Source organism: Hibiscus syriacus, unplaced genomic scaffold (genome assembly GCF_006381635.1).
Source record: "Hibiscus syriacus cultivar Baekdansim isolate YM2019G1 unplaced genomic scaffold, ASM638163v2 tig00110794_pilon, whole genome shotgun sequence".
Lineage (NCBI taxonomy): Eukaryota > Viridiplantae > Streptophyta > Magnoliopsida > Malvales > Malvaceae > Hibiscus > Hibiscus syriacus.
Genome location: NW_024062865.1, coordinates 92,305 through 164,393, shown reverse-complemented (window position 1 = coordinate 164,393; position 72,089 = coordinate 92,305). Strand labels below are relative to the sequence as shown.

The 72,089-nt window shown below is 35.8% G+C and overlaps 4 protein-coding genes and 3 pseudogenes across 6 annotated transcripts; 2 read left to right on the top strand and 5 right to left on the bottom strand.

The window, feature by feature from the left end:
• The first annotated feature begins 3,316 nt into the window (after positions 1-3,316).
• Positions 3,317-5,607, top strand: LOC120141241. Of its 3 annotated transcripts, none has more exons than XM_039156172.1 (3): positions 3,317-3,449; positions 4,032-4,876; positions 5,048-5,607. In XM_039156172.1, exons 2-3 carry the CDS (start codon positions 4,059-4,061, stop codon positions 5,502-5,504), a joined length of 1,275 nt encoding a protein of 424 aa, XP_039012103.1. In that variant the 5' UTR covers positions 3,317-3,449; positions 4,032-4,058; the 3' UTR covers positions 5,505-5,607. The 3 variants fall into 3 exon arrangements, with proteins under 3 accessions (XP_039012103.1, XP_039012102.1, XP_039012101.1); XM_039156171.1 differs by having other exon boundaries at positions 3,317-3,505; positions 3,976-4,876; XM_039156170.1 differs by having other exon boundaries at positions 3,319-3,505; positions 5,048-5,606.
• Positions 5,608-27,939: 22,332 nt separating this feature from the next.
• Positions 27,940-29,486, bottom strand: LOC120141173 (annotated as a pseudogene).
• Positions 29,487-32,927: 3,441 nt separating this feature from the next.
• Positions 32,928-33,486, bottom strand: LOC120141270 (auxin response factor 9-like). Its single transcript, XM_039156197.1, has 2 exons — positions 33,128-33,486; positions 32,928-33,030 (listed from the first exon to the last, which is right to left on the bottom strand). The coding sequence occupies exons 1-2, from the start codon at positions 33,484-33,486 to the stop codon at positions 32,928-32,930; spliced, it is 462 nt and encodes a 153-aa protein (XP_039012128.1).
• On the bottom strand, positions 33,443-36,832 carry LOC120141198 (auxin response factor 18-like). The gene is made up of 13 exons (XM_039156130.1): positions 36,755-36,832; positions 35,968-36,083; positions 35,747-35,842; positions 35,592-35,648; positions 35,273-35,425; positions 35,091-35,175; positions 34,859-34,949; positions 34,586-34,750; positions 34,371-34,484; positions 34,216-34,288; positions 33,977-34,130; positions 33,754-33,873; positions 33,443-33,657 (listed from the first exon to the last, which is right to left on the bottom strand). Exons 2-13 carry the CDS (start codon positions 35,974-35,976, stop codon positions 33,533-33,535), a joined length of 1,242 nt encoding a protein of 413 aa, XP_039012061.1. The 5' UTR covers positions 35,977-36,083; positions 36,755-36,832; the 3' UTR covers positions 33,443-33,532.
• LOC120141197 lies at positions 36,814-39,240 on the bottom strand (annotated as a pseudogene).
• Positions 39,241-43,801: 4,561 nt separating this feature from the next.
• On the bottom strand, positions 43,802-44,360 carry LOC120141185 (ethylene-responsive transcription factor ERF023-like). Its single transcript, XM_039156121.1, has one exon. The coding sequence runs from the start codon at positions 44,358-44,360 to the stop codon at positions 43,824-43,826; it is 537 nt and encodes a 178-aa protein (XP_039012052.1). The 3' UTR covers positions 43,802-43,823.
• A 14,502-nt stretch (positions 44,361-58,862) lies between these two features.
• On the top strand, positions 58,863-61,291 carry LOC120141314 (annotated as a pseudogene).
• Positions 61,292-72,089: the final 10,798 nt, after the last annotated feature.

Here is a 72,089-nt window from a genome sequence, read left to right as displayed (position 1 = left end):
CAAATACTTATTGATTGACTGATTTTTAACTGAATTTTTAAACGGTCATTACTACATAGGTACCTAATGATAATATTCAAAACGTTAGACACTTAAATTTATCGGAAAAAAATTAGGTATCTAAATGAAAAAAGAGGTATAGTTTGGGCACCTTTTTACATTAACCCTTTTTTAAATTCAATAGCTCGTTTGTAGTTTTACTAACAATAAAATGGCATTTTATATAATTTAACCTAAAAATTAATCATAGCCACTTCTTTCCCAAGCGTTAACCCTCGGCTTTTCTTAAAGCGAAATTGGTAATTGCCAAACTAGGTAGCTACTAGAAACCAAAACATAAAACCAATGGGCACTTACCGTTGTTTACTTCAAAAACCATCCTTTAAACTTTAAATACCGACGTCAGCTTCTGTACCTCCTTTCTACCTTGTTCTAATGAGAACAATTAGTTGATGGGATATTTTCGTAAAACATTAAATTAGATATTAAAATAAAATCAATTTCAACTTATTTAAAATAAAAAATACCAAGAATCAACCCAACAGTTCATCTCCTAAGACAATGAATATATTTTTTTCCGATTTTAATTATATATATATGCTTGCAAAATAAAAAAATTTGTAAATCTACAATCACCGATAATCGGATGGACTAGTGAAGTAAGATATTATTTTCTTAAATAATGTTAGAAATTAGAATCATGATATTAATAAATCGAGTAAATCGGATTGGGAGAGCTACATTTGTCTCTGTAATACCCGATCTAAATTAATCGATTAATAAATTAAATAAAAATGATATCTTCAATCATTTAAATATATATATATATATATATGACAATTTCTTTAATATTAAAGCTTTTCTAATTTTACTTCAAATTAAGATTCTTAATTTTCTTTTATACATCTCTTTTTGTTGAATATTTCCTTTTTCGCTCTATTTGTAATAGAGAATTCAAATATCAAATACAAACTACAAATTCATAAATTATCTAAGAGTATATATGTTTCATGCAAGAGATTGGATCTACTTGCATAATATTTTGATTTAAATTAAAAACACACACTTCTCTTTCCACTTTTTACTCTATGCCTTCTCTCTTCTTTCCCTAGGTTTCTTTCTCTCTTTCGCTTGCTTTGTTTAAATTTGTTCGAAGTAGAGTGATAAAAATGAACTTTTTAATTTAGGATAGTATATATCTTATTCTTTTAAATAAAAATGAATATTACATTATTTTAGAAAGACGTATGGATCACTCGACGTCTTCAACGAAAGATACATTGTCACTCAAAATACTATAGAAACCATCCTACTTAAAAATAAATAAATTTGCTTGAGTAGAACGATTAAAAAATAATACTTTTTTATAAAAATATTTTTTTTGGGGTTTAAAAGTGAATACTGAAAAAAAAAATTCTCCTATAGGCTATACTTTACCTTCCCATTTATTTCCTTCTTAAGAAATCTATCTAAAAAAAATCCCAAAATTGCTTTCAAAAGCAGGTTGGGATGGACCCACCCATTTCTTTAAAATGCTATTTTTTGTTTCTATTTCTTTGTATCATGCAGAGTTCTTAGGCAAAATTTTCGAGATAATGTTCTCGAAAATTTTATTTAACGATATAACGTACTCCCAAGATTAATTGCTCAAATAGGGTGAATTGCACAGTGTTGGCCGTAGGTCGCCATGCCTTCCGGGCGACCTACGGCGTGGCAGCTTCCCAGCATAGGTCGCCATGCACTCCTGGCGACCTTGTAGGTCGCCATGCACTCCTGGCGACCTTGTAGGTCGCCATGCACTCCTCCTGCTCCTCGCGTGATTCCTCTTGCCCTCGGATGCCCTCGCATAGCTCGCTCGAATGCCCTCGGTCGGATGCCCTCGGTCGGATGCCCTCGGTCGGATGCCTTCGGATGCCCAACGTGTTGGAACGTGCATGACACATGCAATCTCTCTCATAGCTCGCCGGGAAGACATGGCGACCTAGTAGGTCGCCCGGATGGCATGACGACCTACGACCAACACTGTAGATTTCACCCTATTTGAGCAATTAATCTGAGGAGTACATTAACTCGTGAATTAATTTATTCGAGAACATTATCTCGAGAGTTTAGCCGAGTTCTTAGGAAGGATCAAATATATTGGAAATCACTTCTTTTGTAATCTTTATATTTTGTCTTTTTTTAATCACGCTTACCAAACTCATTTATTTGTGTTTCTATATATTGGATTCTTAAGGTGTTTTTACTTTTATTATTAATTTTTTTAAATTTATATTACAATCATTACTTTTTAATTTACTTTATTATTGTTATTGTTGTTAATAATATTGACGCGACATGTTAAAATTTTATTTTTTTTAAAAAAATTTAAGATTCTAAATTAACAGTCACAACCAACACTAAATTTTTAATGAACAGAGTTGTCGTTGATCAATCTCAATGATAAAAATGATTCATTTAAATATAAAATTAATATAATTTGATTTTAAATTGATCCGACGTTTGACAATGACATATGGTTAGTTTTAAAATTTATTTTCGAATAGGATTTACTTAGAAATTGAGGAGATTGAAAGGTTTCTGTAATCTTTTTGATTAGAAAAATTATCAAATGAAGACGAAAGGAAGCAACAGTCCAATAAAAAACTAAAAGTTTAAACTTTTCAATATGTCACTATTAACTGTCTTATCAACTTGAAACTAAAAGGATAATTTTCATTGTTAGGATTGACAGGCAATGATCGACAAATTAAAAAATTAGATTTTTTGAGGGAAAAGACTCCATGTTAGCATTTTCTAAGGACAACTAAAAAAAGTGACTGTAATAAAAGTAAAATAAAATTTTAGTAGTTGTAATATAATTTTTGAGAGTTCAGTGACTAAAATGAAAATACTCTAAATTTCCAGTGACTGCAAATATAGTTTATCCTTAATTTTATTTGCTATTATTCAATAATTACAAGATTGAAATATATTAAAAAAAGTTACCTTGAATCTGATATAGATTTGAACCCTTATCTTATACATTTTGATTGGGACCCACTGCCAACTCTCTTCCCTTGATCCCCGTAATCAACTCCCACGTGTAACTCTATCAACAGTCAACACTCTACGGGAATGACACCTCAATGTCTGCGTGGAAACGCTGTCGTTTAACTTCACACTCTCGTTTTAACCAAAAAAGAAAAAGTCTGCAGAAAAACCGGCAAGGTACTTAAAATTATGATAACTGAAACCCAAAAAGCCTGAGAAAATTAACAAAAAGTAGAACACCAATTTCAGACAAGATTGTCTTGTCTTGCTCTTTTGTTTTCCTCTTTATCCATCGAAATTAAACGGCTTCTTTCACCTTCTCGTTTTGGCCAAAAACCGTTTCTTTCACTTTACTTCTGAACTAGATCTATGCAGTTACCACTTACCCACATCGTTTCAATCTTCATTCTTTCTGGGTTTGTGATCTTTCTCTTATTTGATTGATCATAGCTTTATTTTTTTTTCTTATTGGGTATGTTTTATTTGTTGAATTATGATGTATTCTTCACCTTGTTGCGTGTAGAGTTAATATTCTTTTCTTTGTGTACTTTTGTGGTTCTCGTTCTTGGTTTTTCTTTTCATCTTCCTTGCACTGTTTTATTTTCATTCATTAACCTTGCTGTATGTTTTTATGTGTTTTGGGTGATCTCATGAATGACGGTGGGGGTTAAATCAACTTTTGAAGTTCAATCAAGTTGTATTGCTTGCTTTTCTAGATGTATGCTTTTCTACTTCAAACTTGCTAATTTGTTTGATGGTTAGGCTTTTGTGTTGTTCTCATGAATAAGGAATTGGATTATCTGTTTATTAATCATTCAAAGAACTTTAAGGGTTTTGTATGGGAATGCATTTGGATTGGTTATTGTTTATGTGTTTGTCAACTTAGAAAGTAATTTGCCTTAAAACATGTCCAGTTGGCTGGTGATTATGTGGCTGATTTTGTGATGAAGAAGGTTTAGGAATTTCTTATTTCTAATGAGTGTAGTTATCTTTAACAGCTAAATGTGTAGCAGAGAAGGCTAGTGATGGCAGCAGCTGAAGCAAGGGCTGTGTGGCAAAGGACAGCTAATCGCTGCTTCGTTCAAGAGGATACCAAAAGAGCTCCCAAGTTAGCTTTCTGCCAGTCATCCTCTTCCACTAAACAGGCCGATTCAAGCCCCACCGGTGCAGCAGATACGAATCAGCACCCTACAACAGGTTTCAATCCTCTCAACAGGAACCCTTCCTATTCCAATCTACCCCCCGATACGAGGTGGTGGCTTCAGCTGAAGGCTAGCTATGGTCCCCAAATGGGCTTAACACACGAGCAATTAAATGCATTGGAGGATGAGGTGGAAAGCTTGAAAGCTGAAATAAACTCACCCTCCAAAGTAAGTAGATCTCATCAGCAGGATTCACATGATGTTTCTCTTGATTCAATGCGAACAATGGAGAACTGGGAAGTTTTGGATATGGAATATGTTGAATGCCATGCTTCCATGAAAACAAATGACTTCTGCCATGAACCAGAATCTCCCTGGTCTGGCCGTGGGAAGGCCGAGCCATGGTGGCGCAAGACAGATAAAGCCGAGCTGGCCTCCTTGGTTGCACAAAAGTCACTAGATTATATCGAGAATTGTGATCTTCCCCCACCTCAGAATGTGAATGTAAGGAAGTACTCACATGCATGCTCTGGTTCTTTTGACAGTGGTGAAGTATGTTCTTTGGCTTGGAAGCCCCAAAAAGTCCCTATTTGCAGTTCGGTAGTTAATGCACCGATGTCTCCTGATTCTATAAGAAAACTTGGAGCACAAATGGCTTCAGTTGAAGGGAAGATGCAGTGTGCTTCCAATACATTGTCCAGGTATATATTTTTATCAAATCTATTGATCCATTTTGTGAATGGATAGGGTAAAAAAAGTGTCCGAATGGCTTCTTGGATGAGCAATATTGTTTTACATTTCTAATCAATCAATAATTAAAGATGAAACTATTATTATCTGTTTGTTGAACTTTATTTACTCCATTCTTATAGTACGAGTACAACCGAAAAGGATATCTTGGAGCAAGTTACAGAGTCCGATCCTACCAAGGCCCAGCTGCTAGAAGCACTTTGTCACTCGCAATCACGTGCAAGGGAAGCCGAGAAAGCAGCAAACCAAGCCTATGCGGAGAAGGAACATGTCATCAGGCTTGTCTTCAAACAAGCCTCGCAACTCTTTGCCTATAAACAATGGTTCCAAATCCTGCAGCTGGAAGCCCTTTATGTCCAGATCAAGAATAACGAGCAGCCTCTAGTCCTTCCGTGGACACCCTACAAAAGCCAGAAAATGCAGAAGGACTGGCAAAAGACCGGAAAAGAGAGACGAGGGAAGCGAGGCCGACCTAGACCGGACATAACCAAGTATGCTGTTGCTTTAGCATTGGGACTTGGTCTTGTTGGCGCTGGTTTGCTGTTGGGATGGACCGTGGGGTGGATGCTACCTTTCTAGACTATGATGGAGTTAATCCATTGCGACGGAAGAATGGTCGGATATTTGGATAATATCTGCTCTCCATGGATATGTGGAGTTATTTTGGACTTGATTTTACATGTATTTGGTCCTGTATGATGTATGTAAGTAGTTATTGTTTTTCACTCTTTTGTAGTTGTCTTTGTTTCTTTGGGTGCGTAAATGATGCGATGGCTGTTGTAGATATATTGGGTGAAAGTTTCACGAGACAAAATGTATCTCAATATATTTATCTTTGATAAATCCATACGAAAATTGTTTAGTGCCTATAAAATGAACACGTTCTGGATTTTGAAACCCATTCTTCGGTCTTAGTAGCTTTGGAATGGTGGTGATTTTATGTATCAAAGACACTTTTTTAGGTAAAAGATTACATTTAAATGTTAATCGCGTTAAGTATTACATCGTTTTTGATACATTTCGGTTCATCGAATATAAATTAAAAATAATTGATTTTCAACTAGGCTCAATGCATAAGTGTGTACACTACCCGATTCGCTTCTCGGTTTACATAGTACACTTTAAATTTCGTGTAGCTCGTGGCTCACCAAAATGTCCCAACGTGGATTAGTGAGCCGATTAACAATGGAGATGACATTACCTTCTACGGTCACTTGATCTCATTCGCTTTAAGTCGAAAGCAACAACCTCAGTTAATTCGATAATATATATGTTGGATATATGAACTGCAAAACTACACCGTTAGCATTGACTGGAAATATAAACAATAATTAAAATGAACAAATTCGTAAACCGTGTCATGGTAAAAACCACTGCCTTAGAAACGAATTCGCCCCGATGTGTGTAATCGCTGCAGTAGGCGGACCGTCCCCCGAGGTTAACACTGTCGCTCCGAATTCCGTACACCAGAAACCGGAATGGACTGCTTGTGGTATTGCTCTTCTGATTGAAAGCACTCAGAGAGAACTCACAGAGAGAACTGTAGAAAACACTTTTGTAAGTGAATTGTGAATGTTTGAGAGTGAGTTGAGAAGCTGAATATAGCCCTATATTTATAGGCTAGAAATAGGGTTAAAATCGTCCATAAAATTTCAGGATTAAATCTCTTCTTTTGTAACAGCTGAAACGTCTAGATGAACCTGACTCAAAAATAGTCCAGGTTCATTGCATCATTGTTCAGCTGTTATAACTCCCGAAATTATATCATGTAACCTATGGAATTAAATCAAATAACTCTTGTAACTCCTGATATTAACAGCTTGTCTCCTCTGTACAAAGCTGGAAATCAGTCCAGATACATCTTAACGTTTTTGATTTAATTTAGGAAAAGCTGTTTAATTTCTCATAAACCAACTGTTATCATTTGAAATTAAACAGTCCTCAGCAACCTATAAATATCAGTTGAAATCTTTCACATTTTTCCATTTGTTTCTTTCAAAGAGAAATTCCTCAAGAATCTTCTCTAAAAAGACAGTATCCGCGCGGACGTGTTAAAGACACGTATTACCACGACCACGAGCCGAGCCGTGCCGTGCCAAGTCGAGACGTGACAGACAGACGGCGGCGGCGGTGCGTGAGAGTCCCCCTTGTTCTCTATCACTCAACAAGGAAGTGGGAAAGCCAAGTCTTAAATACCATTCCCAATAGTGTTTCCAATACTATGTGAGATTGAGCATTACCAACATTCCCCCACTAATGCGAAAGAAATCTTCTGAAACTCGAAAACAAACTTTCCAGAAGAGCAATAGCGAGATTAGTTGCTTAAGCACTAGTGAACATATATAGAACTAGTACATAGTGATGATGAGAAATCCTTCTCTTAGATAAGTGAAACTAGTCTGGAACTTTCTAAGATCAGGGTAAACTCATAACACACAACTAACCCCTTCATCCACCTGAGTCCTCGATGTGTAAGATATATATATACAAAGTATATATTTAGCCATCTTACCTCAGGATTCTAGTAAGTGTGCTAGAAAAATGGCCCAATATTTTTCATAGAAGGCGGCTAACCCTTCTCACTTACATAGGTTATTTTATCAAGTTTATCTCAACATAAACCACCCTTTAAAAAGGGATATGAAATAATTAAGAGCTTTAATAATAACTCAACCTCACAAAGGGTATGGTGACTTTCTTCAAGTTCATTATTAATAAACCACCCAAACTCTGGGCTAAGAAGTCATTAAGAATAAATATTCAACCTCATTTATCGGTAAATTCAGTAAGTCCTTCTCACTAGAACCATCCAAATACTTGGATTTGAATTTATTAAGAGTTTAACAAACTCAACCTTTCTATAGGTAAGTTCATCATTTCCTACCCACTCACTCTGGGTTATGAACTTATTAAGAATAGATATTCAGCCAAAATCGGTAAATTCATCAAGTCTTTCTCACTAAGACCACCCAAAGCCTGGGTTATGAATTTATTAAGAGCACTTAAGCTCATCCTGGGCATGCACATTATTCGTCATAAGGATAGGCAGTAGGAATGTGCACTATGAGTCTTTCCATGGTTTCGTTTGACCACATGGAACTTAGATAACTAAGTTGGGTATCCACCATGAATTCCTCAACCAATGGGTTTTAGACCCATCCCCCTCGACGAATCTAGGACCAGCTTCCGACTTAACCCTTTGGTAAGTGGATCTGCTAGGTTTCTTTCCGACTTCACATACTCTAAAGAGAGCACTCCATTCTTTATTAAGTGTCTCACTGACTCATGTCTTATACGAATGTGTCTTTTCTTGCCACACATATCGCAGTTTGTGAATCACACATTAATGAAACTGGAGGAGTCGGTCTTCCCCACAACGGAATATCTGCTAACAAACTTCTGAGCCACTCGGCTTCTTGCCCAGCTAGGTCAAGAGCTATAATGTAACACCCCCAACCCATACCCGACCCGGATATGAGTCAGAGCTACTACATTGACTTTGAAACACAACTCTTAACAAATAATAGCAAAATATTTGGACTTATATTAAGAAAATACGATAATATACATATTGTAATATAAGTTTACTAAAATATTCAGAGCATACACAACTTAACCCTTTAATTACATGCCAACTGCCATTTACATAACAAAATGACCTACTGATTAAGTTGCTTCTGATCTGGTGGTTGCAGGAGTAATGTTGTCAAGCTGCTTCACATGTCTCGTCTATTTTCTCGGATCCTACGTGTGAAACACTCACACGCTAAGTCATCGACTTAGTGAGGCAATAATAATAACAAGGCAATGTAATAAAAATGTCATGATCATATGAAATGAGATGCAAACATGTACTTAATCAATGTAGTCTACATCATCAATATCCATACCTGTAAGCGTATGACTTTAACATTCATGAATCTGTATTAATAAGTTTATTGGCCCATGATAGCATATTGAGAACCTAAGGTATCTGAGTAATGTGAGGTTGTGCACTATGTTGTCACCACAGCTCGTATAAATGCACCGAAGTGCCGCGTAGAATTGCACCGTAGTGCCATATAATGATGTCCATAAGGACCACATATAATTCCTTAAGAATCATATACATATACTAGGGATCAAGTATGTGTCTTTCCAAGACTTCACACATGTTCCACAGAATATATATATATCCCGAAGGACCGCGTAGAATTGCACCGTAGTGCCATATAATGATGTCCATAAGGACCACATAGAATTCCTTAAGAATCATATACATATACTAAGGATCAAGTATGTGTCTTTCAAGACTTCACACATGTTCCAAAGAATATACATATGTCCCGAAGGACCGCGTAGACCCTCTACCTTTGGCATGCCAACTATACCTATAGTTCTCATCTACATAACATGGGCTTTTACATTTCACGTAGTCTATATCGCGTAGACATGTAAATTCTTACCTTTTCACATAGCTCATAACTTTTCCCACATATTCATGTCATATAATGCATTTTATATGAACTCATGTCATGTCTCATAATACAGGATATGCTCATGTACCAAGATATAAAATCTAGACTTATCACAAGTCTAGAATGGAGTATATTTCTATAATTATGCTATGCATATGCACTCACCTATATTTCTTTGCCTTTTCCTCGATCGATCCTACTTGTAGATTGTTCCCGAACTCGTGTAGGCTCGGTATCTACATAAACATAATTTCCAAGATGATTATCAGATGTCTATGTCTTGAAATTAAGCTTTAATAGCTTACTAATTTAAGGAATTAATAGCTTAGTCTTTCTTTCTTTTCTTTCTTTTTTTTTCTCATGGGGGAATCGGTCCCCCCCCTGGGGGTATCGATTCCCCTCTAGCATTCTGGAAATTCATATTCGTTGAGGGGGTATCGGTTCCCCTTGAATGGGTACCGATTCCCCTAGCCCAAAAATCCTATTTTGAGCTCGAAAATCATCTCCTTTCAGCTCAAATATACATATTTCACTCCCTTTAATACTCTTAGCTTTCATACACTCACTTAAACTAATTATTATCCATTTAATACCTCTAAACTAAAAAAAAAACTAACCATCCATATAGAATTGAAGAATCTTACTCAAATTTCAACTTGTTCTAATTTCAATTCTATTACCTCATACTTCTTAATTAACTTATTGACAAGTCAAAAATCTTATTCAAACTTCAAAAACTCATCCATCTCAAAATTTCATCTAAAAACTCATTTTCCAAATCTATCTCTAAAACACTTATCTTGTTGTCTTAATGTCATATAAGCTTTCCTTTAGCTTATATAACATCCAAACTTCCATTTCCAATCTAAAAATCAAAGAAACTACCAAGGTTCAGATTCTTACCTTTACTTGCAAGCTTCACGTTTGGAGAAGGAAGAGAAGAAGATAAGAAAGAAGGAAGAAGAAATGAGAGGATTCTGGAATACTAATGCCCCACGTGGGTTATAATATAACCCCATAACATTTTTTTAATTATAATTTTTCCTTACAAATGACCATTTGGTCCTTACATTCATTTCATATTTACTAACCATTATTTTTAAACTATATAATTATTCTACTTTAATCACCAAATGTTGAAACTTTGCAAATTAATCACTAACCCGGCATGGAGGATGTTACAAATCTCCCTCCCTTAAGAAAATTCGTCCTCGAATTTTCAATAAGAAAAGAGATGGGGATATTGATTCCTCATATCCTCCTCACGCTCCCACGTTGCTTCTTCTACTTTGTGGTTTCTCCACAACACTTTGACCAAAGGAATAGTCTTGTTCCTCAATTGCTTAACCTCATGAGCTAAAATTTGAATCGGTTCTTCCTCATAAGTCATATCCGGTTGTACCTCGATCTCTTCTGGATTTATGATATGGGAGGGATCCGATCGATATCTTCGAAGCATTGAAACGTGAAAGACATCATGTATCTTTTCCATCTCAGGTGGTAAAGCTAGCTGATATGCTACCTGTCCTACTCTCCTTACAATCTCATATGGTCCAATAAACCGAGGACTCAATTTTCCTTTTCGACCAAATCTCAACACCTTCTTCCATGGGGACACTTTTAAAAACACTTTATCTCCAACTTGAAATTCAATTTCTTTCCTTTTTAGATCTGCATATGATTTCTGTCTGTCTACTGCAGCTTTGAGATTACTCTGAATTATCAGGACCTTTTCTTCTACTTCCTGAATTAACTCAGGACTAAGCACTTCTTTATCTTTAAGCTCGTACCAGTTCAAAGGCGTACGATATTTCCTTCCATAAAGAGCTTCATAGGGAGCCATCTTTATACTAGACTGATAACTATTGTTGTAAGCGAACTCTGCCAGCGGCAAATACTTTTCCCATGATCCTTTAAATTCCATTACGCATGCTCTCAACATATCTTCCAATATCTGAATAGTTCTCTCTGATTGCCCATCAGTCTGAGGATGAAAAGCCGTACTAAAGTTTAAACGAATTCCCAACGCTTCATGTAAAGATTTCCAGAATCTAGAAGTGAATCGAGGGTCTCGATCAGAAACTATGGAAACAGGTACTCCATGCAATCTAATAACTTCTCTAATATACAGCTCTGCATACTTTTCCATAGAGAAATCCGTTCTAACCGGAAGAAAATGCGCTGACTTAGTTAATCGATCAACAATTACCCAGATTGATTCTCTTTTGTTCGGAGTCAAGGGTAACCCCGAAACAAAATCGATCGTAACATTTTCCCATTTCCATTGAGGAATGAAAAGTGGTTGCAATAATCCTGATGGAACTTGATGCTCGGCTTTGACTTGTTGGCATATCAAACACTTAGACACAAAGTCGGTGATGTTTCGCTTCATCCCTAACCACCAAAATTGATCCTTCAAATCCATATACATCTTGGTTCCACCCGGGTGCATCGTTAACGGACTACAATAAGCCTCTGATAAAATTTCTTTCTTCAAGTCATCATTGTCGGGTATTACAATTCTTCCTTTACAATATAGATTTCCATCTGACTTAATCTCAAAGTCTTTAATTTCTTTGTTCTTTACTTGTTCAATTCTTTTCAAACACATTTCATCTTTACTTTGCAATTCTCCTATTCGTTCCAACCATGCTGGTTTAAGGGTTAATTCTGCACAAAGACCACCGTCTCCCGTTAAAGATAATCTTGCATCCATAGCTCGTAAAGTTGCAAACGTCTTTCTACTCAGAGCATCTGCTACCACATTAGCCTTTCCGGGATGATAGTCAATTATCACATCATAATCCTTTAAGAACTCTACCCATCTACGTTGCCTCAAATTCAATTCTTTTTGAGTCATCAGATACTTCAGGCTCTTATGATCCGTATATAAGTAACAACGCTCCCCATAAAGATAATGACGCCAAATCCTGAGAGCGAATACTACAGCAGCCATTTCTAAATCATGAGTGGGGTAATTCCTTTCATGTGGTTTCAACTGTCTCGATGCGTACGCTACCACTTTTCCTTCTTGCATTAATACACACCCCAACCCGTTATGGGATGCGTCACTGTATACTACAAAATTCTTGCCAGATTCCGGTTGAACCAATATCGGAGTTTCCGTCAGAATTCTCTTTAAAGTTTCGAAACTTTCTTGACATTCAGAGGTCCAAACAAATGGTACGTTCTTTCTCATTAGCTTTGTTAGAGGCAGCACCATCATCGAAAAATTCTTAACGAATCTTCGATAGTAACCGGCAAGTCCAAGAAAACTTCGAACTTCAGACACATTCTTAGGAACTTCCCAATCCATTATAGCTTTAACCTTTTGAGGGTCTACTCTAATCCCAACTGCCGAGATCACATACCCTAAGAAAATTACTTCGTCTAGCCAAAATTCACATTTAGACAATTTCGCATAGAGATTTTTATCCCTGAGAATTTGCAAAACTAGCCTCAAATGTGTGCTGTGCTCTTCAATGGACTTCGAGTAAACCAGTATGTCATCAATAAAGACAACAACAAACTGGTCCATATATGGCTGAAAAATCCTGTTCATGAGATCCATGAAAGCAGTAGGTGCATTCGTTACTCCGAATGGCATTACGATGAATTCATAATGACCATATCTCGTTCTGAAAGCCGTCTTCGGAATATCTTTCTCCTGGATCTTCAATTGATGATAACCCGAACGTAGATCGATCTTCGAAAATACCGAAGCTCCTTTTAGTTGATCAAACAAGTCATCAATGCGCGGAAGGGGATACTTGTTCTTGATGGTCACCTTATTGAGTTGTCGATAATCAAAGCAAAGACGCATTGATCCATCCTTCTTTTTAACAAATAATACCGGAGCTCCCCAAGGCGATACACTTGGTCGGATAAATCCCTTCTCTAGCAACTCTTGTAATTGATTCTTTAACTCTTGCAATTCTTTCGGAGCCATTCGATAAGGTGCCATTGCAATCGGAGCTGTTCCCGGCATTATTTCAATTTGGAAATCTACCTCTCTATCCAGAGGTAATCCTGGCAACTCAGCTGGGAAAACTTCAGGGAATTCTCGAACTATTGAAATCTCCTCTAACCTTTTCTCTTGATCTCTTGAATCAATCACATTTGCAAAAAAACCCTGACATCCTTGTAGCAATAATTTCTTGACAGACATCACTGATATTACATTTGCTAAAGGATTAAACTTTTCACTGCTCACACTTATCTCTGTTCCTTCTGGACTTTTCAGAGTTACCTTTTTCAATCTGCAACTAACATCTCCATAATAACGGAACAACCAATCCATTCCCAGAATCACTTCAAACTCGTCAAAGGGTAATTCCATCAGATTAGCAGGGAATTCAATTCCCTGAACCTTTATGGGACACCCCTTACAGACTTTATTCACCCGGGCACTATGGCCTAACGGAGTTGTTACTATAATCTCATTACTCGTAGCTTCTAAGGGAATCCCCAACTCCTTTACTAAATTACTTGTAATATAAGAATAATTAGAACACGAATCAATCAGTACCAATATTAATTTATCATACAACTGAAAAGTACCTGCTATAATATCAGGGTCATCACGGTCTTCACTTATCTTTAGATTGTATACCCGAACAGTGGATCGAACTTCAGGTTGAGCAGAGAATTCAGACGGGTTCCTTCCTCTGCCTCTTCCTCGTCCTCTTTGTGAGGAAGAACCAACTCTTCCAGATGGTGCAGGCTCACCAACAATCAATGGACAATCCCGGATAAAATGTCCGGCATCTCCGCATCGAAAACAAGTCCCAGCAACCATCCGACAAGCCCCATAATGGTTTTTCCCACAGTGCTGACACTGTCTCCCTTGACTCGGAGTAGATCTCCCAGCACCAGATTCCACTGATTGCGTCTGTCTAGGTCTCGCCTGACTTGCTCCCCTAGCAGACGATGCAACTGATTCTGATCTAGTTTGTGATCGAAATCCCGAGTCTCTTCCCCTTTTTGTTGGTACTGAGCTAGAAGAAGTAGTCGTCCTCTTTGATGTCTGAACTCTTGAGTCCCCAAATCTTTCATTCTGAGCCCTTTTCAAGAGCCTTTGCACGATTGATCACCTCCTGGAACGAGGACAAGTTTAATACTATCAACATTTCTTTAAGTCTAGGGCGCAAACCCTCCACGAACCATTCGCAAGCATCTTTTTCAGTAGGCACAAGCTTAGCTGCAAACCTGCTCAGCTTATTAAACTCACATTCGTACTCATATACAGAGCGACTCATCTGCTTCAAATTCATAAACTCCTGCTTCATTTGTCGGATAAACTGATCTCCAATATACTTGTTTTTAAATTCTTCTAAAAATAAAGACCAAGTCAACTGGTCGGTTGACATCCTCATGGTGACGTTCGTCCACCATATCCTCGCCTGACCCCTCAATAAAGACACAGCTCCATCTAATTTCTCCACTTCGGAACAGTGGAGACCATCTAACATGATTTTCAAATCATTCAACCAAATATCCGCTGACACTGGACCTTCCTCAGCTTCTCCCTTAAATTCGGGAGCTCCTAAACCTCTCAACTCTTTTGCTACATTAATTCTTTGAGTTAGTGGAGCAGAAGGTTGAAGACGCGTCAGAATAGCGTCTAACGTTCTGAAGAACGTATCTTGATCTTGCACAGGCACTCCTTAAGATGCATGTTCTTCACTTTGCCTGGCCAGGGCAGGTGAATTACTGCTTTCAGCATGCCTATCTTCACCCGCTTCACTTCGGGAGCTATTATGTCCGGACATCTAATAAGAATAAACACATTGTTCTATTAGCAAAACAACATACTCATACTATACCAGATCAGAAGTTCTCACTATTTGTTGGCATGTATTCCATTTAAAGACTCTATAGACTCTGGTTTATGCCTAGAATCGGCTAAACCATAGCTCTGATACCATTAAATGTAACACCCCCAACCCATACCCGACCCGGATATGAGTCAGAGCTACTACATTGACTTTGAAACACAACTCTTAACAAATAATAGCAAAATATTTGGACTTATATTAAGAAAATACGATAATATACATATTGTAATATAAGTTTACTAAAATATTCAGAGCATACACAACTTAACCCTTTAATTACATACCAACTGCCATTTACATAACAAAATGACCTACTGATTAAGTTGCTTCTGATCTGGTGGTTGCAGGAGTAATGCTGTCAAGCTGCTTCACCTGTCTCGTCTATTTTCTCGGATCCTACGTGTGAAACACTCACACGCTAAGTCATCGACTTAGTGAGGCAATAATAATAACAAGGCAATGTAATGAAAATGTCATGATCATATGAAATGAAATGCAAACATGTACTTAATCAATGTAGTCTACATCATCAATATCCATACCTGTAAGCGTATGACTTTAACATTCATGAATCTGTATTAATAAGTTTATTGGCCCATGATAACATATTGAGAACCTAAGGTATCTGAGTAATGTGAGGTTGTGCACTATGCTGTCACCACAGCTCGTATAAATGTACCGAAGTGCCGCGTAGAATTGCACCGTAGTGCCATATAATGATGTCCATAAGGACCACATATAATTCCTTAAGAATCATATACATATACTAGGGATCAAGTATGTGTCTTTCCAAGACTTCACACATGTTCCACAGAATATATATATATCCCGAAGGACCGCGTAGAATTGCACCGTAGTGCCATATAATGATGTCCATAAGGACCACATAGAATTCCTTAAGAATCATATACATATACTAAGGATCAAGTATGTGTCTTTCAAGACTTCACACATGTTCCAAAGAATATACATATGTCTCGAAGGACCGCGTAGACCCTCTACCCTTGGCATGCCAACTATACCTATAGTTCTCATCTACATAACATGGGCTTTTACATTTCACGTAGTCTATATCGCGTAGACATGTAAATTCTTACCTTTTCACATAGCTCATAACTTTTCCCACATATTCATGTCATATAATGCATTTTATATGAACTCATGTCATGTCTCATAATACAGGATATGCTCATGTACCAAGATATAAAATCTAGACTTATCACAAGTCTAGAATGGAGTATATTTCTATAATTATGCTATGCATATGCACTCACCTATATTTCTTTGCCTTTTCCTCGATCGATCCTACTTGTAGATTGTTCCCGAACTCGTGTAGGCTCGGTATCTACATAAACATAATTTCCAAGATGATTATCAGATGTCTATGTCTTGAAATTAAGCTTTAATAGCTTACTAATTTAAGGAATTAATAGCTTAGTCTTTCTTTCTTTTCTTTCTTTTTTTTTTCTCATGGGGGAATCGGTCCCCCCCTGGGGGTATCGATTCCCCTCTAGCATTCTGGAAATTCATATTCGTTGAGGGGGTATCGGTTCCCCTTGAATGGGTACCGATTCCCCTAGCCCAAAAATCCTATTTTGAGCTCGAAAATCATCTCCTTTCAGCTCAAATATACATATATCACTCCCTTTAATACTCTTAGCTTTCATACACTTACTTAAACTAATTATTATCCATTCAATACCTCTAAACTAAAAAAAAACTAATCATCCATATAGAATTGAAGAATCTTACTCAAATTTCAACTTGTTCTAATTTCAATTCTATTACCTCATACTTCTTAATTAACTTATTGACAAGTCAAAAATCTTATTCAAACTTCAAAAACTCATCCATCTCAAAATTTCATCTAAAAACTCATTTTCCAAATCTATCTCTAAAACACTTATCTTGTTGTCTTAATGTCATATAAGCTTTCATTTAGCTTATATAACATCCAAACTTCCATTTCCAATCTAAAAATCAAAGAAACTACCAAGGTTCAGATTCTTACCTTTACTTGCAAGCTTCACGTTTGGAGAAGGAAGAGAAGAAGATAAGAAAGAAGGAAGAAGAAATGAGAGGATTCTGGAATACTAATACCCCACGTGGGTTATAATATAACCCCATAACATTTTTTTAATTATAATTTTTCCTTACAAATGACCATTTGGTCCTTACCTTCATTTCATATTTACTAACCATTATTTTTAAACTATATAATTATTCTACTTTAATCACCAAATGTTGAAACTTTGCAAATTAATCACTAACCCGGCATGGAGGATGTTACATATAAACTCTGACTCCATAGTAGAACGAGCAATACAAGTCTGCTTTGATGATTTCAACGAGATTGCTGCTCCACCCAAAGTAAAAACATACCCGCTCGTAGAGCTTACCTCATCATTATCAGAAACCCAGTTGGCATCACAATATCCTTCCAGTACCGCAGGAAAGCGAACAAACTCAAGTTTCCAATCCAAAGTACCCTTAAGATACTTCAGTAAGCGTTTAAGAGCAATCTAGTGCTCACCACTCGGATTATGAGTATATCTACTCAGTCTACTCACAGCATAAGCAATATCAGGCCGAGTATAGTTCATTAAGAACATTAAGCTTCCGATTAACTTAGCATATTCAGTTTGGGAAACGCTACTTCTTTTATTCTTAACTAGATGTATGCTAGGGTCATAAGGAGTTCGAATAGGGACGACATCAAAACTGTCAAATTTCTTTAGCACTTTATCTATATAATGTGCTTGACATAAAGAAAATCCCTTCTCAGTTTTGGTAACTTTGACTCTTAAGATTACATCTACTTCTCCCAAATCTGTCATCTCAAAATTAGTGGACAAGAAATTTTTAACTTTGTTAATGGACTCAATGTTAGAACTGAAAATCAACATGTCATCAGCATAAAGACTTATGATAACACATTCAGTGTCAAACATCTTCGAATACACACAAGCATCCGAACCATTCACAACAAAACCAAAACTAAGAATAGTTTTATGAAATTTCTCATACCACTGTTTAGGAGCCTGCTTAAGTCCATAGAGTGACTTTTTGAGTCTACAGACTTTGCCTTCCATACCAGGTGCTTCAAAACCTAGTGGCTGCTCCATGTAAATCTCCTCATCTAGATCTCCATTCAAGAAAGCAGTCTTAACATCCATTTGATGTACCTTCAACTTATGAATAGAGGCTAGTGCAAATAATGCACGAATCGTTGAGATTTTTGTAACTGGATGTATCAAAGTAGTCTAAACCAAACCTTTGAGTGAACCCTTTGACGACTAACCTTGCCTTGTACCGCTGAATCGAACCATCTGGCCTTAGGCAACTCAACTAATTCTCAAGTATGATTAGACATTATCGATTCTAGTTCATCATTAACAGCGCTTTTCCAAAAACTAGCATCGATAGATCTTATAGCTTCTTCAAAAGTTTTAGGATCCTCATCTAACAGAAAAATTTGAGCTATAGGATCTGAAATGAAGTCTAAATCATTTATCTTAGAAATAAAGGAAGTAATAAAGTCTAGTCCAAAAGAGGTTTCAACTCTTTGCCTTTTACTTCTTCTAGGCTCGAAATCAATTTGTTCAGAAGACCTAGCAGGATTACTAGAAGAAGTGGATGGAATATATTCTATTTGTGTTTCAATATTCATTCTCGGTTCCTTTAAAGGAAAAATATTTTCAAAGAAAACAGCATCCCTTGACTCACAAATAGAATAATCTTGTAAAAGCATGAATTTGTATGCAGCACTATTTGTAGCATACCCTATAAACACTGCATCAACAGTTTTAGGTCCGATGGTGGACTTCTTAAAGTCTGGTAAACCCACTTTGGCCAGACACCCCCACACTTTTAGGTATTGTAAATTAGGAGTGTATCCTTTCCACAATTCATATGGGGTAGAATCTAATTTCTTATGAGGAACTCGGTTCAAGATATGAGTTGCCGATAGAATGGTTTTCCCCCACATGTTATCAGATAACCCTGAACTTATTAGTAAAGAATTCATCATCTATTTTAAAGTTCTATTTTTCCTTTCGGCTATACCATTCTGTTGAGGAAAATAGGGGGCTGAAGTTTCATGAATTATGCCATTCTTTTCACAAATATCTTTTAAGAAATTAGATCCATATTCACCACCTCTATCAGATCTAACCCGTTTGATTCTCCTATCTAACTGATTTTTTACTTCTGCCTTATAAATAAGAAAAAAGTTTTCAGTTTCATCTTTAGTTCTTATGAGATAAACTTTTGTATATCTTGAATAATCATCTACAAAAGTTATGTAGTAGTGTTTTCCTCTTTTACTTTCAGTGTTTCTAAAATCTGCTAGATCAGTATGAATGAGTTCTAACAGTTCAGTCTTTTTATTAGAAACAGTCTTAAAGTGAGGTCTAGTATGCTTAGCTTCTACACAAATCTCATATTTGTTAAAGCTAGTTGTGTCTAGTTTAGGCAGAACATTCATATTCATTAATTTCTTTAAAGCATGAATATTCACATGTCCTAATCTAGCATGCCACATATCAATGGATTCAACAATATAAGTAGAAGTGGTAGCTTTATTTTTATTAAATTGAGTTTCTATGACAAATAAACCATTGCTTAAAAATCCTTTCCCCACATAATCACCATTTCGGGAAAGTACAAGTTTATCTGCCTAAAAAACTAACTTAATGCATGCCTTATTCAGAAGCTCACCACTTATCAAATTTCTACGCAAGGCAGGTACATACAGAACATTATTTAAAGCCAGAGTTTTACCAGAAGTCAGCTTGAGTAAAACCTTGCCTTTGCCTAGCACTTCAGAACTGCTAGAGTTCCCCATGTACACACGTTCGCCAATGTTCCCATCCTCAAACTCGGTGAAAAACTCCTTCCTTGCGCAGAAATGCTTTGAAGCGCCAGTGTCAACTACCCATTCTGAACTGTTCTCCACCAAATTAACTTCTGAGACCACCGCAGCAATGATCTCATCATCTTCTTCTACAACGTGCATCTGTGGCTTGTTGTCATTCTGGCGGTCTGATCGGTGTTGGCATTGGTAAACTTTGTGGCCGGGTAAACCGCATACATAACACTTGAACGTCTTTCCTTCTGGTTTGGCCTTTCCTGACTTCTTGAAGTTGGTAGCCTTCTGTGGTTTTGTCTTCTTGTCTTGATTCCCACGTTTCATGATCTTCTTAAATTTAGACTCAACCAAGTTAGCTTTAAAAGATAAATTACTCATAGAATTAGTAAGCTTATCTTTTAAATGGTTGGCTTCTTCAATCTTCATATGACCCACAAGTTCTTCAAGCGAAATGTCTATCTTCTTATGCTTAAGAGAGTTGCGGTAGTCGGACCATGACTTGGGCAGCTTCTCAATGAGTACATTGGCTTGCAGTACCTCACACATTTGCATCCCTTCAGCGATGATGTCAACAACTAAGTTCTCATAGTCATGGACTTGATCCATTATTGGCTTGTCGTCTGTCATCTAGAATTTGAGTCATTCGCAAACAACGTACTTCTTGATGCCCGCATCGTCCGCACCATACTTTTTGTCGAGTGTCCTATATTGCCTTGGCACTCCTTTCTCTAAGGAACATATCAAATAGTTTATTTGACATGTGGCTGAGCAGATGTCCTCGCACCGTCTTGTTGTCTTTATCATATTTCTCGTAGGTAGCGAGAGCGGCGGGGGCGGTTGCTAAGGCATCATCATTAAGGACCACATCCGCATCATTACCGACAGCTAGGGTTGGCGGCATGGTAGGTGGTGACTTGAGCAGCACGTAGTCAAGATCAAGCTGCTCGAAGAATATCAGGATTTTTTGGGACCACCTTCTATAATTCTTTTCATCAAGTGCATCGAGCTTGGAAAGATCGGGGATTAGTTTGCTCAAAGGTGTTGTTATGATTGCAGTATATGGAATTCGTTGCTAAATTGTTGGATATATGAACTGCAAAACTACACCGTTAGCATTGACTGAAAATATAAACAGTAATTAAAATGAACAAATTCGTAAACCGTGTCGTGGTAAAAACCAATGCCTTAGAAACGAATTTTCCCCGATGTGTGTAATCACTGCAGTAGGCGGACTGTCCCCTGAGGTTAACACGTTCACTCCGAATTCCGTACACCCGAAACCGAAGTGGACTGCTGGTGGTATTGCTCTTCTGATTGGAAAGCACTCAGAGAGAACTCATAGAGAGAACTGTAGAAAACACTTTTGTAAGTGAATTGTGAATGTTTGAGAGTGAGTGTAGAATCTGAATATAGCCCTCTATTTATAGGCTAGAAATAGGGTTAAAATCGTCCATAAAATTTTAGGATTAAATCTCTTCTTTTGTAACAGCTGGAACGTCTAGATGAACCTGACTCAAAAATAGTCCAGGTTCATTGCATCATTGTTCAACTGTTATAACTCCCGAAATTATATCATGTAACCCATGGAATTAAATCAAATAACTCCTGTAACTCCTGATATTAACAGTTTGTCTCCTCTGTACAAAGATGGAAATCAGTCCAAATTCATCTTAACGTTTTTGATTTAATTTAGGAAAAGCTGTTTAATTTCTCATAAACCAGCTGTTATCATTTGAAATTAAACAGTCCTCAGCAGCCTATAAATATCAGTTGAAATCTTTCACATTTTCCATTTGTTTCTTTCAAAGAGAAATTCCTCAAGAATTTTCTCTAAAAAGATAGTATCCGCGCGGACGTGTCAAAGACACGTATTACCACGACCACGACCACGAGCCGAGCCGAGCCGTGCCGTGCCGAGTCGAGACGAGACGGACGGACGGACGGCGACGGTGCGCGAGAGTCCCCATTGTTCTCTATCACTCAACAAGGAAGTGGGAAAGCCAAGTCTTAAATACCATTCCCAATAGTGTTTCCAATACTATGTGGGATTGAGCATTACCAACATTCCCCTACTAATGCGAAAGAAATCTTCTGAAACTCGAAAACAAACTTTCCAAAAGTGTAATAGCGAGATTAGTTGCTTAAGCACTAGTGAACGTATCTGGAACTAGTACATAGTGATGATGAGCAATCCTTCTCTTAGATAAGTGAAACTAGTCTGGAACTTTCTAAGATCAGGGTAAACTCATAACACACAACTAACCCCTTCATACACCTGAGTCCTCGATGTGTAAGATATATATATACAAAGTATATATTTAGCCATCTTACCTCAGGATTCTAGTAAGTGTGCTAGAAAAATGGCCCAACATTTTTCATAGAAGACAGGTAACCCTTCTCACTTACATAGGTAATTTCATCAAGTTTATCTCAACATAAACCACCCTTTAAAAAAGGATATGAAATAATTAAGAGCTTTAATAATAGCTCAACCTCACAAAGGGTATGGTGACTTTCTTCAAGTTCATTATTAATGAACCACCCAAACTCTGGGCTAAGAAGTCATTAAGAATAAATATTCAACCTCATTTATCGGTAAATTCAGTAAGTCCTTCTCACTAGAACCATCCAAATACTTGGATTTGAATTTATTAAGAGTTTAACAAACTCAACCTTTCTATAGGTAAGTTCATCATTTCCTACCCACTCACTCTGGGTTATGAACTTATTAAGAATAGATATTCAGCCAAAATCGGTAAATTCATCAAGTCTTTCTCACTAAGACCACCCAAAGCCTGGGCTATGAATTTATTAAGAGCACTTAAGCTCATCCTGGGCATGCACATTATTCGTCATAGGGATAGGCAGTAGGAATGTGCACTATGAGTCTTTCCATGGTTTCGTTTGACCACATGGAACTTAGATAACTAAGTTGGGTATCCACTATGAATTCCTCAACCAATCGGTTTTAGACTCATCCCCCTCGACAAATATAGGACCAGCTTCCGACTTAACCCTTTGGTAAGTGGATCTGCTAGGTTCCTTTCCGAATTCACATACTCTAAAGAAAGCACTCCATTCTTTATTAAGTGTCTCACTGACTCATGTCTTATACGAATGTGTCTTTTCTTACCATTGTAAGCTTGGTTCTTAGCCACACATATCGCAATTTGTGAATCACACATTAATGAAACTGGAGGAGTCGGTCTTCCCCACAACGGAATATCTGCTAACAAACTTCTGAGCCACTCGGCTTCTTGCCCAGCTAGGTCAAGAGCTATAAACTCTGACTCCATAGTAGAACGAGCAATACAAGTCTGCTTTGATGATTTTCACGAGATTGATGCTCCACCCAAAGTAAAAACATACCCGCTCGTAGAGCTTACCTCATCATTATCAGAAACCCAGTTGGCATCACAATATCCTTCCAGTATCGCAGGAAAGCCAACAAACTCAAGTTTCCAATCTAAGGTACCCTTAAGATACTTCAGTAAGCGTTTAAGAGCAATCTAGTGCTCACCACTCGGATTATGAGTATATCTACTCAGTCTACTCACAGCATAAGCAATATCAGGCCGAGTATAGTTCATTAAGAACATTAAGCTTCCGATTAACTTAGCATATTCAGTTTGAGAAACGTTACTTCATTTATTCTTAACTAGATGTATGCTAGGGTCATAAGGAGTTCGAATAGGGACGACATCAAAACTGTCAAATTTCTTTAGCACTTTCTCTATATAATGTGCTTGACATAAAGAAAATCCCTTCTCAGTTTTGGTAACTTTGACTCCTAAGATTACATCTACTTCTCCCAAATTTGTCATCTCAAACTTAGTGGACAAGAAATTTTTAACTTTGTTAATGGACTCAATGTTAGAACTGAAAATCAACATGTCATCAACATAAAGACTTATGATAACACATTCAGTGTCAAACATCTTCGAATACACACAAGTATCCGAACCATTCACAACAAAACCAAAACTAAGAATAGTTTTATGAAATTTCGCATACCACTATTTAGGAGCCTGCTTAAGTCCATAGAGTGATTTTTTGAGTCTACAGACTTTGTCTTCCATACCATGTTCTTCAAAACCTAGTGGTTGCTCCATGTAAATCTCCTCATCTAGATCTCCATTCAAGAAAGCAGTCTTAACATCCATTTGATGTACCTGCAACTTATGAATAGAGGCTAGTGCAAATAATGCACGATTATCCATTTCTTACTATCGAATGCGCTCTAGCGATGAGCTGAGCTGAATACTTCCATAATTATCATCAATCAAAACTTGAGGAGACGAACTAGCATTCAAGTGTTAACTATGTCATTCAAGTACTAATATAGCACTAGCATTGGTTGACCAACTTAAGTCACGTTCCATAACTTTTAAGAGCAGTACAACATCAATGCTTATTTGAATTTTTAATTAATTCAAGACATTTTCTTAGTCTAGGCCATAAGGGAATTTTGGTGCTCAATATTTTTCTATTCATTTAAAAACTTGAGGATATACATTCATTCCTGGGCTTGGTGATATTCTTGGTTCATTTCCATTACAAGGTTATTTTGGTCATTTTACCAATCCAACGTATTTCAATAATTTTCTTCCATCCGATCTTATTATTTAATTCAAACGTATCATCTTTTCTAGACCTTTCAAACAATTCTGACAAAAGAGCACCCTCGCTAATTTATTCTTAACCCGAACATTTTCAGGTTAATTGCCTTCTCAGAAGTTACAAACAGTTTATCATGAAATTTTTCTATACAAATACGGATCTTAACAATTAAATCCGTAATTTATCGAGTTAAGAATTAATCCTAAAAGTGCTTTCTCATTCAAGGTCAACTCAGACTATTTTTATCTCTCAAGGGCATTTTCATAATTTCCTAACCAGATAACTTCGGTATTAACTCTTAACGAAAAATAATTATAATATGGAGACTTTATGATTAATTGTTTTCCCGAACATTCTCTGATCTTGAAATGATTCCTTAACAGACTTTCAGATTCTTGCCCAAACCCTCTTGGGGTTAAAAATCGGTTATCCAAATTTTCTAAGCAAAACTAGTATTTTCTATGCACATAAGTAGTTTCATCATATCAATATGTCTTTAAAAACCTCTTATCTCACTTCCATGGTCAAATATTATCTTTTTACAATGTAAGGGTATTTTAGTAATTTTTCATCCAAGTACCTTTAACATTTAACCTTTAATGACATATATTATAAGATACAAATCCATGATAATTCATTTATCACTAATCACAAAACTCATAATATAATTCTAATAATCCATCAATTTCTTATATTAATTATCTGAACCATATTCAATTGCCAAATTTCTACTGTATTCGGATCGAGTGTAGAAATTCATTAACTACACAAATGAGACCAACATTATCTTATTCATGCATTTATCAATATTCACATGTTCCATAAAGCATAAAGAGGTAGTAAAGTATTACCTCGATTTTCGTACAATACTGATCAACCATTAAATTCCATTTGAATACCCTCTATCTTGAAATCATCTTCCAATAATTCTTCAGATGCATATCAACAGAAATTATATAAAAAACGGAGCTTGATTCCGAAAAGCGGATCGAATTGGGTGATAAATCAGTCAAAAACAGCTTACTGGATTCGAGTTTGGCGAAACGGACTTTAGAATCGGACTCAAGACTTCAACAAAATCCAAAATATTACTCTTGAATTCCATCTCGCCAACTTGATTTCTAGCTTCCAATCTTTTCTAACGAACACAACCAATCTTGTAATTTAATCCTACAAAAGAAAGCCAAGGCTAAGCTGGGTGGAAATACATGTTTATACAATGGTCCAACACGATCATCGTTTACAGCAACTATCCCATTTGACTTAAGGAATGGAAATAGTATTTGTACCCAGTGCAATTAATAATTACATCTACACAACAAGTGATCCATCTTGGAATACAACTTTACCATCTTCATGTGCGCATTCAATCATTGAATGTTGCCAAGCGTTATCATGTTTTTCCAGCTTTTTCAACCGGAAAGTAGGTCCTCTAACAGCATGGTGAACTTGTTTTGCAAGTGGGGCAATCTCTCTTAGAATGTCGGTGGCACTTGGTCCGTTTCCGGTGTGCACCACTATCTTTTTTTTTTAGATAGAATTATCGCCACGTTTTATTAACAATGGCTCTACAAACATCAACAATACATAGTTCGGTGGCCTAGTGTACTGACTCCTTGCTATATCTATGGGAATGTTCTTTCTTCCTCAAGCATGAGCTAATGGCGTGCATATATAAATGCAAAACGCGACGAGAAACCTAAAGAGAAACACAACAGCAAGTTAATACAAACTGGTTTTTCACCTTATCGACTGCAAGAGTGAAACTTCAAGATCACCATCACAGTTTATGTGAAATCGAGTGCGATTCAGAGAGAAGAGAAAGCCTCATCAACGTGTACGTGAAGCCAGTTAATTCATATATATAAATAGCTTCCAAACACCAAAGAAACAACAGAGGTGGAGAAAACCTAGATGTACAGGAAGACTGAAGCATAGTATATGACAGCACCTTCGCGCGATAGTGATTGTATTCCATTTTTTTTTTGCAGATGTCGCTCCAAGTGGCGACCATAACCTCTGGAACATCTGGAAAATGCTCAATTTCCATTTATTGGTACCACTGGTATAAAGAGTGATAACTTGTGGAAACGTAGAGAAAACCAATATAAAATATATAATGCCACCAATGAAATCAAACTGCCAGTTCTTCATTCAAAACTTCAAGATATTTCCCAATGAAATTCTGCTTCATTCTAAACCACTTAATGTTCAAATCGAATCAGCTCCATCAACCCAAAGTCCCATGCAAAATCCTCGAGAAACCAGAACACCTCCTCGTGACCCGGAAAATGTCTCGGATCACCACCTTCTTTCTTCGTAAATGGATAGTCCAAGAATCCCATGACCTGCCTAGGAAGGTTGACTCTAAGAGATCTGTAAAGGTTGCTGTGAACAATTTTCCGATTCGGGTAAATGCCCAACAGGTCGGTCTCCACCTGTGTATTATAGAGCCACGTACCACCAACTTTGTCGACTTTTTCAAATACGACAACACGATGACCTTCTCTTTGAAGCTCCCTCTGTCCATATTTCCTGCTCTCAGACTTGATGAGATCAAAGGCAGTGACAGAGAGATATGGATAAGGATGGAGTGTTGGGGCAAACACTTGAGGAAAATGTTCAATGCAAGTGGATGAACAATCCTTATTTTATTCCCTTCTAACCTAACAATTTGTCCACATTCTACCTAATTATGAACAACCCACGTGAAAGTTATAATTAACTAAATATTGGGGTGTTACAAATTTTGTTTAGATTTTCTACAGTTGAGGATTGCTCAAAGCATGGATAATTCATATCAGAGTTGAATATGTTTCCCTGCGATTAATGTTCTTTCTTTGGTGATTCCCTTTGCGCCTCTGTTGTTTCTCCAGTCTTATGAATATTAACAATGTGCAGATGGTGTGTTAGGACATTGCTGAATTGTACCTTCTTTCAGTTGGGCTTATGTTTAGAACTAATAGTAAAAGTGGCGCATGGAGGAGCCATCTTGTGAAATTTAGTTCTAATAGAGTGAACAGGAGTAGCTTGGGAACTTTGTTATCGACAATATGCACCAAAACCCTATTTTAGTGGAACTTCCGCCGGGCTGCCCTCGTCATAAATAAATACAGAAGCCAAAAGAACAGACGTTAATGGTGAGACCAGAACAAACTACAGCTAATTGTACTTCGTAAATGTTAAATATTGGAAAGAGCTTAACCATAAATTTCAGTATTTCACATCGTTACAAAATTTTCAACTTCCCACTGCCTTGGGTATGATAAGGATGGTATGCATATACATTTATTGTTGCCATAGCCAGATGCATCCAATAAAAAGTTAGCTGAAAACAACCCCCAGCCCCACAAGAAACAAAATAGTAATGGGCTTTGATTACTCATTTCCATTCACGGCAAGATAATCGACTTGCTGCCTCGAATGGATTGGAAGACAGCAGCCTGGCCTTGCAGTGCAGGTAATTTAGTAAACTGTTTGTACTTGTACCGTAGAGAAAAATGTCTGCCCATAAATCTATCCTTTTTCCTTTTACTCCATGGAACCACTTGCATTAAGCCTTCGTAAATACTTTCCTGCCATATCCAAAAAACAAATCAACAGCTTTCTGGATGTTGTAGAACAAGAAGTAAAACAGAGGTCAGGGTACCAAGATTGTTAATCTCTGTGTGAACTTAAGTATATGATGTGTGATTGAGTACTGATTCATTTGCGCTGACGAAAACTACAAATGTAGCACAACAGCACTACCCCTTTAAGAGTACTGAAAATAGGCAAAGAAAATAAGAGAAAAACTTACCCAGAAGTGGGACATGGAATGAGAGAGACTGGGAAAACTGTCAATCCTTCTGATTTCAGTGATCTTGGTGCCACTGCTGGCTTCTCCTTCTTTATCTCTGCTGCATTCACTGTCTCCATCACCAGAAGCTGCAAAGACATAACTATGGCCATTAACTTCTCTTCTAGGTCTACCCTTCAAGGCCCTTCTCCTCCAAGGACCAAGAAACACTTTCTCTTTGTACCCTCTCTTGCTGAGAACCATAGTCCCAAGCTGCACCATCTCAGGACTAGCACTGCCGACAGAACGAAACGACCCATAACACACTTCCCATTCTGAAAGAAGAAGACTGAAACCTAGCCCTGCCCATGTAAGGACCTTCCAAGACCGTGGTGGGTGAGGAAAGTTTTGTAATCTTGGCATCTAACAGCAACCTAGGAGGAAGTTCCAGGCACTTTCGAGTAGACTCATTTGGAGTAGGAAAAAAGTGGCAAGCGTTGTACACGGCTTCGGCTTTCCCGGCTCCTCTTCCCAAGTAAATGGGACTGAGGCTGCTGAGACGTAAAATGGTGGGGTTAACGTCCCTGATTTTCCGGCGACTGCATTTGCGCATGTGAAACTGATAAAAGCGGTAGCTTCGACGTGTAGCTTGACTCTTCCTCCGCTCCCATGATTTTTCTCTCTTTACGTTTCCCCACTAATCTAATTCAATGATGTCAATTATAATAAGAGAGAGAGATTAAAGTAACGTACGAAAAGGGGAGACAAAAGGAAGCAAGGAAGGTCCAAGTGAGAAAAAAGCCAGGCTTTCAAGTAAATCACTCGTCGCTATCTAGCCAAGGTTATCCAAAGGGCCGAGGGCGTCCTCATATTATTGCTATGACCTCTCTACTTGACCATTATCTTATCATGTCAACTTATTTTATGCATTTAGAAGGTGTTGACTAAGGCACCTAACTCTCCCATTTGTAAATGAAACAAAAAGGGTGGAGAAGAAAACACAAAGATTATACGATGAGCAGTAAAAGCACTTGAAAGAATCTACTTTGTGATGATCTCAGCTTTATTCAACTGTTGCTTGCTACTTGCTTTGTCCTTCATTCAAATATGCATAGCACCGGCAACCATAACAAATTTGGGAACTATATATACATCTATTGTGTTTTTTTAAGATAGTAACGGGGAGTTACTCTAAAACTACAGGCTGCGATGGACTGAGTGGATGGTCGATCTTATGGAAATTTTAAATTTATATATTTTAGATAATTTTTTTTATTTTTTATCGATAATATGTTTTTATTTCTTAAAATTTTATAAGTTTATCATTTCTAAAATTTTAAAATTGTCCTTAACATAAAATAATGCGTTCGTGAACCTACTCTCAAAATAGATAGAACCAGCTGCTGATGATGAAAGAGTAAAAAAAAATTGAGGGAGCACAGATGTTCATGAATAAAGCTTTAGATTCGATATGTTGGACTATTTTTAAGTGTACAAAAGGGAAAGAACTCGTCACCCCTTTCACTTGAAGCCTTTTTCTTTGAAAACCCATCAAATATTAGGTCTTTCTCGACTCCCATTTTCATTTTTCACCACTTTTCAAGCATTTTGTTCATTAAAAGAATCCACTTTGGACGTTTTTGAGTATCTGGAAAGATGTTATAAACAACATTTCTTGGATGGACTAAAAGAAGGGAACAAAAAGAGAGCAAGGGAGCACATGATGCCAAATTATATTCCAAAGGCTACAAATTTGAAGGAGAATATATATATATATATATATATATATTAAAACAATCAAACTTCTTTCATTATCTTTATCTTTATATGTTAATATTATTACAATTTATAACATTAGTTTATTGATATTTTCGTATACCATTGTTGAAAATATAGACTGCAAAATCACACCGTTAACATTGACTGAGAAAAATAAATAACAATTCAAAAGTTAAAGTCGTAAATTGTGTCGTGGAAAAATCACTACTTAGAAATGAATTCGCGTCAATGTGTGTAATTGCTCCAATAGGTGGATCGTCCCCGAGATTAACACAAGGTCGCTCCAAATTTTGTACACCCGAAACCGGAGTGGGACTGTTAGCAATTTTGCACTTCTTATCGAAAAGTGTAGAGAGAACAACTTTAGAAACACTAAGAGAGTGAATAGTGAGTTGTAGAGTGAGTTGAGAAGTTGAATTCAGCTCTCTATTTTAGGCTAGAAATAGGGGTATAATATCCAACAAAAAATTAGTTTAACTCCTGATATTAACCGCTTAAATTAGATTATCTCTTTGTCTCTCCTTTGAACAAAACTACAAATCAGTCCAGATACATCTTAACGTTCTAATTTAATTTAGGAAAATAATTGTTAAATTTATTTAATTTTAGATGAAACCTTTCACATTTTCATTTGTTCTTTCAAAGAGAAATTCCACATGTGTCGAAGACACATATAACCAAAACCACAAGACAGATGACAACAGCGGTGCATAAGAGTCCCCCTTATTCTCTATTACACAAATAAGGAAGTGGAGAATGCAAACCTTAAATGCTCATTTCAATAGTGTTTCCATCTCTATGTGGTATTGAGCATTACCAACAACCATGTAACGACGTAACTATTTGAGAAATTATGTAAAAGATCAATACTTTCTTTTATTACTAAATTACTGGATGAGTATATACTCTTTTTAATATATTACAATTATTAGTAAACAAAAAACATGATTGCTCAATTATCATATATGATATACAGAGGAAACCAAATTACATATGACAAGTTATCAGTTTATTAATCTCTTACCTTTTTAATTTAACTTAAGCATCAAGCGTTCCCACAACTACCATTGTTATGCAAGAGAAAACCGATTGTCTTCCATACCAACGGGAAATGTGTGTTACTATCGTTATCCCAGAAAAGAAATTTGTGGCTAAACCTGAGTAATAAGGACCAACAAGACAACATACCATTAAACCAGTTTTAAACTTTATCATAACACATCGGGGAAGTAGCCAGGAAGTGGCTAAACCTTCAAGATTGGTTCTGAAACTTATTAAAACAAACGTAAATCTCAAGGAAAAACAACAAGATAATGTCTTGGTCGGTTTTACTTGGAATATGTCATCCATGGGAAACCAACCAACAAGAACTAATTGCAAACTAAATGCCAACATTTGTACTCTTACAGGTTGATTCACTGAGTCAATGGAACTGCACCACAAACCAACACAGTAAAGATAAAACCTTACCCCAAATCTTTATATTTCTAAATTTGTTAGTGTAGTTGCGTCGGCTAATGTTTAAGCCGATTGCATGTGAATGAATCAATAGAAATATCAAAGCGTAAACAAAGATACAAGAGTATTTGTTTACACAATTCAGATTAATCAACGATCCTACTTCTATTAAGACTTGCTTAGATAGATATCCGCTATTAGTATTCTTTAACACAAAAGACGTCAATTTTCAACTTAATTACACATTAATTATAGGCTCTTCTCTTATAATATTATTCGAATTTGTCTCTCATTTAAGTAATTCACATCAGTTATTTAACACTTGTTGTAAATACAACTTTCGAAACTCCCAATAAAACACTTTCATTATTAATTTAATTTGTGCGAAATAATAAAACCATCAATGCCTTATATAATTCAAAACATAAATTTATTAAACATAGATAAGGGTCAACTTGAGTAACACGTCTTTATTTTCCACTTCAATTTTTTAGATTTTATCTATAAAAGTATATGCTCAGATATTCCATTTAGAACAAAGAAACTTCCATAAAGTCCCTACTTTCCAAACAAGTAAATTTTACAATACAGTGCTTTATCAAACAAGGTCACTTGACAAATGAAGTCTTCCATCTCATCAACGTTTATCTTTTAAAAAAAAAATCATTGAAGTAAATCAAATTTATTCATGTGAATAAAAGTATGCTCAAATAAGAAAATTTTGTGATACACTATCCCGAAGACTTCAGTTTCGAAACCAATAAGAATTTAATGAAAAATCTTCATATTGGTCTTCACAACACGTCATCTAATATGAAATAATCCTCTAGAAAATGGTAATACCATTTAAACAAAACATGCCATCAAAATAATTTCAAAACATTGTGATCGAAAGTGTCCAAATCACTGATGGACACTGCCTCAGCCATTGGTGAATAGAAAACTACTTCCACGTCTTTTGCAACAACAAAAACCTAAAATGTTCATAATAGTCTTTTTATTCTTTTACCATAAACCAAATTTAGTTTCTCCACCTTATTCTTCTATTGTCTATAACAAAGGTCTCTTCGGAGAAAAACTGAGCAAAATAAACTGACAACATTTTCCTTACCACCAAGAACAAAATAAAGCCATTTAAAGAAGAAGGGTTTCAAACTTTCAAGCTTCAAAAGTATTATCTGAATCCGCGCTTACAGTCGTCTCTTAACCCTCCAAAGATGAGGAAGGTAATTTGCAACTTGAACTCATCTTTTTCACCTCCTCACTTGAATATATGTAGATCTTTCTTACCATGTTGCAAAATTCCCTGCAGTTTAAATAAACGATGAAATGTGTTTTTCGAAAAATCAGCTATGAAAAATGTATGCATGTGTATATAGAAAACGAGGTTCTAAGTTACTTACACCCAAGGATCGTCTCCCACAAGCATCATATCACCCTCATCATCAATAAAAACAATAGTCCACTGACCGCCACAATAAAGCTCTCCCTTGATATCAAACATTTTCTCCAGCTCATTTCTGAGATCATCATATCCTTTCAATGCAGTCAAGTCAACAGCACGATCAACTGCTATCCCTTGCATGTGTACCTTAATACGACGTCTTATGGAAGTTTCATAACCCTGCTTAGCCTGCATATCTTGGGTTAACGTCTTTGATGCAACTTGCTTATGCCCCTTTGAAGTTCCCGGGATCTGATCGATATGAGATGCAACTGGCATAGACCCTTTTACACCATTGTAATCAACAGTTGTGTTCATTCGATCTTTGTCTGAGGGGCCAGCTACAGAAGTGTTATCTGTCAAATTAAACCCAAACAACCGAAGGCCTGTAAAAAGTCTCAAATTTTCTTTTTTCAGTTTGGTCGTGCATCAAGCTCTTGGCATAACCAACAAGATCAGTTTGCATTGTTTCAGTTTTGTTGTTGTTATCTGTTGAATCAGGAAAAAGGTTTAGAAAAACATTCACAAAAGGAGAATGTATCCGACCCTTTTTAGTTAAAGTCATTGATTTATAAACTCCACTACCATTATCGACTTCTTTCTGCTTCATTGTCCATGTAACTTGGCTTTCACTGTTCAATGTGCTTCCCACTTGCCTTAGTTCATTAGATTGGCTTGGCCCCCGACACCTAAAGGCTGAACCAGCTGAATTTGTAATAATTTATACAATTTCAATTAATAAACAAAACCTAAATAAATTCAGTACTCAAAACTCTATAAAATTATTAAAACAATAGTTTCCCCATACCAGAAGATGGAGTATCATCAGGTCGCAGTCTTTTGTTTTTTAAGGCTTGTTGTACAATATTCACAGAAACAGGAGCAGAAGCCACAATTGGCTCAATTTCCCAAGGAGAAACTCTTTCTGGTCTTTTTATTGTTTCAGGTTCATCCCACTGAACCTAAAAGGACAAATAGTTGGAAAAAACTACTATTAAAAACAAGAAAAGTAATTCAAATCACTAAATCAAAACTATATTCTTCAACCTTCAAGGACCGCCATTTAGATTCCGACCAATGTGGGGAAATATCACCAACCCCAACTATAGTACCTGTCAACCTGATGTTAAAAAGAAATCCACATAGGTAAAAGGATCAAGAGAGAAAAGATAAAAAATGACAATAAATGGAGACAAACATACCTTATTTCAGCAGAGTTTTCTCCCTCAAATCTCATCTTAAAACGCATGCCGGTAGAGAATCTATTGTTAATGGCCTTCAAATACTTATTTACTCCTATCATGAATTGGCTTGTCCTGAACAAGAGAAACAGAAAGAAAATCATTTCAAAGATAATCATAATAAAAAATGGTATTGACAAGTGTTGACCATGTTACACGAAGAGACAATGTTAAACCTTGGTTTGTAGTACACTGCAAAGAGTGTACGAGTTTCAACAGCATGAAAAGCATTAGCAAGTACTCCTAAATGCATGCTCTGGCTGGATATCATCGACGAAGGCATTGCAATTTGTTGACGAGCAAGCCGTCTAACCCCAACTCTTAGTTCTCCGTTATCAGCCCTAGTAAAGCATGTAGTGCAATTACAAGCATAAAAACTACAACAACAAAAAAAACCATAACTAAAGAAAACATGCATGCACACACTATAGATCTAAAAGCCCAATTACCTCAGAAAGACAAATGCATCTTTGGCAACTAATCTTTTAGATGTAACAAAAGTGCTCCACCCTGTTGTGAGTAAATGTCTTCGTGGTTGCCCTAGTCATTTGTAATTACAAGATAAAACTAGATAGAGTGAGAAAGAAGAGAGATTCAACTTTCCAATTAAGAGGTTTATTTACTAATACAGAAACTATCACACACTAAGAACGCAAATCTTATATGACAACAAACTATTACCTCTAAATATATGCTTGAACCGCCACTCATACCCATGAAGATCTTTGGCAACTAACTCTTGAGTTGGAGTTGCTAGGTTCATATCCTGTTCAAAATAAATAGAAAGAGTTTTTTAATCAAACAACATAATGTTACAGTATAAAAGTTTAATAAGGATTAGTAATGGAAAAGTAAAGTTTTACCAAAGGAGGAAGGCACTCTGTCGCATGCTTCCGGAGAACCGAGAACCCTCCATGAGTGCTAGCGTCTGATGCTGTTAAAATCTTACAGAAGGAATGGACTATTCTCTTTGGAGCCTCATTTGGGACGGGATCAGGATAATGAGGCTCAGCTTGCTATAATGATAACATAAGGATGCATCAAAAACAACAAGGGAAACCAACTATTTTCCTCAAGACTGGTCAAAGAACTAATTCCCTAAACATTATTTTCCCTCGGTAAATCTATCAGCTGAAAAAAAAAGGAAAACCATGAAATAAGGACTGGATAGCATTTACATACATATGCTTCAGGTTGCAAAGTGATCTGAGCATAAACCTCGTCTGTTTCTTTTTCTGCCTATATAGATAGAATAAAAAAGAGAGAAATAGTTAATAAGATGATTACGTCAAGCTCCAATAAATAAATATTAAGAAATAAAATCAAATATAGAATACCAGGAACTCCACGTGAGCAACTCTACATAGGATCTTTGAGGGAAGATTAAATCGTGGGGCTTGATTGTCCAGTCCTTCATTAGTTGATGCTTCTAACTGCAGAATACATCAGTGTGCTGAATTTTTTATAAACAAGAGGATGGTTGATTTCGAAATTTCTATCTAAATCGTAACTATTTAACCAAAACGAAGAACCCAAATAATTCTTTAGAGATAATTACTTGTTCCATGTGACCCTGAGGGAAGTAAAAGACTCTCTCGTGAAGCCGAGGAATCTCCACCAACGGGCCTGCGCATAGCTTCCATAATTGTGAATGTAGATCATCCTTAGTCAAACCTATCAAACAAAAAAATGAAAAGAAATTTTATTTTGAAAAATCTATTCAATTCACTAGTTCAAAAAGAGGGGAAAAAGTAAGATCAAACAGGATCCAACCAACAGAGACCATAGAGGGGAAAAATAGGAAAAACAATAACTTCAAGCTTTGGTCGGTTATTGTGAAAACGCAAGAAAAACTAGCCTTCAAGGATTTGTCATGATGTAAAGCTTCCACCAAGAAAAATTGAAGCTGATAAACTAAACCCAATTGAGCTTAGTTCATTTTCTTTAGCAAGAACACCAATGTTCATACGATAACGATACAACAATCTAAACTCTAAAAACTAAAACCTTTTTCGTTTTCTTCTAGTTTCTCAACAACCAAACAAAAACTATTTTCTTAGACACCAAAAGAAACCAACTTTTTTATAAATTCTAACTCAACATTCACCTAAATTAACATGAGCAATCATGAAACCCCTTGGATTACCTTCTAAATTAGCCATCAGAACAAGATTGTACCGACGATGCCAAGAAAGTAAAGCACAAAGAAGAAAAATAAAACGTCTTTGAAGCCAAACAGAGTGGCTGAGTCTACCCCATTAATGATAATAGAGAAGATCCTTAGGAAGAGGCGAATAAGGAAAGAAATTAAAATTTAAAACTAATATGAAAAAGACCAATTAGACCTGACGGTTATATATGAATTCTTCGCTGGTAGTTTCTATGTAACGACGGTTGAAGATTATTTCCTTTTCTTTTACATCTTTTAATAATCTTTAGCCACGTTTCGTTTCCGTTACAAAACCAGTTTCTGCTTTTGTCTGTTCCCTTCAAAACCGCCTTCCTTTTGAAGCTCCAATACTGCTTTGTCCAATTTGAAGCACTTACAATGTAAGCACTCATGTAGGGAGATATGACACATTATTAAAGATTCTCAACAACAGTGTTAAGCACATAGAAGCCTTGTTCGTCGGTGCTAGAGGATGAGATAAGCTTGTTGAAAATGTCAAGGACCTCATTTAGTATTCCCTCTTGATCGAGCTCATGGGGTGCCTTTTGAAGGAAAGCCTGAAAAAAGAAGGACGAGGCAGGAATATTTGAAGATCCCTTCAATGAATCAGGTGGGAGAAGATGCAAAAGATCTGCATGTAACTTGGAGAAATAGGTGACCCTTTCAGCTCAATGAGCTGAACCAGCAGCTCGGAAGCATAAGGCAAAAACTCAGTAACATCATTGGCCAAGATTGTTTGGAAACTGGGAAAGAGGCTTGCTTCAAATGCTGATATAAGAGAGACATCCCTCTCGCATGCTGATAAGAATGGCCACAAACTCAAAAAGATGATTGAAAATTGGAGTTTTGGGATTTCTGCAAACTTCATTGAGAATAGAGGTTAACCCATGAATGCAAGGCCCTGCAATCTCTCTGTGCAAATGTCCGCCATTCCAAGAACACACATTAGACATTTCATTACATACTGACTCTCCTCGGACTCTGGAAACTTCAAAACACTGAAGGTCTTTCAACAACACTGGCACACAAGGAGTAACACCAGCTTAACTCTACCTAGCTTTCCCCCCCTTCATCCTTGATAAGCAAGAGTTTTTCAATACGGAAAGCAGCATAAGAGTTCAACTACATTTGATTTCGCACCCAAACACCTAACCGAATCTGGGAACAATTGAAATGCAACAAGCTTTTGTATCAGACCATAAAACATTGTGAAGAATTTAAGAGATTAGCATCTTGGCTTTGCAAATTAGGGACGATAACAATGTGAAGGTCTGAATATCCAGAAGATCAATTGAAACAGAAGTACCACCAACCTTCCGTTGCAAGCAACACAACTAAATATATTGCACAGTCTTTGTCCTTCCAGTTGCCAGAAGGGTTTGCAACAAAGGAGTTCAAACAAATTTTGTATCTGAATAGAAACAATATTACTGACTTCCTTTGTAATTGGTTGCAACTCCTTTAAGCAGTTCACAAGCTATCCTTATCTGCATATCAAGACCCCTCCCTTCCATATCTCTTCTTATGAACTCAAAGTAATTCTTCCCAAAGAGCACCCCACCCATGGTCATCCCTCAATTGCACATTTGGAATCACAATATGCTGACAAATCTGCTGTGTAACACCCTTAGATGCAAACCAATTATGATGCTAGCTTGTACTAACCGTGGTATTAACTTCATTGCAATAACAGCCAGTTTTTCACAGCCGGAAGGCGCACACACATCTGTAAGCAAATTACAAATGTCTAATGCCAAACCATTTAAATAACCTTGAAATTACTCCTCGTTCTTTTATACCTAAAGACTAATATTTTCAAATATTGCAGCTCTAAGCTCATCGACCAATGCTATCCCATCAGCTACTCTCATGTGAACGGTAATTTAATAAACTCAATCATCCAGTCTCACATATTATCCTCAAATAACTCAGACAGTTCCTGAAAGTCCAACGAATAGAAAATCCTACAACATAACCTTCAAAGAGAAGTCAAACCGCTGCCGGAAGAGGCAGCCGTTGATTCAATTAATGAAGTGATCTTAAGAAAATCTCTAACAATGGAGCCGCAAATATATCGAAACAAGTCTTTAAATCTTGTAAAAGATTGTTTTTTTTATACTAATGCCTAAATTTCTAAAAAAAATGAATTGGGAGTCCCGAGAATACCGTTAATGGAAGCATAATCAACGGATTGGGAAGCCTTTTGAAGATTGGAGACGATCTGCAGTAGCAAATTCGGCCTAGATTTAGGGAAGCCGTACTTTCCGATAACAGCTAAGGCTTCGCAGAGCTGGATTTGAATGTGAGAAGAAGATAACATGACAGATGCGGTTTTCTCTTTGATAACGTTCTTTTCGTGGTCGAGAATAGGGAATCAAATCGGCCAGTGATGGGATCATTAGAGGGAACCTAACGGGAATGTGGTTTTTGAAGTTAACAGAAGCGGCTTGACGGACCTGCTCTTCGGCGTAAGGCTCGGCAACGAGACTGAGAACGGTGAGGCCACAGTTAGGACGAGCGGCGGCTTCAGAAAGCGAAGACTCCGTGTCAGAGATCTGAAGAGAAAGCATTGTGAGAGGAATTGAAGGGTTTCAGAATCGCATTCCATTATCAATTTCAAATTCAAACAAAAGAAGAAGAAGAATCTAAGATCGCCGGAGTATAAACGAGCGAAAGAACATAATTTGGTGTAGTAATGCAGAGAGTGAAGCGGCGGAGGAGCGAGGCTTAGTTAAAAAAGGGTAAACTACGTATTTAGTACATAAACTATCAGTTTTACTCCGTTTTAATATTTAAACTTTCATTTTCTTCAAATTCATATTTAACGTTTAGTTTTTGTTTCATTTACATCGCCGTTAAAAATTTAACGGAATTTTTGCACGTGACACTTTTTTATAAGTAAATTATATCATTCATCATTTAATTATCATTTCACTCTTATTTTGGTCATTAAAGTTTAATTTTTTTAATTTAACTACTCAACTTTTAAATTACTCATATTTTAATCACTATAGTTTATTTTATTAATAATATTTTGTGACATGATTTTTTATTAATATATAATTAAGGCTTAATACCCAAAAAAGTGCTTGAATTATATTTTTTTGTGAATAGGTGCCTACAGTATTTTTTGGACAGTCTAGGTACCTAAAGTCACAAACGTGACTACTTTAGGTGCCTATGACGTAGCGACTATTAGTTTTATCCGTTAAGTGAAACGTGTCACAATCTGGCAATTTTGAAATTTATTTTTTTAAAAAATATTAAAAATATTATTATATTTATAAAAAAAAACTAATTTCTTTTTTAATTGCAAAAAAACCTCAAAATCCCCAAATCTAACACTAACTCCTGTCGCTGCCCTTTATGGCCACAACCACTATCGCCGATGTAATCCTTGCCACCATCCTAGTTATATGTCGTCATAGTTGTCGTCAATTGGTCGTCGAAATTGTGTGGGATCGCGATTTTCATCATAGAGTTCGTGTGGTATAAAACGTCGATTCATCGTTTATCGATTACGATTTCATAGGGGTTTTGGTCGCCGGGGGGAGGTGAGGTCAAGTAGAGCTTCGTCGACGGTAAAGGGCGGTGGTCGGCGTGGGTTTAGGGGTTGAAATAAATGTTTTTAAAGTTTTGGGGTTATTTCAAAATTATTGTGTTTTCTTTTTAAAAATATATATAATTTTATTTTTTAAATTTTATATAAAAATTTTAAAATTATCATATTATAACACGTGTCACTTAACGGAGGAAATTAACACCGTTGACGGCCATAGCAACTAAAGTGATAATGTTTGTAATGTTAGACACCTGGGGCCAAAAAATATTGTAAGCACCCATTCAAAAAAATGATATAGTTTGAGCATTTATTTGGTTATTAAGTCTATAATTAAAAAAAACCTTTTTGAAAGTTATAATGATTAAATTAGGTGTAATTTGAAAGTTAAGTAATTAAATTAAAAAAATATTTCAATGGCCAAAATATGAGTTATGAATGATGTAATTTACCTATAAAAATGTGTCAAGTAGTAACAGTTCCGCTAAGTTTTTAATGGCAGGATACTAAAATGAAACAAAAACTAAACGTTAACTATGATTTTGAAAAAATTAAAAGTTTAAGTACTAAAAATGGTTAAAATTAATAATTTAGATACTAAACACGTAATTTACCCTTAAAAAGATTAGACGCTAGAAAACGTTTTCAGTTTGTTTAATGTTATAAAAGGTATCTGTCACAGCGGTTAAAAAAGTTATTATCTAACACGTATTGTATTTATAAATTTTTGATTTAAATTTCTTAAATCTCTAATTTAATCCATATTAATATCGAAAGACTTTCTGATTGATCAGAGTCATTTCTAACGAGTGCAACGACGACGAGAAAAATAGTGATAGAAAATTATTCAGTCAATGGACTTTTCAATATTCGATTTCACTTTATTGTTGTCGTCAATAGCTTCTTTAAAGATAGATGTAAGATGAACGACAATAAAATACCATAAAAATCAGTTGTTGCATCATTCAATCAGTTGACATTATCATTATCGCCGTCGAAATTTATCCACCAATCACTTAATTTGGAAAATAAGGTGTTTTGAGCTGTGACATATTTTGTAAAAAAATAGAAAAGTTTAGAGTTTTTTTAAATTATGTAATTTATTTTATATAAAAATAAAGGAAATAAAAACTTAACTTACGTATAAAATATTGATTTTGGTTGATTGACTTTTAACGGATTTGTTTAACGCCTGTTACGACGTATATACTTAAAATATAACTTTTGTAACTTTAGGTACTTAAATTGATCAGAAAAATATTTAGGTACCTACATGAATTAGTATAGTTTGATTTTTTTTGTATTAAGCCAAAAAGAAAAAGGTTAAAGGGTATCTAACTACCTCAAACTTTAAAAAGAAATGTAACTCTTGAAATTTTTTTAATATTTAATGTACCTTTCGAACCCAAAAAAAAGTTAATTTAGTCTATATATCATATCATTAATTACTATAAACTGCCATATTAATATTGTAGATTGCCACATTAGCGTTGATGACTGCCACATCAACATTTAATTCAATTAATCAAATAATTATATTAGTTTTGTCAACAACTTATAAAGCGAGTTATTAAAAGTTCTTAATTGACAATCTCCTCTTCCTTAGCTTATGAGTTCAATATCCATAGAGAGAGAGAAAATTATCTTCTAAATAGAAATTATTTAAAAAATATATATTATTTTTTTTCAATTTAAGTATGACATTAAATGTATAAAAAGGTGAAAGAAACATTAATTTAGGTATCACATTAAATGTATAAAGTGGGAATTTAAGGAATGAAATAGGGAAATTGGGTGGGTGTCTCAAAAAGTTAATAATACAAGGGATGGGCCTTTTCCTTGTTTATCAAAGTCGTAAAAACAAATGGGTCCCAAATATTAAAAGCTCAACGGACACTGGCTCAATAGGTCCAAATTTTGAATTAAGATTATATTGCAGTGATTTATATATAATATGGTCATTGCAAAAGAGATCATTGTGAGTTGTTGATTTGCCTTTGACTCGATCACCGGCCACATGTCGTCCGTCTGTACCAAAATTTTGCAGTTGGAATCTTAATTGCTGGGTCTTTTTTCTTTAATACTCCCATCGCCTATTATGTGTTCTCAAAAATTTTAATTGACCTGAGTTCAAATCCATAATGTTGTAATCCATATTATAAATGTAGGATTTGACTTAGTGTATTGTAATCTATATCATAAACTCATGATTTGACTTGGTACGCGTCTAATTCTTTTCTAAGTTTCAGATTTGATTCTTCTCTCCAACGTCATGATTCTTTAACTTATTTCCCTATAATCAAACGAAGACATGCCGTGCCACTTGTAATTATTTGATTAGAGAGTAAGATTTATTGAATTAAATTAAATTAAAATTAGGATTAAATTAATAGAATGTTTAAGTTTTGAGTTGATGACCAAATATGTTATTATATTGATGATAGATGACTTGATTAGTATAGTTTAAATAGTTAAATGATTTGATTAATAAAATTAAAAGATAGATGATTATATTAAAATCTCTTTATAATTGAATGATCATGAGTATAATCTATTCTCTTTATAATTGAATAAGCATGTGTATAATTTTATAGATTAATCTGTGGGGATAATTTAAACATAAAAATATTTTTGCATTTACCATATTAAAATTAATATATAATCTTTACTACGTGAGTGGAGTAATATGATATTTCTACATGTTATCTCATAAGAATATAGATAGTGTTAAAGGTATAATTTTTTGGATGGAAATTTGTTAATAGTAGTTATGTACATATATTGCAATGTAGTTATTCAATTTAATTTTTTTAAGAAGAATAATATTTTTTTACTATTAAAATTATTTAATAAATCTAACATTTTATTAAAAATTAACTGCTAGCTAAGTAAAAAATGTTTTCTTGATTTCGATAAAAAGAATACATTAGCAGCACCAGTTTTTTTAGACACATCAAAATTTTCCATTTTACATCACATCTTCAATTTTCACGTCCTCCGTCGGAATCTGTCACCGTTACCCAATAGAAATGTTTATAAAGATAAAAATATCAGATAAGAAAATTCTGTTGAATATAGATCAGATTAGATTGAGTCAACTCAATCAGTAACTAAAGCTCAATTAGTTTCAAATATTAATCACTAAAAAAATGTAACAAATATTATTTTGTAATATTCTAAATTATTAAAAAAACAATTTAATATTTTTTAAATAAAATTAAATTCTTCAGGGATCAACATTATATATACTGTACAGCAAAAAGAAAATTCAACATTATAAATATAGGCAAATTACCAGAAGTAAAAGCAAAATTGATTTTTTAAATAATATTTAATTTTTTGAATTAATCACCGATATCCGATCTATGGATTGACTAATTCAGATCGAGTTTTACAAAAACAATAATGATCCTTCCAATCTAACTTGCTTCATTCACAAACATAATATTAACATAATAAAAATTCTAATAGATAAAAAAAAAAATTCTGGAAACGGACGCTATCGCCCCTAATATTTGAACAGTGGCTTGATAGGAAACCTGTGATGTAGTACCAAGTTTCCAAGCCAATGCCAAATCACAAAACTCGAAGCATTTAGTATAACATGCCATAACTGTAGTACATATACAGCAATATGAAGAGGCTCATTGATTCATTTATGAATTTATTCTTTTCTACCACACCATCAAAGACATGCCAAGAACTGTTGCAGAGCCTCTCCTTCCGGCCACGCCGAGTCGGCCGCCGCGAATGTCCATTGACAGCCACTAATCATTAGCTCCGGCAATTCGATTTCACCCCAGAAGTCTTCACCGCCATGTCCATTCCCTTCTTCGGCTGATACGTTGTTTTTATTACGCGAAATTACCGAATGCGCCGCTTTTGCAGCTGCGTCCTGAATATCTCTAGCCGTGCACGTCGACGGCTTCGGTAAACCTTCCACTTCGTCGGGAAAATTTAGCCGCGCCTTACTTCCACGTAAGCAAAAGGCGGCGACGTCGTAAGCTTTAGCAGCCATTTCCGGGGCGGGAAACGAACCGAGCCAAATGCGAGACTTCTTGCGTGGTTCTCTGATCTCCGACACCCATTTGCCCCACTGTCTTTTCCGGATACCTCGATAGACAGCATGCCGAGTGCTGCCTCGCTTTGTGTCGTTAGTTTTGCCGTTGATGGTGGTGGTAGAGCTATTCAAGTCATCCTCGGTGTACGTTGGTCGTTCCATTGCATAAAAACCGTTGGCTTTGGTGTATCGTGGGCACTTATATTTGCATCAGACAAGTAAAATTACAGGAACACCCATAATAAACAGTGAGGGATGTTACTTGTAAAAGAAAAAAACATTTAAACTAAACTAAATTAAGTGTAAGAGCAATTATAATATAATTTATTAAAAATCAAAATTAAATAAGAAGGTACATAATAAGACATGAAAAAGAAACTGAATAATACAAGTATGACGTAAAACTGTATCCTGCCGTCATTGTCGTAGAGCTCCAAAACGGTAAAAGGTGAGGTGTCCGGAAGTCTCATTACAAACCCAGAATTCCGTGACACCTTTTTCTTCATATGATTTTCTGTGGCTTCTTTTTAGTTGCGTTAATTTTGACAATGAATCTTTGTGGGTTAATTACACCACTCCATTTCAGTGCCTGCTGGTCTCCCTTTCTCCATCTATTTTCCAACTTTGTATGCTATTAAAAATATCCATTCTACTCCATCCCACATCCACTCTATTCGGAACGAATCGTGTTGAACGATTCGAATTTTACCGACCTCAAAATATATACATATAAGGTTAAATATGTAAGTTTATTTGTGATCATTATAAACTTTATGATAAATTTGATCATAGCCTTGGTATTAAGAAATGTTTTTGATAAATGTATAAATAATTATTTTCCAAATAAATAAATGTAGTAGTCAATTTTAATAGGATGAAACATGTGTACCACGTCAATGTCATGTTTTCCTTTATATTCCTTTTGTGGTGGCTTTTAGGTTCAGCCGTAGCAAAGCTAATCCAGAAGGAACTACAACCAGCAATATCTCCTACGATTTTTCTTTTAGTTTTCATATTCGAATTAGATTATTTTATTCATAAAATACATTTAAATTTCCGAATGTTCAAATCTATCTTTATATTGGTTAATCAGTTACAGCTAACTATTTAACACTTTATATATATATATATATATATATATGCACGTTTTGCAATGGGTGTTGAGAATGTGATAGATGTTATGTTTCTTGATTGGCACCGAGTACTGATGTTAACTTGGTTTCCCAGAAAACATGCAAGGAAATCGTGCATATGCCTATGCTGCTATAATTTGACCCCTTGGTACTATTTTGAATTCCTAGACCAACATTTACTTTCCCCGGCAATTAAGCGGTGGTTTGTTGAGATATTGAGCTGAAATTGTCTAAAAGAGACGATGTTTGGGCAGCAAATATAAATCAAACTTTCGTTACCCGAGCTTTGGCCTCTCCTATTGCAATGATAGAACCTGTCAGGGACACGTGCATGACAGGAGATATTTTGTCTTAATTGTAACTTCTTCACGTGTTCGGCCAATACTCTAAAACGTCGTTACAAGGCCTTGTTTGATTTGGGGAGAAGCAGAACCTATGTCCACCAATTAAACCTCGTCGAACATCAAATATTTGATGAGTTTGAGGTTAAGTGGTCTCTCGCATGCCACATTTGGACATGGTGAGCTCACAGAGGAATTCAATAATGGGGGGGCACTTTTCTGGATGAATGAATGGCTCTCGAGTTTCGTCCAATGTTATGTTGGAGAGAGTAACAAGAACAGACCATTCACCCGGCCAGTTGTTAACCAAGAGTCAGGTTGTTGTCAAAGGTTAACGTAATCTGTGAATACTTCAGTTACTGGTGCCACTGGCAATGGATCTGCTCCACTTAAATGGTTAGCTGGTTACCTCAACCAAGCTAAAAACAAAAAGTCTTCCTTAAATGAGGTCTAAATTCGAACTCCAGAAAATTTATGTCACACTCACAATATGAACTTATGAAAATATTATGTCTTTCATTTCCATTACTATAGTTATATATGTTATATATAATTAATTTATGTCACACTCCAATTTAGGGGCTAAAATTAAGAAATTATAAAGTGGTAGATTTAATTGGTATTTTGAAGAAAATTGTGGGTTAAATTGTAAAATTTTAAAGTTGGCAGACCGTTTTATGAAGTACAGGAAGTTCAGTGGTTAAACTCTTGGTTTAATCATTTTTATTTATGAGATGATATAAATCCCCCGTATGTTTCTGGAAAATTTTTCCAGTTTTCCCTCTCCAACAACCCTTCTTTGAACTCCGATCTACTCGCAGTCCGACCTCCGATCGACGAGCCGAAACCACCATCGTGTTCGTTGTCGAGCGAGAAACAAAACCCCTCAAAGCTTTTGTCGTGAATCGTCGCCGTTCGTCGTTAATTTTAGTCAGAAGTATCATCGGTAATAACTCGATTTTAGTTGGTTTTTCATCGATTCACGACGATCGGGTCATCCGTTTACGACACCTCCCTCACCATCGTGTTCCTTGTTCCGTTCCGAGTCTGCCGGTGTCATCCTTGGTCTCCGTCGACGGCGGCGCGTGAGGAGGTGAAGCGGTCAAAGTTTCCGATTCATTAAAATCGAGCTCCCCGTCGTTTAAAATTGTGAACCGAGCTTTGTAAGTATCTCGAAATCGCTCAAAATAATTTTTAGGATTTTTTCCGGGAATTTATCACTGTTCAAGCGCCGCCACTGCGCGTGGGGAAGGAAAAAGTGACCGGTTTGACCAGTCACAACCCGACCCGACCCGTTGACCCGACCTGTTGACCCAATCCGATCCGTTGACCCGACTCGTTGGCCGTTGACCGGCGTTGACCACTGTTGACCAAAACATTGACCGGATTTGACCGGGCATTAAACGACCTTTGACTTTGACTGAGTATACATATCCTGACATTTTTCGACGTTCCAAATCCGAATCCGCAGTTCGTTTCTCAAAATTCAGACCCGAAGGCTTCGAAATTGCCAGTCAAACCCGTTGACTTCGATTTTGACCAGAAATTCCGAATTTTCGAAAAGTCATATTTTATGCTTTTGACGTCCTGAATCTGAATTCGAAGTCCGTTTTGCCAAATTCGAACCCGGTAAGCTATTTTTCACTGATTTATCACCTGATTCGATCCGTTTATCGTAATTAAGCTCCGTTTCTGATATAATTTATGTTAATATGTATCTGAGGAATTATTGGAAGTTGAATTGAAGATCAAAGGCGTTCAAATGGAATTTTTATGTTCGATCTGTATTGTACGGAAATCGAGGTAATACTTTACAACCTCTTTATGCTTTATGGAACATGTGAATATTGGTAAATGCATGATTAAGATAATGTTGGTCTCATTTGTGTAGTTAATTAGTTTCTACACTTGATCTGAATACGGTAAAAGGGTTCAGTAATTGATTATGGTTCAGATGATTTTTATAAGAAAATGAGGGACTGTTAGAATTAAATTACAAGTTTTGTGCTTAGTGATAAAGAAATCAACATGAATTTGTAACTTATAGTTTATTTCATCAAAAGTTAAATGTTAAAGGTATTTGGATTGGGAAATTATGATAATACTCTGGTAGGGTAAAATTATGAAAATACCCTTAAGTTGTAAGATGTCAAGAATTGTCCCTGGAAGTTGATTAATAACTCTGAAATGATATATTGATATGATAAAACTACATATGTGTTTAAGAAATGCTAGGTTTTGCTTACGAAATACGGATAACCGGTTTTTAAACCCTAGAGGGTTTGTGCAAGATATTAGAATTCTATTAAGGAATCATTTCAAGATAAGAGAATGTTCGGGAAAGCAATTGATCATAGGATCTCTAAATTATAATTATTTTCGTTAAGAGCTAATATTGAAATTATCTGATTAAGAAATTACGGAAATGCCATTGAGAGGTAAAATAGTCTGAGTTGACCCTGAATGAGAAATTACTTTGAGGATTTGTACTTAACTCGATTAAGTACGAATTTAATTGTTAAGATCCTATTTTCGTACAGAAAAATTAATGATATTCCGTTTGTAAAATTTGAGAATGCACTTGACCCGGAAATATTCGAGTAATGAGTAAATACCTGAAGAATAATTTATCGGGGGTATTCTGCTATCAGAATTGTTCGAAAGGACTGAAATAAATGATAAAATTGAATTTAATAGTAAGATCGGACGGAAGAAAAGGATTAAAATACACTGAATCTGTAAAATGACCAAAATACCCCTATAATAGAAATGACCCAAGAATACCACCAAGCTCAGGAATGATTGGATATCCTCGAGCTCTGAAATGAATGGAATAAAACTGAACACCAAAATTACCAAAATACCCTTGTGACCTAGACTAAGTAGATGTTGGATTAATTAAGGAATCCAAATAAACATGGGTGTGGTACTGATCTTAAAAGTTATGGATCACCTATTAAGCCGAGCAACCAATGCTAGTGTTATATCAGTACCTGAACGACATAGATGTCACTTAAATGCATGTTTGTATTTTCAAGTTTGGCTCGATGATAGTTTTGGAAGTATTCAGCTCAACTCTAGAACGCATTCAATAGTAAGGAGTTGATATTTGTTAGACAAATCGACCACGAAGACCAAATTGAATTGAACGAAAGTACAATATGTGTCTGAAATTCAGAAACGTCTAGATTACCCTGAAAACCCTCGAATATTACGGGAATGGACATGACTGCTAAATAAATTAGGTAAACTCAATGATTGAGGATTTAGTAAGTGATTTGGATAAGTCTGGAAACTCTGATGAGTTTACATAGTGTACAATTACGATGGTTTATGATTAAAATAATCAAGTACGTCAGCATTACATGATATTGTGGAAGCGTGGAAATGAAATAAAGACATTGGAAGATTTATTTAGCGATGATTCCGAAAATGGTCTATGGACAAGAATTTGTGGTATTAAAGAGTAAATACCCTGGAAGAACAATGAATTGATCAATCAACAGACATTAGTTCTGGGAACTATTCACCTAAGAGTTGTCCGATAATCCGATCAATCGACATAGAATATAAATGTCCTGAACCTTCATTTCTTCCTTATCAGCTCAAGTCACATTCTGAATAACTGATGATTCTGTCAGTTATTGAACTCTTCCAATAGTGATTCTGAATTCTGTTATTCTTTCGGTATACTGAAGATCCGTGTTCCTCTACTTTTTAAGATTATCCAATATCTTTGAATACTATCTGTAAATTCTGGTGTGTTCCCTACTCATATGAATATTTTACCTGATTTTCGATTTGATTTCTGATCTGATACTTGACATGGATTCTGATCTGATATCTGACATGGATTCTGATCTGATACTTGACTTGGATTCTGATCTGACACTTGACTTGGATTTTGATATGATACTTGACGTGAATTATGATTTGATTTTGATATATTCATTTACGGACGAAACATGTTTTATTTGGGGGGTTAATGTTGGAGGAAGAATACCTGGAGGTTACTTGGCTGTGTGCTCAGGGCCTTACTTATCGGTTCCTCGGCTGTGTGCTCAGGGCCTTACTGGACGTGACGGGGTTGTATGGTTCTGGGGAACCTACACATTTTGTACGTGACGAATGGGGGTATATATATATATGTTTTAAAAGATCTGTATCTTTTTACTGGTTTTATGGGAACACACTAGATAACCTATTATGATCTCCTGAACTCAGTCATCCGAAATATTTGTCTAAACTGAAAGCTCATTGTCCGTTACCATCTGAAATATCAGTAGGATCTCTGCTCAGCATAAAAATCTGTAAATGTTCAGAAATAATAAGGATATGTATGTTTATCTGTATCTGCACGTTCTTCAGCATCATCTGGTAGTTCTGTATTACTGAGCTTTTCGAAGCTCACTTTATTACTCACCTTTTCATGTTAAAAGAATTGTATCAGTGCATCTATCGACTTCAGTAAGGGAGTTCTTCCGGCGTTGTTGCAGAGTATGGTACTTGTGATTAGGGGGCATGTAATTGTATTTTGATTTATATACGAGTCTGAAAATTTATTTTATTTTTAAATAGTGACAACTGATTTTATAAGTTACACGTTTCAATAAAAGTTTTAAATTTTCCGCTATTTTTACAGTGGGTCGCTCCGGTGGCCCAAATATGACACCTCGGATCGGATCTGGTTACCCTTATCGGTCTGTGGGGGTTACATTTAGTGGTATCAGAGTTATGGTTTGAGTCAAAAATTTTCAAGATAGACCGGCCGGTCGAATGTCAAAATATGTCTGATCAATACATGCCCCTAGACTGTAATCGTACCTCTTTGAGTCGAAACTCCAGGGCTGAGTCCCTATCTGTAGCGAGTAAACCAAAGTTTCTGTCTGTTAAGGCTATACTTGTACAAAAAGGAATACCATTAACATCTGTATAAACGTTGTGAAGTACCTCACGAGCCATGTGAGAGTTATTCATCTGAGAAATTCTTACTCGACTCCGAAAATGAAATTGGGATATGTTACTGCTCTATGAGCCTATTCTCATGACAAAGATTGAATTAATTAATTAAGGAAATTTTCTCGGATTCTTTTATTGAAATAAGGAAAAGTTCTGATAAGAATGTATGCTCAACTGGTTAAGGATTAGTGGAGGATCCATATTTCTAAAAGAGCTACACGAAAGATCTGAAAGAACCGATGGAAATTTCATTTCTGTAATAATGTGACATGAATGAATTTCGAGGACGAAATTCTTTTAAGGAAGGAAGAATTGTAACACTCCAATTTAGGAGCTAAAATTAAGAAATTATAAAGTAGTGTATTTAATTGGTATTTTGAAAGAAACAGTGGGTTGAATTGTAAAATTTTAAAGTTGGTAGACCGTTTTATGAAGTGCAGGAAGTTCAGTGGCTAAACTCTTGGTTTAATCATTTTTATTTATGAGATGATATAAACCCCCATTCCGGTATGTTTCTGGAAAAATTTTCCAGTTTTTCCTCTCCAACAACCCTTCTTGAACTCCGATCTACCCGCCGTCCGATCTCCGATCGACGAGCCGAAACCACCATCGTATTCGTTGTCGAGCGAGGAACAAAACCCCTCAAAGCTTTTGTCGTGAATCGTCGCCGTTCGTCGTTAATTTCAGTTGGAAGTATCGTCGGTAATAACTCTATTTTAGTTGGTTTTTCATCGATTCACGACGATCGGGTCATCCGTTTACGACACCTCCCGCACCATCGTGTTCCTTGTTCCGTTCCGAGTCTACCGGTGTCATCCTTGGTCTCCGTCGACTGCGGCGCGTGAGGAGGTGAAGCGGTCAAAGTTTCCGATTCGTTGAAATCGAGCTACCCGCCATTCAAAATTATGAACCGAGCTTTGTAAGTATATCGAAATCGCTCAATTCCTACCTTTGCATGCAAGCAAGATCGGGTAACGACTAATGAGAACAGAAGGGGAAAAAACGAAAAAGGAATGGAAGAAAAGGGTGTCAAATCTCATAATACAGGGTGCCTTACACCGCTTTTAAATTCCATGTCTCATCTAAGCACACATTCATGATTGAACTGAAATGATCATTGCCATGTTTGAAGTGTTTATGAATTATCATAGTGATATTATGCTAATTTGATATAGTTTGTGCATATTGAAAGAGTGTTGTTGCTCAAACTTTAGAGCCTGTTATTTGATGGCAAAGGCAGTACATAGCTGCTGCTGTAAAATAAAATTGTTGGAACGCCCTGTTTGAATTATAAATTATGCTTGAATTCTCATGCTTATATAATTGAGCGAGCTGTTTTTAGTATAAATTAGTGTCATGTTGCTTAAAATAGTTCATAGGTACACTGCCCTGTTTAGGGGTCTGTTAGACTCGGTTTATGCATGGAAATAGCTGAGCGCAATTGTAGAAAGAACAGTTGCAGTTTTGTGCTGGTTCCAAGCTGTTTTCCATGTTAAATTAGTGTTGAAATCATGTTCAAATAGACATGTTGCCCTGCTTATGTTGCTGTACGATGAATCAGGACAAACAATGGTAAAAGAGACCCCAATCAACAGCTAACAGTCCAGTCCTGTTTTGACGTTTTAACCTTTAATTATGGTCTTAAAACAGTGTAGAAAGATTCAAAAAAAAAAAAAGAGCAGCTGCTGATACTGCCCTATCTTGGAGCTAAGATAATGCTATAAACTGTGTCGAATCAACCGCTGGAAATCTGATATGTTGAGAGCTGTAATATTAGGTTTTTGTGTTCTCTCATTGCTTCTATACTGGTCCCAGAAATATGCGAGGGGCTAGTCTAATAAATGGTAAGAAAAACATTCAGACATTGCTCCTCATTACTTGGACAAATAGAATACGCATAATGATAGAAAAAATATTCCTAACGAATGTTTATATAATTTTCTTAATTTTTGTTTATTTTTTAAATATTTTAACCTTTAATGTTTTATTTCGGGACAAAATTTGTTAAGTGAATGAAAATCGTTAATCAACAAATGATCAAAGTTTCAAAGTAGAGATCAAAAAATATTTTCAAACACTATACTGATCAAAAGATAGACGGAGAGCACACTACTACCACCACCACCGCCCGTAAGGCTGATCCATCGTATCCTCAATTGTTGTATGATCTCTTTTGAACCAAAGAAAAATGTTGTTGGTCTAGAAATGGTGTGTACGATTAAGATGCAATTATTTCATTATAAATGATATGTTGGCATTCTAATTGTTGTTGATGTTTCAACTACTGTTGCCTTTCTTCTTCCCATATATGGAATACATTTGGACCGGTCTTAATTTGTAAATAAAAAGGCTAAATATCCAAAACCCGCACATGAACAAAATTGTACCAAGTGGGCCATTTATGCACACTTCCCCATTCTGGGAAGAAGAATCTTACATATACATAAATTCTTTTATTTTTATTATAATTATAATCTATTTTGTAAAATGTACTATTATTATTTTATGTATATTATTAACGAATTTTACCCGACATGTTCAATATTGTATGTCTTGAGATGTATGTGTTTGATTAACTCAAATATTTTTTTTGACTTGAAGGATGTATAATAAAATCGAAAGTAAATTATATTATGATTATTTAATTATTATCTTTTTTTTATTTTAATTATTGATATTTCTATTTTGTCAATCTGTATCAAGAATATAAACGAACAACTTATTAAATATCTTATTCATTTACATTCCTAATCACACAAGATGAACTCATTGATTCCAACTACCGAGTGGGGTTAACTCAATTAGCTTATTTGACGTTTTATTTTCTTAAACACAACATTTTTCAGATGGTACCATCCTAAATGATCCGTGCTTTATCAACCTTTTTTTTTTTGAAAAAAAAAAAACAATTCCTCGTGGGTTTTATTCCATGATGTAAAAGATATTTATTTTTCTTATAATATATACTTTTCGTTAAAAATATAATAAAACTAAGGACAATATAAGGTTGAATTGTCCCATCCAAAAAACCTAAAGAAATTCAATTCATTATAAAAAAGAAAAGGATAGATGTTTTGGTCGGGCATGAATTAGCATTCATAGCCTCATAGTCCCACTCCCACCTATATTAGCACGTGAAATTTTGGTACAGCGACTTTGATATTTTAATAAGATAATACAAAACTGTTAGTCGTCAAAATTATAAATCACATATTCGTTTCATTTAACGTTGAAATACAGATTTAGTTACAGCGACCACCGGCATTATCTCTATCTTTATTAATATTGAAATCTATTAATATTATCGGTTAATTGAATTTAAGAATCAGAAAATTAATTACCTTTATCCATGGGGTGGGTGTCAAGACATGTGATGCCTCGTGACAGACATTTCACGTTTTTCATTTTTTCTTTTCGCTGCACCAAAAGACGTCTCTCATTGATTTTAAACACGTAGTTGAGGTATCTATAAGTATATTAATTTTGTTCGTGATGCTTAATAATAATTTTGTAATAAATATTTGTTTAATGATTAGATTAATTATATGAGGAAATTAGTATTTTTAATAACTATATTTTATAAAAAAATAATCTATAAAAAATATAAGATGATTTGAGATTTATTAATTGATCGATTGATTAAAGATGTTTATATTATTTCATTTTGTATCGATTCGAATCTCAATATTTATCTTTAAAATATGATATTTTTATTTAATAAAATAAAAGATGAGCTGATTTTTTAAAGTAAAAGAGGTGAATTCATTTCAAATGATTAAGTGAATATTTATAATTAAAAACTATAAAAATGTATTTTATTCATACTCTTTATTTAATTTTTATTTGATCAATTTCACTTCATTTGTGATATCAAATTTAATCCATAATTTATTAAGATAAAATAGATCTCATTCGACAACCATTTTTAACTGAAGTGTTCAACCAGAATGGTTAGATAAAGCCATTTTATTTTGAAATTTAAAGTATAACTTTCTCACGGTCTCTTATCGGTGGACGGAAAAACAAGTAAGTCAAAGCGGTGCGGGTGGAAGCGGTAGGCGGTTGAAAATGGGCAAGAACGGGAATGAACCGAAGGAAATGTCGTGGGATTATTAAATGACGAGACCCGCTTAACACGTAATACGGTTTTATTACGCGCGCGCGCGCGAATACACATACGTGTGTATATATATATATATACAATAGTATTATTTAAAAAAATATTAAAAAAATATTTATTTTATTACATAAAATAAACATTCATTGTAAAAGTCATATTTTAAAAAAAAAATTGGATACAATTTTATTTTACGAGGCATCCTATGATCCTAATCAACAAATATATAAAAATTATATTTGATCAATTATATCTTTTAGAAATTTAAAAAAATATATATATTTAAATAGAATGATAGATTTTTAAAGAATAAATTATGTTATTATTTGGTCTATAAATATATTGTAAGATTTTAAAAGTCACAATTTTATGTTGGATATTCTACTGAGATATTTAAACACTTATTTTTGAGAAAAAAATAATATAATTTAAACACTTATTTTTATATTGGGGTTTTTTTTAATTCTTACGAATAAAAAGAACGATTAATCAAATATGTTTTTTACATTAATCAATAAAATTTGTAGTGTTTGCTGACTAAGATGATATGTAAGATAAGAACGTAACTAGCATGACACATATTTATCTTACGAATAAATATTAATTTCAAAAATATTATTTAAAAATACATTTTTAAATAATTAAAATAATGTATTTAAGTAATAAAACCAAGTTATACATATTAATTTATTTCATTATTATTTTTCCAAAATATAGTTACACAAATAATATTAAAAAATGGCTAAGTTAATTAAATGCACAACACGTTCTTCCCACACTTCATATCTCTACCTCTATTCACGTTATCCCTCACGTGCTCCTCACGAGAATTACGTTTCTTTCGTTTTCTGCCCATCCCACGCTCTTTAAATCTTTTATCCTCTTTTTAATTACTTTTATTTGTGTAGTTCTTTTACTAAAATTTAATGCACACACTAGCGATTTTTTTTAATTTTCTAAAAACTGATTGCATCTTACTGCTTCAATGGAAAATTTCTGTATAATTAAAAAAATACTAATTTTTAACTGATTAATTTGTTTATTTGATCTATAAATTCAATAAAATAGCATGCAAAGATGCCACGTATGAGAAATTCCAGAAAGAAAGAAAAAAGACTGCACGTGGCACGCGCAATCTTTGTTAAGCGTGCATCCTTTTCCTTTTTTCAGTTTCAAAAGGCGTGAGTGATGGGATGGACGTTATGGTTTTTTGCTTATTATATTAAATATTTGTCTATCCTTTTTATTACCGATATAAAAAAATAGAATAGTAAGTTATAGGAATAGCCACTCTCTTTTTATTTTTAGGATTTTGATTTTTTTAATTTTTAAAAATTATATTTTAATCATTTATGTTATTAAATGAGATTAGTTTACGAAATTTTTTGAATAATCCCATCTTTAGATGAAATGTTAATAAGAAATTTGAGCCATTCAAAATTTTATTTATTAGTTTCTTGTAAGCTATATACTTGTTAAAATTTTATTAAAATAAATAATTTAATTTTACACAAATGTACTGAATTTATATTCAATTTTCTAATAATATTTTTAATTATTTTATTTAAAATATGTATAAAAACAAGAAAATACAACAACACAAAATCTTATCATAACAGTTACTCTTTAAATTAATAGGTATTTAATAATTCGTTTGGCCTCATATGACTTTCAACATTGGTTCTGCCCTAGATTCTACTCGGTCAAGGACGGGATAGTTAAGGGTCTAACCACCAAATTAATCGTGAAACCTCTAATTTATCAAAAATTATGGGTTCATACGGCCTTTTTGTTGAACTTTTCATGTCATGATTTCCTAAATACCATCTAAATTAGGAATAGATAGAAGGAGAGTGGGTTTTTCGTTCTTAAGTTTTAAAGTTTTATATTTTTTATTAATAATTTATTTTAGTTTTATAAAATATTATAAGTTTATTTTTTTTTAATTTAAAATCATACATTTGTCTGTGATCCCAATTGAGAACCTTATACTATATATCATTAGTATAATTAATTTATTAATTAATTAATGGCTCATTTCAGGTGTATGATAAAATAATAAAGCTTAAACTTCATGACCATACCACAGTCAATACCTTACCAACTTGCGCTCAATTATTCATGTAGTTATTGTTAGTGTTTGAACCCATAAATTCTAAAATTAACAATAATTCTTTTAACTATTGAAATAAAGTGGTTCGTACAACTTCAATTATAACTTTATCTTTACAGTAAATCTAAATAATTAATATTTTTCATTTATATTAATTTCATATTTAAATTTATTAAATTATATCAACTTTATCATTAATCATTACGTTGTAAATCTAAATAATTAATATTTTTTCATTTATATTAATTTCATATTTTAATTTATTAAATTATATCAATTTTATCATTCAATCATTACAAATATTAATGTAATAGTCAATAATATTGATGTAATAATTTATATATGAATGATAATGTAAAAGTTTAATTTAATTAACATTTAATCAAATCAGAAAAATATTTTTTCAATAAAAAGTTAATTTAATTTTAATAAAAAATATAAAATTACTAAAACATTATAAAAATATTAAATTTAAAAATATAAAAAATTATAAAATAATCAATTATGTTTTCAAACTCGATAAAAAATAATTAAATATACTTTTTAGGGATGGCAAACGGGTACAGTTTCGTGGATTCCGCACCGCATTCGCTCCAATTGGAGCGGGGATATGTATAATTTTAGCGGGTAATGGGCGGGTGTGAATTTATAAAGTGGTACCCGTCGTGGGTGGTGGGCGGGTAATGGGTTTGAGACATTACCCTCCCCGCATCCGTCCGCCCAGCTAAATATCTATTAAATTTTGGACCATTATGAATTTAGGTGTAATTTTAGAGACTAATTTATAAATTTTAATATTGTATAATATATAACATATAATTTAACCAAATATTAAGGATATTTAGTCTTTAATCTGGTCTTTAATTAGGGAAATATTCGGCTCTTTGATTAAACCCATAATCCCAATAACCACGTCACTTTCTATGTTCTTTAGCCCATGCTGCCCATCCAAACACAAATTAACCGTTCTATATGCATTAACATAAAAAACAACAGTTTCCATGTTCTTTAGCCCCTCAAAACCTATATTAGGCGCACTATGAGCATTAACATCAAAAGCAACTCAACAATCCCAACTTTGCGACTACATGCTCCCTACAATCTGTCTCTATAACATTCATAGAGCCACTCCTCTGACAAATTGAAGTATGCGTTGCTACCCTATCACGAACTGTCTGGGAACCAACTCCAATATCCCATTAGTTTGCTATCAGGCGGGTCTAGATGTGTATGTCGCTAGTGGGTAGTGGGTGTGGGGATAGATTTGAAAATGTACCTGCGTGGACGGGTGTGAAATTTGAAAAATTGTACCAATCATGGGTGGTGGATTGAAAAATATTAGGTGAGTATGAGGATAGGAGAGGGTGTACCCGCACCCGACCCGCCCGTTTGCCATCCCTACTACTTGTCATATCATTATTCACATATGAAATATCACATTAATTATATAAAATATCATATCAATATAATAAATTATCACACTAATATAATCAATTATTACATTACATTATAAAGATCACTGATAATTTTTATCTATTAAAAATAAAATTAATATAATTTGATAAATAAAAAAAAAGTAATATAATTAAAAAATAAGAACAACATTAATAATTCAAATTTATTATAAGAATAAAATTACATCTTAAACTTATTATTATTATTCTATGGAAAATGATGTCCAAATCTTTCTCAGTACAATAATAATAATTAAACGAAAAATTCCTTGGCCGACTTATCCTCTAACTTTAAAACAAATTAGAAGTTAAATCCAAATTTTACCTTAGTGTTTAACCCTAATCTCCCTACTTAACCATGATCCACTTGTATTTAGGATTTTAGAAAAAATAAAGAAAAAGAATCGATTCTCAATTTCCTCTGTTATTTTTCTTACGATTTGTTTCCGAAAGGAAATTGAAAGAAGCCCTTATTACTTCTTCCGTTCTCTTCAACTGAACCTTTTGTTTTCTGTGGAAACTCCTTTTTGTGTGTGTTTTTTGTTTTTGACAGTGCCTTGTGTCTTTTGCACTCTTCTGATCCCAAACTTGTTTTTCCATGTAAACTGGTGTGTATTTCTTCAATTATTATGTCTTTTTCGCTTTGATGTTCGCTTATTTTTTTATGGGTTTTAGGATCTAGTAAGATCTGGAAAGAGTGGAAATGGTTGCTCTATGTTGTGCATGTAGAGATAAGCTCATGGTGGTTCTAGTTTAGTTATAAATGCATTGATTTTTTTTCTTTCTTTTACGGGTGAGATTTGATCTGGGTATTCTGGAAACTTTTCATCTTTATTCATTATTTTGGGGGCGGGGTGTTCTGGATTGGGTTGTTTGGAGTGGTTTAGGAGATGAAAATTGAATTGGGTATAGGAGGTAGTGCTTGGAACGATGAAGTTAAGGCCATGGTTGCCGCTGTATTAGGAATAAGAGCATTTGACTACTTGATAAACTCAGTTTCAAATGAGAACCTTTTAATGACAGTAACCAGTGAGGAAAATCTCCAAAACAAGCTCTCAGATCTCGTGGACCACCCCGACGCTTCTAATTTCAGCTGGAACTACGCCATTTTCTGGCAAATTTCGCGTTCCAAGACCGGTGACTGGGTCCTCGGATGGGGCGATGGGTGTTGTCGAGAGCCTAAAGAAGGAGAAGAATCCGAAACGGTTCGGGTTCTTAGCCTTCGCCTCGAAGACGAGACTCAGCAGAATATGAGGAAAAGGGTTTTGCAGAAATTGCATACTTTGTTCGGCGGATCAGATGAGGATGATTATGCACTTGGATTGGACAGAGTTACTGATACTGAGATGTTCTTTTTAGCTTCCATGTATTTTTCTTTCCCACCAGGAGAGGGAGGCCCTGGGAAGTGTTTTTGTCCGGGAAACATGTATGGGTCTCAGATGCACTGAAATTGGGTTTGGATTATTGTGTTCGGTCTTTTTGACAAAGTCTGCCGGTATTCAAACCATTGTTTTGGTCCCTACTGATGTTGGTGTTGTCGAATTGGGGTCGATGAGATCGGTGCCTGAAAGCTTAGAGTTGTTGCAGTCCATAAGAAGTTCGTTTTCGTCGAATTCTTCTGTCGATGGGGTGAATCAAATGGGTGTAGCAGCAGTACCTGTGGTGGATGAGAAGAAACATGAGGACTCTTCCCATTTTTTGAATTTGGGGATTGTGGAAGGTGTTCCAAAGATTTTTGGGCAGGATCTGAACAACATTTCACATGTTCATTCCCATCATCAGGAGAAACTCACTGTTAGAAAGATGGAAGATAGACCAACAGGGGCAGCTTATGCTAACGGTGGTAAGCTTCCATTCTCTAGGATTCAAAATGGTGTTCATGGTTCAAGTTGGCTTCATGGTGTGAAACAAGGGAGTTCTACCAACTTTTATGGTTCTCAACACTCGACAAATAATGTTCAGGAGCTTGTTAATGGAGCTAGAGAGGAGTTTCAGCTTAATCAGTATCAATCGCAAAAGCCTGTTCAAATGCAAATTGGTTTTTCAGGGGCTACCTCAAGGCCTTCTTCTGCAACTACACATCCATTAAGTGCTGAATCTGAGCACTCGGATGTTGAAGCTCCTTGCAAGGAAGAGAAACCGAATGCGGCTGATGAAAGGAGACCTCGGAAAAGGGGTCGAAAACCTGCTAATGGTAGAGAAGAACCTCTTAATCATGTTGAAGCCGAGAGGCAGCGACGTGAGAAGCTGAACCAGCGGTTCTATGCTTTACGATCTGTGGTGCCCAATATATCCAAGATGGACAAGGCTTCATTGTTAGGAGATGCAATCGCTTACATCAACGAGCTTCAGGCAAAACTGAAAGTCATGGAATCTGAAAGGGAGAAATTCGGTAGTACTTCAAGAGATTCAGCAGGGTTAGATCCTAACCCCAACACAGAGAATTGTATTGGAGCAGCTAATATCGATGTTCAAGCGGTTCATGATGAAGTTGTTGTAAGAGTAAGCTCTCCTTTAGATTCACACCCTGCATCAAGAGTAATCCAGGCATTCAAAGCAGCAGAAATCAACATACTCGAGTCTAAACTTGTTGCAGCAGACGACACAGTGTTTCATACATTTGTTATCAAGTCTCAAGGATCTGAACAAGTAACAAGGGAAAAACTGATGGCAGCATTCTTGCGCAGTCCGAATTCGTTACAGCCATTACCATCATCTCTTGGGTAGCACACAATTGCATTTTAACGTTGTCCATAGGCATAAAAATTAATGTGAAGAACCTGATTTGAAGCTTCTTCAGAGGTTTTTGGATTATACAGCAAGGGGAGCATGAGGGGCCTGGTAGGAGTAGAAGTAACTACTTATTGACCAAGTAGGGAAGCAAAGTTTATGTGATTTGTTCATATTATTATATACATTCTGTCAAAATGAGTTATTTTTGCAACATTAATTAAATTTCTATGTTATTTTTGTTAAGCTTGCATGTTGTTTCGGTCTTTGATTAGGTGGAAACCTGTTTTCACCGTAGCATACATAGGCAGAGTCTTCTGTCAAACATGACAGATTCACAAGCGAAAACTGAACAAATTGTGAACAAATCTTGTTCAAGAATCAGAAAATAAAATTGTGAACCAAGAATTAGAAAAGAAGGTAGAATAATAATAACCATTTGATAAAGCAAGCAGATCTTGTTCAATAACTGTGTAGATATGGGTTAAGTGGTCCTATTTAACCCGCGTTGCTCCAGTGTTTCTAGCCAATCAAATAACATTCAAGCAGCACGTGTTTTCTTTCTTCTTTCAAGTTTGAACAAATCGTTCAAAAAGCTTGACAAACCCAGATCATCACATGTGTTTTTGCTGATAAAACCCAAACCTCGAAAAGCCCTTGCGGGGGAGAGTATTTTTTCTTAGTTTAATCGTTTTTTTAATTACTTCATCTTCAACCTTCTTCCATCTGAAACGTGTGCTAGCTTGAAAACGCTGCCATGTGCACCATCTTTTTTCTTTATTGAAATATGTCGCTGTCTGAAATTTGAAAAACGGATAACTGCTGAAACATATGGCCAAAAATGAGGGGGCCATTGCTTCAACCTTTTGCTCTCTGTCTATTTGCCTTAGATCCCATCTCCCACGTTGCCTTATTGTCCAAATCTAAGCCCCCCTTTCACTTGCTTCTTATTTATGGGGTATACATAATAGTTTATTATTTTGAATTTGACATTCTCTGTAGTTCTATCATTTCACGAGGACGGGGAAATTTTCAAACATACCCCAAATTTACGAGAGGTGTAAGGCTACATTTAGTCCATGAATATATCAATTTCTCTCAATTTGATCCCCTGATTTTTTTAATATTAGTGATGAAACTTGGTAACTTTTCTCAATTAGGTATTGTATCACATCACCATGCAATATATATATAAAAGTTCCAAGTGATCATGTGGTATATTCTCAAAATGACGTCATCGAGCGGACTAAAAATTATAGTAAAAAATTATCAAATTCTAGAATTAATGTGGACTAAAAATGTTTAGAGACCAAATTAAAAACAGAAGATAAACAAGTTCAATAGTTAAATGTTGATGTACCTGTTTCCAAAGCATAAGGATGAGATTAAATCACAGCAGTTCATTTTTTGCATATTAACGGCTGTCGTATTTGTTTCATCGTATTCATTAATTTTTTAATACTATGAGATTATTATAAAATAATATTTATTCGTATATTGTGTCAAATTTATTAGGTATAATGTTCAGTCAACTAAAACCAAAATGGTACCGAACTAAAACCATTTACAAAACGTTCCATCTGCATAAAATGGTTCACGCTTGTACATAATAATACATATAAAAGAAAGCAACAGTGTGGAATCCACACTTGAGCAGCTAAAATGATACACCGTTGGTTCCCTAATACAACTAAATAGGATACCTCAGCTACGAAAACAGCATCCGTCTCAATTAACTACACATTACTATCAACCATGTTTACCTCTGCAACATCAGGCGTTGTTTCCACCTTTTCTATCACGGCAGAACCTGGAAATATGCCCGTTCCTGCCACAGTAGCTACGTATTAAGGGCTTACTGTGTATTTCCGATTCTTGCGTTTTCCAAGGCACCCCTGGTTTCTTCATATCCTTCATCCTTGGGCCAAGATTGTAGACTGGATGAAAGCTTGCAGTTTGTGAATCCTCTGCTTGTTTGACTCTGTGACGGGAAGACTCCTCAACTCTTATTTGTTCCATCAACATCCAGAAAGGAAGATGTTCTTCACGCATCAGCTTAATGCAGAAATCCTTCCAGGATGGTGGAAGCTTGGAAATTATGGCGCTAACATGAAAATTCTCATCAACCATTATCCCAGATGCAACAATAGAATCAGCAATGTTGTTGAGTTCTTGCATTTGCTCAACAATTGATTTTCCATCGACAATCTGAAATTCAAGGTAGTTTCTAACTTGAGCTCTCTTTGTTCCGAATTCCTCATAAAGATAAACCAATTTTAGCTCTTCCCACAGCTCTTTAGCGGACTTAGCTTTCTTTGAGAATTGATAATACAGGTCATCAGATAAAGAGTTCAAAATGCAGAGGCGGCAAAGGTAGTCATCATTCATCCACTTCTTTCCAGAAACTTCGGCTTGAGCCAGTTCTTCACTGGTTGCTTCAGGACTAAGATTAAGACCAGGGTAAGGATCCTTAAGCAAGTAAGCAATCTGCAATTGCTTTAAGAATCGCTCCATCTGTTCTGCCCAGCAATGGTAATTCTTTCCATCAAAACGAGTGGTTTCAATAGGGGAAAATTCATGAGAAATAGCAGTCACTGGATTAGACATATCTCCATTCTGTTGACCAACAGTTCTTTTTCTGCATATATTTATTCAAGGTTCAAATTCAGTACATCGTTACACTGAAGGCTCTCAAGTTGAACAATTTCGAGCAATATTTAAATTTGCAGGCAGAGAACCTGCAAATCTAGACATAAGCAACTCTACATTTATCCTTAGTTATTGACTTTACTGGAAACTTCCTGTATATCATTGGCAAAACTCTTAACCTTGTGGTCGTGGGATCGAGTCTCATTGAGGGCAATTCATAACCGATGTCTTCCACGGAAGCTGCTCTTAACCTGGCGTTGGGGGCAGCCTACTACCCTACCTCCCCTTATCCCATTACATATGGGAATAGGGTCAGCTAATTTCCTGTATATCATTGGCAGCCTAGGAAACAAATAAAGAAACTACTATATTGCTAACATCAAAACTCAAAATGGAATCCCACCTTAAATTTGATTGCATCTTAATAATAGCTTCATCAATTGCAGGGAAACTATTCTTTAAAGCTGACCAGGTTTCAATTGCCATGGTAACTCCTGGAGTAGGAAAAAGGATATGTACGTTGAGAGAGAAGCTTGGTACCAATATAGAATATAGCATGATAAAACAATCAACTCGGTAACCGGAAAAAAATAATAGAAAACCATTAGACATTAAGATGAGCAAGTCAGTCCAGAGTGCAGATAACCAAAACACAAATTCAATCAATTAAATGATAAACAAGTAAAAAGAATAACTATTTCTTATCCACTGTGACTCAGGTTTCGCTATAAGCGACAACAGAAAACAAATTGTAACCCCCTAGACCCGGCCTATGCGTTTCGACTAAGTCTAGTGGATCACATACATGATTATTAAAGACATTTTTTGAAACCGTTATTCAATCATTGTAAAATCACATTATAAATGACATGATATTATACTATTAAAACTCAACTTGTAAATATAATACCAATAAGTAATAAATTAATTTAAACAGGTCTTAAAAATCAAAATCACAATAAACCGAACAGTAATAGTAAAAGTGTCTTCATCCTAAAATACGATACTTTAAAATAAGGTCCATGTCACCAAAATAAATTCAACTAGCAAGATAAAACATTACAATCAGATATACTTCAAGAGATATGTTGATCCTCCAAGTGCTCGAACCGAGATATCTAACCAACAGTATCTGAAAGAGAAAAAACATTTTCGAAAGGTGAGCTAGGCTCAGTGTGTCCGAATATTACCTTAAAATCACAATAGGTACATTAAACAAATCATAGTCCAGTAAATCTCATAAATTCATAAAAGAGTTTAACTTTTGAAAATCATAGTTTAAACCCTTTTCTTGTACACCATCAGTAGTTTCTAAAACTATTTTCCATATAGCTTACTTTAAGCACACATCAAAAAGAAAGCCAACCTAAGGATAAGCTTTAGAGCTTGTATCCTTAGGCCCGTAAGTCCAAGTCCATATAGCTTACCCTAAGCACACAGCAAGAGAAGCCAACCTAATGTATCTTGGGACCCCAAGAGTCACATTAGGTCCATTCTGTTTATTAGCTTGATCAGAGCTATACTATTGTAATTCAATCCAAAAGTTCAATTGCACCGTGTCATAAATTCTATAAATCATCACATTAAATTGGTGCATCAATAAAACAGTAACCAAAGAACTCAGTGTACCTCATATTAAAACCAATAAAACAGTTCAGTAATAATTAGGGAACACACCTCGATAATAGGTTCAAATAGTAGATTTACTGATTGCTGGTTTCAACACGTTCTGCTACAGTTTTCGAACGTGGTTTAACTGATCTAGAAGAGTTGGGTCGAGCTGTCGAACGATCCGGAAAGTCTCTAATACCTTCAAATAATAACAATTTATCAGCCCCAAATTTTACTTAATTGTTAAAAGCTAAAATTCTTAAGTATATAAGTATTTTCAGGGTTTGACTATCAATTTGGAGGATTTAGGGTTTGAATTTGGCCAAACGGATTGCGGAATCGGAATCAGGTCTCAAAGTCTTCCTATCACGCAACTCAGTCCAACAAATCGGGGTGCGACACCTACGCCCATAAAGTGCTTCATAGGGTGCCATACGAATGCTGGTCTGGTAACTGTTATTATAAGTGAATTCAGCCAAAGGCAAAAAGTTCTCCCAGCTACCACGAAAATCAATTACACAACCCTGTAATATATCATCCAAAATCTGAATTACTCTCTCAGATTGATCATCAGTTTGCGGGTGGAAGGAAGTACTATAATCCAATCTCGTACCCAAAGCCGTATGTAGCGCATTCTAAAATCTCGAAGTAAATCTCGGATCTCGATCTGAAATGATAGATAACGGAACACCATGCAATCTAACAATCTCTTAAATATACAACCTCGCCAACTTGTCCAACGTATAATTTACCCGTACAGGAATGAAGTGAGCTGACTTTGTAAGTCTGTCAACAATCACCCAAATTGAGTCATTTTCGAAGGAGTCATAGGTAAACCAGTAACAAAATCCATAGTAATACGCTCCCATTTCCATTCAGGAATCTTGATAGGTTGTAACAAACCTGATGGATGTTGATGTTCCGCCTTAACTTGCTGACAAGTCAAACACCTCGCCACAAAATTCGAGATGTCCTTCTTCATGCCGACCCAATGATACATCTCTCTCAAATTCCGATACATCTTATCTCCACCGGGGTGCATAGCATATGGACTACTATGAGCTTCAGTAAGGATAGTCTGCCTCAACTCAGCATCATCAGGCACACAATACCGACCTTTTAAGCATAAAACTTCATCTTGATCAAGGCGTAATCTGAGCTTGTCCCTTGCTCTACTTGCTCAAAGATGGAAAGCAAGGAGCTATCAAGGGGCTGCTTAGCTTTGATCTCATCAACCAAGGTCGGCTTAACTTGTAATTCTGCTAACAGAGTGCCATCGTCATATAAATTCATCCTGGCCATTAAAGATCTCAACTCTGTTACCGCCTTTCGACTCAAAGCATCCGCTACAATATTAGCTTTACCAGGGTGATAATCAATCACGCAATCATAATCCTTTAGAAGCTCTAGCCAGCGTCGCTGTCTCAAATTAAGCTCCTTCTGGGTCAGAATATACTTTAAACTCTTATGATCCGTGAAAATGTAACACTTCTCTCCATAAAGATAGTGTCTCCAAATCTTCAAGACAAAAATCACTGCTGCTAACTCCAAATCATGAGTATGATAATTACACTCATGCGGTCGCAGCTGACGGGATGCATAAGCCACCACCTTACTTTCCTGCATTAGAACACAGCCGAGTCCTGAGTGTGACGCATCACTATACACTGTAAAATCCTTCCCGGACTCTGGTTGAATCAATACTGGTGCTTGAGTCAATACCGCCTTTAATTTCTCAAAGCTCTCCTGTTGTGCCTCACCCCAATCAAACGGCACATTCTTCCTTAACAACTTTGTCAAAGGAGAAGCAATGATCGAAAAGCTCTCAACAAAACGTCGATAATAACCAGCCAAGCCCAAGAAACTGCGAATCTCAGTGATATTCTTGGGTCGTTTCCAATTCACAATAGCTTCAATCTTGCTTGGATCGACCTGAATACCTCGCGCAGAAATAATAGCGCAAAAATAATATGCCCCAGAAACGACACTTCTTGAAGCCAAAACTCACACTTGCTTAGTTTGGCATATAGACGATGCTCTCTCAAAGTCCGCAGAACAATCTTCAAATGCTCGTCATGCTCTGCCTCAGTACGAGAATAGATCAGAATATCATCAATAAAGACCACCACAAATTGATCCAAATATTGTCGGAACACCCGATTCATCAAATCCATGAAAGCTGAAAGAGCATTCATCAAACCAAAAGGCATCACTAAGAATTCATAATGACCATATCTAGTGCGAATGGCCGTCTTTGCAACATCAAATCCTTTAACTTTCAATTGATAATACCCCGAACGAAGATCAATCTTAGAGAATACAGTAGCTCCTCGCAACTGATCAAATAAGTCATCAATCCTGGGTAGTGGATATTTATTCTTGATCGTCATCTGATTCAACTTCCGATAGTCAATACATAATCTTAGCGACCCATCCTTCTTTTTCACGAACAGAACTGGAGCTCCCCATGGTGAAGTACTATGCCGAATAAATCATCGATCGAATAATTCTTGCAATTGGACCTTCAACTCCTTAAGTTCTTTTGGAGCCATGCGATAAGGTGCCATAGAAATAGGTGCAGATCCCGGATAAGTCTCAATCTCGAACTCTACCTCTCTATCAGGAGGTAACCCAGGCAACTCCTCCGGAAAAACATCAGGAAACTCGCTAACTGTACGAATCTCCTCGATCGTGGACAATGCACCTTTGGTGTTCAAAATACAAGCAATGAAAGTCTCATATCCCTTCCGGATCATACGATCAATTTCCATCGCTGAAACTATATTGGAGAGATAGCCGCGACGTTCACCAATTAACACAACAATCCGACCATCAGAAGTTTTCAGAGTAACTCTCTTGTACTCGCAATCCAGATTTACCTTGTGTTTAGTCAACCAATCCATCCTAAGAATTAGATCAAACTCCTCTAAAGGAAGCTTCGTAAGATCAGCGAGAAAAATTTCTCCCTTAACCTCCAGAGGACAACGCCGAAATACTTTATTCACTAATATCGCCTGTCCTACTGGACTCGTAACCGTAACATTATTTTCAGTGTTCTCGATCGGAATATGAAGGTTTTGAGATACCGTGCTCGATACATAGGAGTGAGTGGAGCCATTGTCCAGTAATGCAAAGTATGGGATAGAATAAATAGTAAATGTACCTGCAATAACCTCAGGCTAATCTCTGTCATCCCGACGTCTAGTGGCATAAACCAAAGCTGGTTGTCTAGCCTCAGAAACTATTGGCCCTCTATTTTGCTGAGGTCGGGCTCTACTGTCTGTCCTGAATGCTGATCCTCGAGTCTTTCCTTGATTACGATCTCTAATTGGGGTTTGTACTGTAGTCTGAGAACGCACAGGAGTCTGGGTAGCGGTCTGCTCAAACGAAGCTAGCTAAGGACAATCCCTCCGAAAATGACCACTAGATCCACACTGATAGCAAAGACCCATCTTCTTACGACATTCTTCTGTATGTTGTTTATCACAAAACTCACAGAGGAACCCATGATAATACGATGAGGAACCGCCTCGACTGCCAACTAACGGTGAGGATGCTGCAGGCCTGAAACGTGTATTGCTTCTCTAAGGGATTGAAGTGCGAGTTCTTTTTCCGGACTGTGCTGATGACTCTATCGGGCCTGAAAATTTCTTAGATCGTTCCTGTTCAACACGCTCTCTACCAGAAGCTAAAACCTCCACCTCTTCAGCATCTTTGGCTCTGCCCACCAGCACATCAAATATCTCATCCTTATGGGTTACAACTTGCCTACGCAGCTCGTATCTGAGTCCAAGGGCAAATTTATGACATCGATCTCTCTCAGTAGGTACCATACTGAATCCATACTTCAACAACTTCAAGAACTCGATCTCATACTCAGAAACAGTCATGTCTCCCTGAACCAGGTCTTAAAACTGCTGACGTCTCTGAGCTAAGTAACGCTCTCCCAGAAAACGACTCCGAAAGCGATCCTTAAGGAAATTCCAGGTCAAACGATCGGTAGGAACACTACTAGTCACTGACTCCCACCAAGTGTAGGCATTGCCACAGCACCCTGATATCTCTTAGTTGAGTCTAAACCCAACTGATCCATGCGTCTCTCTGTATCATGGAGCCAATCCTCAGCTTCAGTAAGAGCTCCACCAATCTGTCCCCCAAAAGTTCTAACTCCATTGGCAATCAAAGTCTGCGAAATAGGAACCTCTGATACAAAACCAGTAGCTCTGATTGCTCCCTGTATCAACTGCAGAAATTGTCTACCAAAATTCTCATCCAAAGCAACTCCGGTAGACTCTGACTCAATATCGGTTGCTCCTATGATCGGTATAGTCATGCCAATACCAGCGGCAGGAGGCAGATTCGTTGGGGTTGTAGGAGCAAGATCACCTATCGGAAGTTAGGGATCTACCCGTATCTCATCGATCGGATCTGCAAATCTAGCCACTCGATCTCGTCCACGGCTAGTTTGACGACCACGTCTAGCGCTCATTTTGATGAATCTCAAGTTTACTACTGAAGATAAATCTTAGGATTAGATAAGCATTTGGAGTCTCGAACACAATTTAAAAATCTTAATAATTTTGTGACATGGCCTTTGTAACTTGTTTTGTAAAATATTTCAAAACTGTTTTTTCAATATGGACTCGTACACGGTCCGAGGGTTAAAAACCAAAAGCTCTGATACCAATAAATGTAACCCCCTAGACCCGACCTATGCGTTTCGACTAAGTCTAGTGGATCACATACATGATTCTTAAAGACATTTTCTGAAACCGTTATTCAATCATTGTAAAATCACATTATAAATGACATGATATTATACTATCAAAACCCAACTTGTAAATATAATACCAATAAGTAATAAATTAATTTAAAACAGGTCTTAAAAATCAAAATCACAATAAACCGAACAGTAATAGTAAAAGTATCTTCATCCTAAAATACGATACTTTAAAATAAGGTCCATGTCACCAAAATAAAGTCAACTAGCAAGATAAAGCATTACAATCAGATATACTTCAAGAGATATGTTGATCCTCCAAGTGCTCGAACCGAGATATCTAACCAACAGTATCTGGAAGGGGAAAAACATTTTCGAAAGGTGAGCTAGGCTCAGTGTGTCCCAATATTACCTTAAAATCACAATAGGTACATTAAACAAATCATAGTCCAGTAAATCTCATAAATTCATAAAAGAGTTTAACTTTTGAAAATCATAGTTTAAACCCTTTTCTTGTACACCATCAGTAGTTTCCAAAACTATTTTCCATATAGCTTACTTTAAGCACACAGCAAAAAGAAAGCTAACCTAAGGATAAGCTTTAGAGCTTGTATACTTAGGCCCGTAAGTCCAAGTCCATATAGCTTACCCTAAGCACACAGCAAGGGAAGTCAACCTAATGTATCTTGGGACCCCAAGAGTCACATTAGGTCCATTCTGTTTATTAGCTTGATCAGAGCTATACTATTGTAATTCAATCCAAAAGTTCAATTGCACCGTGTTACAAATTCCATAAATCATCACATTAAATTGGTGCATCAATAAAACAGTAACCAAAGAACTCAGTGTACCTCATATTAAAACCAATAAAACAGTTTAGTAATAATTAGGGAACACACCTCGATAATAGGTTTAAATAGTAGATTTACTGATTGCTGGTTTCACAACGCTCTGTTACAGTTTTCGAACGTGGTTTAACTGATCTAGAAGAGTTGAGTCGAGCTGTCGAACGATCCGGAAAGTTTCTTATACCTTCAAATAATAACAATTTATCAACCCCAAATCTTACTTAATTGTTAAAAACTAAAATTCTTAAGTATATAAATATTTTCAGGGTTTGACTATCAATTTGGAGGATTTCAGGTTTGAATTTGGCCAAACGGATTGCGGAATCAGAATCAGGGCGTCGAAAAACATAAAGTATGACTTTTCGAAAATTTAAATTCTTGGTCAAAGTCAAAGTCAACCACTTTGATCGTCGATTTGGAGGCCTTCGGGTTCGAATTTGACGAAATAGACTTCGGAAACGGATTCGGGACGTCGAAAACTATCAGAATAGGTATACTCGGAAAAGATTAACGGTCGTTTAATGGTCGGTCAAAGCCATTTTAAATTTTGGTCAAAGGAGGTCAACGATCACAGTCAACGGTCGGGTTGGGTCAACGGTCGGGTCGGGTCAGACCGGTCAAACCGGTTCAGACCGGTTCGGACCGGTCAAAACCGGTTTTCAACCACTCACTCTCCCTGCGGGGGCGCGTGTGGCGCGTGAAGCCTCCTCCGGGGGTCTAAAAATTACGGAAAAATTTCTAAAAATTATTTTGAACGATTTCGAGATACTTACAAAGATCGGTTCAAATTTTTGAACGGCGGAGAGCTCGATTTCAACTCGACTGAATCTTTGACTGCTCCACCTCCTCACGCGCCGCCGTCGACGGCAAACAAGGTTGACACCGACGGACTCGCAACGACACAAGGAACACGATGGTGCAGGAGGTGTTGTAACCGGAGCAACGATCGATGATGAATTTGAGATTTTCCCTGCGATCGAGCTAAATAAAACGTCGAGACTTTTACTGAAAATTCCCGACGCTTGGCAGCTTTTCGCTTCAATTAATTTGAAGGGTTTGTTCCTCGCTCGATGATGAACACAACGGTGGTTTCAAAACGACGATCAGAATTCGGACGGCGTCGGGATCTAAGTCGGAAACCGGCGTAAGGGGAAGGGAATTTGTGAGTGTGGTTTTCTGTTTTTGAAACATAAACCACACGTATATAACATATAAC

Bases quoted from the DNA above. Each gene is read 5' to 3' on its own strand.
- LOC120141270 (XM_039156197.1), bottom strand. From the start codon at position 33,486: ATGAACACAACTGTTGATTACAATGGTGTAAAAGGGTCTATGCCAGTT. The intron at 33,031-33,127 runs GTAAGTAACTTA...TTTAAACTGCAG, and splicing joins GTGGGAGACGATCCTTGGGT to GGAATTTTGCAACATGGTAA.
- LOC120141198 (XM_039156130.1), bottom strand. The intron at 35,426-35,591 runs GTATGTAAATGC...TTATCATTATAG, and splicing joins CTTTGCAACCTGAAGCATAT to CAAGCTGAGCCTCATTATCC. The intron at 34,289-34,370 runs GTATGTTTGTCT...TTTTAACATCAG, and splicing joins GAAAACTCTGCTGAAATAAG to GTTGACAGGTACTATAGTTG.
- LOC120141185 (XM_039156121.1), bottom strand. From the start codon at position 44,360: ATGGAACGACCAACGTACACCGAGGATGACTTGAATAGCTCTACCACC.
- LOC120141241 (XM_039156172.1), top strand. From the start codon at position 4,059: ATGGCAGCAGCTGAAGCAAGGGCTGTGTGGCAAAGGACAGCTAATCGC. The intron at 4,877-5,047 runs GTATATATTTTT...CCATTCTTATAG, and splicing joins GCTTCCAATACATTGTCCAG to TACGAGTACAACCGAAAAGG.